Source organism: Semicossyphus pulcher, unplaced genomic scaffold (assembly GCF_022749685.1).
Source record: "Semicossyphus pulcher isolate SPU_LCO1_2020_fin unplaced genomic scaffold, fSemPul1.0.p SCAF_17, whole genome shotgun sequence".
NCBI lineage: Eukaryota > Metazoa > Chordata > Actinopteri > Labriformes > Labridae > Semicossyphus > Semicossyphus pulcher.
In genome coordinates this window covers 604,118-676,206 of record NW_027211681.1, presented here as the reverse complement: position 1 = coordinate 676,206, position 72,089 = coordinate 604,118, and the positions used below count along the sequence as shown (strand labels likewise).

Below are 72,089 nucleotides of genomic sequence, written 5' to 3'. Positions count from 1 at the left end.
CAGGCTAAAAGTGAGATTTAACAAGGAAGGATGCAAATGATTACAGGCAGCATGTTAAATATTGTCCCTTGTAGCATTACAGTTAAGTTAATTCGGATATTTCTTGATAAACAGTTGGCAGCTATCAATTAACACTATTACAAATCAATTTATAGGATTCCCTATAAAGTAAAGGAAAAAACAGGTGTACTGCACAGATACCACCATTGGGGAAACCTGATACATGCCAGGTTTAAATGTCTCCTCTTTAAACAAGGTCAACTACTGCTGACATGTTTTAATTTTTCGTCTTTTATTTTCCTTTTGCCCTCGTTGTTTTTCTCGCTCAGTCTCTGTTTCTTTGAAACATTATATTCAGTGATTCAGGGCTCCTTTTGAATTAAAGATAAAAAATGTTTCTCTCTCCAACTGTAGTCCGCTCAAACAGTGTTTTGCAAGAACTGCCTTACTCACACTCACACACACACACACACACACACACACACGCACACACACACAGACACGCACACACACACACACACACACACACACACACATACACACACACACACACATTCAATAAAAAACGTTTTTTTCAACAAACTGTAATCTAAATGATACTCTACCACCTAGCCTCAAAATGCGCAAATGTAGAATGGCAGTTGAAATTGCATCTAATGTTAATTGCAATTTTCACTGAGGTGACATCTACAAGGGGAAAAAAAGAAAATTGAATAGTGTGAGCTTTTAAAAAAGGTGTCTTTCAAAGAGCTGCGTGCATTTTAGCCGGAAGAGCATAGGTAGATGTGCACTTTGAGCTTAACTTCAAAATAAAATTGCGTGATAAATTTTCATGTTCAAGCTTAAGCTTGTCTCCTGCATGTAAATGGATTCTGTCCTAACAGGGAACATTCTCTCATCTCTCCTTCGTGCACTTTCCATTTGTTAAACTTTCTTTCTCCATCCATCCAGAGACATTTATCTTTTTACAGTTTTTTTTGATTGCTTAAGCACGATTTTCAAAACAGGGCCCGTGTTTTCAAAACACTACACACAATTAGCACAACCACACACCCAATTAGCAAAACACTACAGATCCTTTGCAAAATTAAACACTCTTGTAAAAACTATACACTTCTTTTTAAAAACCACACTTTGTTACCATATGAAACACACACGTTTCACATTACTATACTCTGTTTGCATGAGTTACACTCTGCTGTGATAAACCTAAAACACTTTTAGCACTTCTACTTCCCTATGATTAGAGTAGGCTACTATCAACAAAGTACAAATATAATGTAAATTCACCAAACACTACACAAGACCAATGTTGCAGACTGAAGAAACTCATTTATTTCTCAACACGCCCAAAATGTTGACATGGAGATTCATAATACTGTAACAAAACGTCACTTTACGTATTGTAAGTTAAAAAAAAAACCAACTAGACATTGTCTCTTCGCCTAGCTGGATCTGGCCAGAGAATTTCATCAACATCGCAGGCAATGTTGTCATTAGCAAGACACCTTGGAAAGAAACGTCTTGAATGACGAATCCATCCTTGCATTGCTGCTACCTCCATCTGGTCACAGGCCTCCTCCATGGCTTGGATGAGGGGTACCTCAGCCTGGAGACGGAGATCATATACCTTCCACCGCCATGCCGAGAAAAACTCTTCTATAGGGTTGAGGAATGGAGAGTATGGTGGAAGATATAGGACGGTGAAATGTGGATGTTGCTGAAACCAGAAAGACACATTGTCCCAGACAACAATGTATTGCATATGATCGATTTGATTTGCTGCTGTTATGTTGTGCAATTGGTCCAAGAATGTAAGTATGAGTGCTGTGTTGTAAGGGCCCATATGGGCATGGCGGTGGAGGACCCCATTCTGTGTAATGGCTGCACAGAGTGTTATATTACCCCCACATTGCCCTGGGACATTGACTATAGCCCTGTGGCCAATGATGTTTCTTCCCCTCCTTCGTGTTCTCGTCAGGTTGAACCCAGCCTCATCTACGTAAATGAACTCATGCTGGATCTCATCTCCATCCATTCGTAAAACTCTCTGAAAAACAGTGTCAGGCAAAATTGTGTAGTTCAGTGTAGATCTAGTATACATATTACAGTACAGTAAAAGATTATGAGACAGTATGCAAGATCACACTGCTAAAGTGAATACATACCTCTGCATAATCATGCCGCAGTCACCCTTTCGGAATTGCGCTTGAAAGGCACTCGATAAATTTGCTTCATTTGAATATGTTTTTTTTTTAGGATGCGTGCCAGTGTTGGTGTTGAGACCTGATGGATATCGTTGAAAATGGCGTGGTTATTGACAATGTTAGCTTGGAGCTGATTGAGTGTTATAGCATTGTTGGCCAAAACCATGTTTACTATCTCCCTCTCTTGCTGTTCTGTGAACATAGGAGGCCTTCCCCCTTGTCGTTCCTGACCCTCAATCCTATGTAGAAAAAAAAAACAGTATACAATAGTACAGTAATTTCACAGGAAAAGGTAACAGAAGTGCTGATAGTGCATATAATACAGTACTGTAAGCAGTTACTGAAACCGTGCAGATGTTTTTGATATGATGATATTTTTACAATACCTATTTTCCAGTCGAAATGTTCTTATCACACTTGCCACTGTATATCGGCTTAGATTTGGCTGTACTCGCAGTCCAGCCTCCCTCAGCGTCAGGCCGTGGTTGACAACGTGGTCAACCAGTGTTGCGCGGATCTCATTTGTCAGATTCGGTCCTCTTTGAGCACCTTCTTGTCTTCCTCTTCCTCTACCTCTACCTCTACCTCCAGCATGGCCTCCATCTCTTCCTCTTCCTCTGTTGATTCCTCCTCTGTTGATTCCTCTTCCTCCCCTTCCTCCTCCTCCTCCTCGTCCTCCTCGTCCTCCTCGTTCTCCTCGTTCTCCTCCTCGTCTTACTCTTTCTTTGACTCTTTCCATTGTGCTTGAAGACAGATGAACTCACCTGCTGCTTTTTATAGTGCTTATACACCTGATTGGTGTGTCTACGATTAAGCGAACGAGTGTTTGCACACCTGATGACTGTGTTGAACCAATTGGTTGGACGGTGTGGTAATTTGACAGTCAGTGCTTTGGTATTGCAAGGAAGTGACTTCATGATAGATTTTTGTGTGTAATGTATGTTAAGTGTGTTTAGTGTTTTGCAAATCACTGTGTGTAGAGTTTTGCAACAAGTGTGAGGTTGACAATGTGCTTATAGTTGTGCAAATATGGGCTGATGTTTTGCTTCTTGAGTGTAAGGTTTTGCTAATAGTGTACTACTTTTAATTTTAGTGTGTAAGCAATCCAAAAAAACTGTAATGTTGAGTTTACAAATCAGCAACAATTTATCATTAATTTAAAGAAAGAAAAAAGAAAATGGTCACCACAGAATCCCCCTCCTTATCTATCATTTAATCGATTTCAAATGAAATACTACCCCCACTTTTTTGTCTGTAGCTGTATAGGACATGTATTATTTATTTTGTTAATAAATAATTTTTTTTTTTATTTTTAGTTTTTTTCTTTTCATATTACAAGCCCAATAGGATCCCATAGTCTTAGTGACAGACTCCCAAGAGATGTACTTCACAGCTTCAAACCTTTGCTTGGCTTTCAGGCACCTGGGGGTTAACCAGGACTCAGTGGCTTTCATTCTTTATTCTGCTCTTTCTGAATTCCAAGGGCAGGAGTATTGTAGAGCTTTATTTGTTCACAATCATTACTTGGATAAACTGATTTTTTTTGCCACTGCACATGAGATACGAGGTTCATAATAATACCTGAGACTTGTAATGTCAGAAAAAAGTAAAGATACCATATGTGCATGGCACCACGGTGGGATCAGATCACAACAGTGAGGCAGAGATGGCTGCTACATGTATTTTTCTCTAGAAGCCTCGCCATTTAGTAAGACTGACTTAAATTTATGTCACCATCTTACACATTAAATAAAAATGATTCAAGAAGAGCTTGTTCAATTATTTATTTGTAATTTTTCTTGGCTTGGCATTTTACAAATGTATGTAATATTCCAGTGGCAATCCTTAACCCTCCTATTATCCTTTGGGGCAATTTGAACCCATTCAATGTTAAATGTCTTTAAATAATTTTTAAATGATTGGAATTTTTGCTGCATTTTTAAAGACTTTTCTTAATTTAATGAGGACAACTGGGTAAACATAAAATTATGACGTGTGACATGAGATGGGGAACATATGGTTCCCACAAGGACATTGATAGTGGGGAGGAGCAAACATATAAAAGCTTGCACAATAGACTTGTAAGCCATTTCTCTTGGTGCTCTGTTTGATTTCTCCTCATGCCAAGGCCGCGGGAACTAGGGGTGCGAGGGTGCTGCAGCACCCCCTAGCGATATTTAGACAAACTACAACCACAATTTTATTTTTAAAATGGATTAAAAATTGATGTTAACCCTTCCCAATTTCTAATTGTTATAAATCAAATATAATTTGTTTTTATAACTTGGTTGGTAGACACTAAACACATAATTGATCAGACCTGTAAAAAATTTAGTTTAGACTTAGACTTAGACTCAACTTTATTGATCCCTTTGGGATGACTCCCTCTGGGAAATTCAGTCTCCAGCAGCTTATACAGTACAATACAATAGGAAAGAATCAGCACACAGAGTGTAAAAAATAAAGATCAAAATATATATATCTATCTATAGATAGATATATATATAAAAGTACAAAATTAGATAACAAAATATATAAAATATACACTCTTAGAAAATATACAAGTAAACAGTGGGTAATTGACCTGGTATTTAGTTCGATTAAACTAAATTAGGTTATTGCACTGTGGTATTAGGTTATTGCACTGTGGTATTAGGTTACTGCACTGTGGTGAGAGATTATTGCACATTGACAGATTTTTATTGCACATATGACCCTTTGAGAAATAAATAAATATTACTATTGAATAAAAGAAGATAACTACTATTAACTTTGTGAGGTGAATTAGTGGCTACCGCTGTTGAGAGAGTCTGTCCCTGTTACCTCCTCCCCCTAAGTGAGGAGTTGTACAGCCTGATGGCATGAGGGACAAAGGAGTTCTTCAGTCGGTTAGTCCTGCACTTTGGAAGGAGCAGTCTCTCACTGAACAGGCTCCTCTGGTTGCTGATGACGGTGTGCAGAGGGTGGCTGGCATTGTCCATAATGTCCAACAGTTTGTTCAGTGTCCTTGTCTCTGCCACCGTCACCAGAGGGTCCAGCTTCATGCCGATCACAGAGTCGGCTCGCCTGATCAGTTTAGTGAAGTGTATGAAGTGAACTGTAGACTGGAGTCCTTGTTTACAGTAACAGACTGACAGAGTGAAGTGTGTCTAATATGAACAACTCCTCCACAACAGTTACGCCTATCATATATTAATTTTTGGACAAATTTATTGGTAGGGATGATTCAGTAACTTCTGTATATTGGTAGGGACGTGTCCCTTGGTTAGGCTATTTATAATGAACTGAATCTTTATACAGTTGTGATGGTTGTGGTGTGTGGTGGTGAACTTTGGCTGTCACTCTGGGTGGTAATGGCCCTTTTGTCAGAGTCAAAACCCACATTTACAAAACCATTAAGTACTTAAAACATTGACTTGGGTAACAATTTTGATTCTGATAATTTTCTGGAAGTTTAAATTGCTAGGATCAAGGATAAACGATGTTTGTAAATTTGAGGGTAACAGGAGGGTTAAGTAGTTTATCAAAGTAAGCCAATGACAATTCTGAAGCATGAGCTTCTTTTTTCTTTTCTCTGTGCAAAAGAAATAGCCCAATAAATCTATATATTATGGTTTGCTTTGTAGATTTTCACAGAGATGCAAGGCAACAAGTAGATAGGCACATTTCCAACTTCTCAACAAGTCTAGTAGGTAAACGACTAAAGCCAAAAACACCAGGATTTTTTCCTTAATGGGAAAAGTGTTCAGACCCGGGTAATTATCGCCTCGGCTCCAGTCGGCAATGATGGGAACACAAAACCCGGGTCGACACGCTAATCTCTGCCCTCTTTCCGGCGTGATGCTATGATACCCGTCTCAATCCAAGCAACGCTCGAACCTCGTTCCAAATTTGTCAGCGCCGAGTTTGATAAACTGACTGAATGAGTAATAGATACAATAAAGACCTAACCACCGTAACATCTTCACGGGCCTCCATGCTGCTTACCAAAGACTAATGTTCTTTGTGTGTACTATTGTTGTGAGGGGCAATCACACTTGCCACTCAATGAGTTTGGTGAGGTAATCAGCTAAGTGCAGGGTCAGGCAGTGGCGTCGTTAGAGCCAAACATGCAAGCAATGTCAAAAATCTACATTTTTTCATGAGGCAGAGGATGTTGTCTTGATGTTTTAGTTTATTTAAAAGTGTCCAGAGTGTAGCAGCCTGTGTGTGTGTGTGTGTGTGTGTGTGTGTGTGTGTGTGTGTGTGTGTTTGTGTGTGTTGTATATGTATATGCGAGTATGAGATTGAGATTTCTCATTCTCCGTGAATTGCTACCATTTTTCAAGTTGTTTGTTGGTGCTGGGTAGGTCTTTTCTACCCCAGCCTTTTGTGTTTTCTTGAAGGCAGCCACTGTGCTCAGGTTAGAGGTGTTTCCCTGATCACCCTGAAATTTTCATTTCTTGTCAGCAGCTTGGCAGCCGTAAGTTTGTCCTTGCAATCATTTTAGTTTTTTCCCCTCTCCCATTTAGTCGCATGCGATTTTGTGGTTATCCCTCTGGGATAACTTTAAGATACCCCTGATCCGCAATTGTGTCCCACCCCCCATCATCCTGACAATTGTTTACTAACCCTGTTTCTGGCGTGTTGAGACGATGACGCATCAGAAAAGACACTGTAAGGAGTATTCTCAACTGGCAATGGGAAAAGAGACAATCAGCATTTAGTAGTGGGTTTTCCCGGGTCTGAAAAAACAGCATCAGTGCTCTAATTTTGGTGGGAAAGGGGTATAATTGTGGAGTCTGCAGCCTGAAATTAGCTTGTTACTTATGGCATTATAGTCAAATCAGCCAGAAATCTTTAATCAAAATAATAAACACAAACAATAAACACAAAATCTTAAACAATTATCTTAAATACTACATGTTGCACTAAGCGTGATTTTAGAGTCAGATTTCTCCACAACAGTCCATCTGACACATGATTAACAAAATGAATCCCGATCAGCTGCCTGCGTCTGTGCTGGTTTCAGGTCAACACAAACAGGACGGATTTTGAGGTAACAAGAGAAACAATATATTCCCTGTCAGTTCCATAGAGCACCCCGAGGCCCCGGGCATCAACTGGCCTTTGACAAATTATATTTTTTGGGTTAAGATGCTCTTTTAGAGAAACTTCCAGGGTTTGTCTCGTTCTTTTGTTGTGTCAGCCTGGAATGCAGCCCCCTACCCACAGCAGTCAAGACATTCAGCTGTGCTCAGGTGGGCTTAGGCATCATTGAGAGTTAGGAATATACACACACAGCACAACCTGACCCTCAAAGTGAAGTTTTGAATCAAAATCTGTGAAACTGTCCATTTATAACTTTGAATGCCTCAGTCAAATGTCAGCCTTACGTTTCTGCTATGTTTCCTTAAGATCGTTTCGGTCAAACAACTACAGCTCCGGAAATAATTACGAGACCACTGCAAAAAAAAGTTGTTCTCTGGTTCTACTATTTTTAAAATAAAGGACCTTTTCACACCTGGTTAAGATAACAAAAAGATGCAAAAAAAATGTTTTTCAGACTTCGAATAATGCAAAGAAAACAAGTTCATTTTTAGACAGAATACTTGTGTTTTAACTTTAACTTTTAACTAACAATATTTGGTGGAATAACCTGGATTTTAATTACGTTCATGCATCTTGGAAGACTTTCACATTGCTGTTGGGTGACGTTATGCCACTCTTTGCATGAAATTCAAGCAGCTCGGCTTTGTTTGATGGCTTGTAAATATCCATCTTCCTCTTGATCACACTCAGGAGGTTTTCATTGGGGTTCAGATCTTGATTGGGCTGGCCATGAGATCTAGAGAGAGATGCTGATTTAAGCTCTATATTATCATCCTCCTCTACATTCTTATTATATAAGGATCTTTATTAAACATTTCTTACTCTCCAGCTTTGCTAAGCTTAAAGCCAAATAAACCAGAATACCCTCAGGAATGTGAGAGTACCAATTAGTATTTTCCTTCTAACACTTTCCAAATAATGCATTAAAACATGGCCATGCTGCAACAAACAGGTTATAGCGAACGCCTTTTCCCCACTCAAGCGATCTGTCTCCTCCCAGCTGATCTGATCCCTCCCCTATCCTTTCATCTCTGTAGACACAGCAATATCCCCCAGGAAATAAATCTGTAAGTAAAGGTTTGCTTTGACAATTAAAGTCTCTTATTGAATCAAATGAAGCATGAACACAGGGAGGGAGGGAGGACGGAAAAGGTCAACAGACTGAGAACATTCAATTAATATTGAACACCACTCTCTTTCACAAACTCACAAACGCACACACCAAACACACAGCTGCAAGAGAGCTACTACTTAAGTCAGAAAACCTATAAACAATGAATACGTCTTTACAGTTTTTTTGGATTGCTTACACACTAAAATTAAAAGTAGTACACTATTAGCAAAACCTTACACTCAAGAAGCAAAACATCAGCCCATATTTGCACAACTATAAGCACATTGTCAACCTCACACTTGTTGCAAAACTCTACACACAGTGATTTGCAAAACACTAAACACACTTAACATACATTACACACAAAAATCTATCATGAAGTCACTTCCTTGCAATACCAAAGCACTGACTGTCAAATTACCACACCGTCCAACCAATTGGTTCAACACAGTCATCAGGTGTGCAAACACTCGTTTGCTTAATTGTAGACACACCAATCAGGTGTATAAGCACTATAAAAAGCAGCAGGTGAGTTCATCGGTCTTCAAGCACAATGGAAAGAGTCAGAGAAAGAGTAAGACGAGGAGGAGAACGAGGAGAACGAGGAGAACGAGGAGGACGAGGAGGAGGAGGAAGGGGAGGAAGAGGAATCAACAGAGGAAGAGGAAGAGATGGAGGCCATGCTGGAGGTAGAGGTAGAGGTAGAGGAAGAGGAAGAGGAAGACAAGAAGGTGCTCAAAGAGGACCGAATCTGACAAATGAGATCCGCGCAACACTGGTTGACCAGATGGAGGTAGCAGCAATGCAAGGATGGATTCGTCATTCAAGACGTTTCTTTCCAAGGTGTCTTGCTAATGACAACATTGCCTGCGATGTTGATGAAATTCTCTGGCCAGATCCAGCTAGGCGAAGAGACAATGTCTAGTTTTTTTTTGTTTGTTTTTTTTTTAACTTACAATACGTAAAGTGACGTTTTGTTACAGTATTATGAATCTCCATGTCAACATTTTGGGCGTGTTGAGAAATAAATGAGTTTCTTCAGTCTGCAACATTGGTCTTGTGTAGTGTTTGGTGAATTTACATTATATTTGTACTTTGTTGATAGTAGCCTACTCTAATCATAGGGAAGTAGAAGTGCTAAAAGTGTTTTAGGTTTATCACAGCAGAGTGTAACTCATGCAAACAGAGTATAGTAATGTGAAACGTGTGTGTTTCATATGGTAACAAAGTGTGGTTTTTAAAAAGAAGTGTATAGTTTTTACAAGAGTGTTTAATTTTGCAAAGGATCTGTAGTGTTTTGCTAATTGGGTGTGTGGTTGTGCTAATTGTGTGTAGTGTTTTGAAAACACGGGCCCTGTTTTGAAAATCGTGCTTAAGCAATCGAAAAAAACTGTAAAGATTTTATTATGTGAATTGATGTAAAAGAGGAAAGAACATTTCTTAGTGTGTCCCATCGGTGACAGGACAGACTGGAGAATAAGAATTGGAAGAGTTATGAACAGGTGTTGATAGTGTAGTATGTCTATTACACCACATTTCCACCAGTCTGAATAAGTACATAATGATATATGATTAATCCAAGAATTACTACATGTATGCAAACAGGGCCAGAAGGTTCATTTCTCAGCTCACTGTTTTATATTTATAGTCCACAACATATTTTTTGTTTTTGAGCTAAAATGGACCTACATTCATCAGGTGGCCTGAGACTTGACCCAAAATGAATAATACTTTGTTCTGTATCAGCTGAATGTGTGAATAGGCAATTGTTTATCTTGTTCATCTTATGAACCTGATAAAATGGCAGTGTAATGTTTACAGATTGACTGCCTCCAAGTATGCCAATTCTTTTAAACATTACAACAGAAATTGTTAACATCCATTCAACAAAGTTACAGGGATATCTGTAAATACCAATAATATGATCTGCACAAATGGTAGTGCAGACAACAAAATAGATTTTAAGACCACAAAAGCCATGACCACAAACAGGTCATACTTTGACATTTAAAAAGCACAATGTAACGTATGGTCGTATTAACCTTGTTGTCAGCCATATCTGTCACTTTTCCTTATTTACCCTAACCATAACTTTACTGTAACCTTTACAAAATGATTTCATCCTCCATTACTTAGTAAGTTATCAAGTTTTTTATTCCAGCATGACCTTTGCAATTACATGAACTTAAAGTAGGATTCTTGTATTTTCAAAATCTTGGTCTAATTTGACATATTTTTAGGTCCAAGACATTCATTTGTATGAAAAGTTTTGGAATTGCTGCAGTGGATCACTTTACCCAGCAAAACAGGCTGAGATGGCAGCAACTAAACAAGCAACTGGGCTTGCTTTAGCTAGTATGCGCCTCTCATTGTTACTAATAACAGTAGTGACCTAACATTTCAGTATTGAACCAGCTGTCACTACTCACATCTCAAAGACAAAACATTTAAAATTAGTGATACTGATGATGTGTTTAATATTGCTGGATATTAAATACTGAGAAAGCAACATTTGGTATGTCAAATAAATATGGACAAATGTGTGTATGTGCTAATGGGGCTTTAAAGCTGATCTGAAAAGTCAGCTGGCTGGTAAGCACAGGTTCAGATTAACCACAGTGCCATACCTAACTCAGTAAGGTAGGTGAGGTAGCTGCCTCTTAGTAATTGAAGAAACAAATCCTCTGTGTAAACCATGATAAGACGCTGGGCTTGTGAATAGTAAGTGAATAGTACAAGTGTGGCGAGGGCTGCAGGGGTTTGTAATCGGCAAGCAACCAGAATCTGACCTGTGAACGCCACCTGGGAGGTTTCACCTCAGGAATGATATTATATGAACACCTTGATTATACACAGACATAGATTATATAACTAAAGCAAAACAGAGATGTAGTTCAAAAAGAAATGCAAATTTATTACAAATTATTTGATAACTGATGACTGGAAACAGGCCCATTTTAGCGCCCAAGGCGAGTTTAGAATTTGGCGCCCCCACTGCAAATGGTAAAAAAAATTTTTTTTTTCTGCCACACAATATCATGTTTTGTTTTGCATGTCAGTGTGCAACAGTTATCAGAGACCTGATTATTACAGTTGATATTGTGATAAGGATCGATCAAGCTTACTACAATGTGTTGGGGCCTTGGACTTTTAAGATAGAGTTTCTTTGTCTCTTTGTTTCTTTGTCTCTTTCCTCGCTCTCTCTTTCCATCACATGCTGCTGTCTCTCTTCCCCTCCTTTTCTATTATATGTTGTCTGTCTGTATCACGTGTGGGATAAGTCGAGTAGGGCGAGCAAATTAAACAACAGAACATACATAATATGTACGACAAAACCTCTTATCCTCCCCTCTATTAAAAGATCAAGTTTGAGTTTTTCCAACTGGACCTGAACGCATCTCCCCTCTCCTCTCCTGTAACTTGTATCAGGAGGGGTTCGCTGAGTGAGTGGTCGAGGAAGTTAGAGAGAGAGTGCGGCAGATGGCAGTTGATGCAAGCGGAGCAGAGAGACTGGCCCTGACTGGAAGAACCTGGAGAGAGTAGAATTTGTTATGAAGATCAAATATTCTATGAAAATGTATTAAAAGATTATTTCAATAATTATTCAGAAATTAAATTCAGATGTTCTGAAAATTCAAATTCCACTCTTTAATACATGGAGCTTCTGTTAGCTACCAGAACTAGTGAGTTAGTTAGTTTTATTATTAATAATAGTTTTATTATTACTTTTGGTGGCTACCGAGACCTGCCAGTGGAACTGCCTATTGTGACCTGCCAGAACTGCTGTACTACTACTGTATTATTAGTTACGGTAGATACCAGAACTGATAAAAGTAAGTTATATTATTATATTATGTGGACCCACTGCACATGACCAGTCTTTTTTATTCGGACAGCTCCTCACAAGGTTGTTTTGCTTAAAAGTATGACATTTTTTTTCTTAAAATAGATGATTGTAACAAAATGAGGGAGAAAGGTTGGGAAAAGTAATGCAGCCAGTCTGATGCGCAATGCCAGTTGGTATCCCAGAATGCTTTGAGCAGCAAATCAGCCACTTGCAACACACAGTGAAGAAGATTTACATAAAATCTCATTGTGCCTAACATTGTAATAACAATGTAATACCTGTATACCTCAGGGATGGAGTGTACCTTACTGACCACTAACTAGAATTACTCGTACCTGCACTAGGTGCATTGACTAAGCCAACTTGAGGTAAGCATCCACATCCCTCAAGGTAGACAGGAACTACAGGGGTGATTTGCAGTACAACTTCACATTTCATTCGTATATTGACACTGCCTTGGAATTGAACCCGCCAACCGTAGCTAAGCAGAAAGCAATATGAACAGATAGACAGGACTATTTCAAACAAATACAACTCAGTCACTAAGTACATCCAATAATCACTTTAAAGAACCTTTAAATAACAGCTTTAAACAATCTTTGACTGCCTACCTGACAGTCCCAGAGAGGGATCAATGTGGCAACCAACAGGCTGAGACAAAGGAAAAGGAATCCATCTTCTTCTTAGGTTTTATTGGTGGACTACAAACCAATGTTAAAGGTGCTGCTGCCACCTACTATATTGGAGTCTGCAACATCATGTTTTTATATTTTTAAGGAGTTTTATTTTGTTTATTAAAGCAGTTTTGTTTAAATATTTAAGTAATGCCCTTTGTATCTGATCTTGGTTGTCCCCTATCTTTAGCAGTGCTTTAATACTCCACTCCCTGCCCAATTCTATCACCCTTCACTTCAATATTACCCTTTCTACTCTGAACTTTCTACAGTCTAACAACAAATGTTGTACCTTTTCCTTACAATTACAAATCTCACACTTGTCTGAACCTGTTTTTCAATGATACATAGAGTTGAATTGAGTCCTGTATGTCCTCATCTTAGTCTAGAAAAAATGTCTTCTTTTCTGCATTTACCTCTTCTACTGTTTACTCTGACCGACTTTTGAATATTGTAGTAATTTCTATCCTTTGTGTCATTGTCCTAGACTTCCTGCAAATATTTCATTACTCTGTAATGATTTATGAATTTTGCTTCTAATTTCCCAAAACTGATTTCTAACATGTCATTATCTTTCTAGTTTAATGCACTTTTAGCTAGCCAATCTGCAGCCTCAATCCCCTCAATTCAATTCAATTCAATTCAATTCAATTCAATTCAATTCAATTCAATTCAATTCAACATGTGCTAATATCTAATTAATGTGAATGTCTATCCCCAGTCACTGTAAACTCAAAAGAATCTTGTAAAACTCATATAAAAGATCCTCTCGAACAGTTTGCCTTGATTTGTAGTGGTATAACCATGTCTACCCGCTAAAGACTGATGGGTATTGCTGTTAGTTCTGCTACTGATAGCCTGTTTGAAATTATCTTAACAGTCCTCTTCTCACATTCCGGTATGTATATGCCCAAACTCTGTGAAAATGTTCAGATAATTATAATAGCTATTTTTCAGATACTCTTGAACCATATAGCCCACATTGACGGTTCTCTCTAGCCATTCTTTTCTCATATAGTATTTGAAGGTTTACTTTGGGTTGTGGAAAGATCCATGTTGAAATGCTACTAACAACTTCTGTGCTGTGCTGAATGCTATCTAATTTGTACTGTTTACTTTCTTATTTATCCCACCCAAATCCTTTGCCAGAGAATGTTGTATACTCCCAGCAGTAATATAACAGTAGATGCAATATTTGTGCTTCCTTCTCCCTGAATTATTATCCAGTATGTCAGAGACACTTTCCCTGGTTTAGCAAATGGTAAAAATCAATGGCATCTTCCTTTTATGAGGCATTCTTCCTTTTGTGCATATGTTATTAAACTGTAACACTGATTTTGATGCTTCCTCATGGGATCGTCTAAACATGACAGAGCTTAGCTGGATCAGAATGCCTGCTGCCCTCTAGTGCCCTTTTCATTTCTCACAGAGTGAATTCCATAGCCATCACTGAGCTTGCTTCATGACATGACTATCTTTTTTCATGCACCTTTCATGCATTATTTTTCAGGACTACTTCCTTTCTTTGTTTATGCGTATTAGTATGGTGATTTCCACTGTGCACACTGGCAAATATCCATCCTATAAAGTTAGAGACAGATATATAAAGAAAGTACAGATATTGCATTAGTTACTCAACCTTCACTCATCTTACAGTATAACCATATTCCAGACTTTGTCCACATCAGTCCTCCAATATAAAAACTGTCTCCAGGTATTCTGTTATAGCGGTTTCAATTATTTTGCATTCTTAAGCTCTTTTTCTTCTATATTCAATCAAATGCTGCATAATATTGAGTTTATTTCTGAGGTTTGTAAGGGCATGATTTCTTTCTATGACCACACTACCCTTCTCATTCCACTATTCACAATCCTCTTGTTTCCTTTTATCACAGTTTTTGAAATACTTTCAGAGGCAGCTTCTTTTGAATTTTCATCATTGCACTCATCCACATTGCTGTTCATTTTGATGTTACAAGGTTCTGGAGCGTACTTTAAATTTGTCCCATTTAGCCTTTTGAATGCACCATCTGTTTATAGGAACATTTTCTTGGGTACATTTTTCAGTGTTTATAGTACACAAAATGGCAGAATGATCACTATGCCATTATTACTTTCCGTTAACATAGGCAGGCATAGACATCAAAGTTAAGTCTATACATGACAGCTTAGTCCTATTTATGTAAAACCATGATTTCTCAAACATGGTTTCTGTCATTAAAGTTAGTTCTTATCATGCAGATTTACATCCAAGTGTTCATTTTTCTGACAAGAAATTATATTATAATATTATTTTATTTATCATAATATTTTTAATTAGCTATTTGATGCTGTCAAAATGATGACTGAAAGCTCTGTTGACAAATTCGGCTCCTGCAGCCAATCAGTTCCAGTTAAGCAGAGTGGAGGCCGATTCGCGAGTGGAAACTTATCTAAAACAATCACTACAGTCATTGAAGTTTCCATACCTGTGAACGTTAACCTCAGATCAACACAGAGAAGCTGTTCTGCTGTTAAACACGCTAGCGTGCGGGATCCTTGCTGTTTTTTCGGTAAGTTAAGTGTGTGTGTTTGGGTAAGCGGAAGTGGCTGCGGCCGCTTCACTCACCGATCTCTACTGCGCACACTCTGGCTCCATATGACGTCACCATCGCAAGATAGCAGCGCCTATCACAGGGGCTATTTTGGCATCAATTTTGTACAATGGGAGCAGATTGTTGTATGCTTGAGCTCCCCAAGCAGCTTTCATATTGTCTCAGTTCCCTCATTCCTTTCATATTGCTCTAGCCCAACGGATGCCACCTTACATATAAAAGCAAAACCTTTAGTTACTTTATCTACTAGCATGATTCTTTCTGTCACCCTGCACTTGTGGCTGATTTCATGCAGGCCTGTCATGTGAGCGTGCCCGTTCCGAATACTGTTTCCTGTTGTATTTCTTTCAGTGTTGTTTTCCTTTGCTATCTGTTCTTTGCATATGCATATGAAACTTTATTAAGTATTTTAACTTTTTGGACTTCTCTTGCTTGTTATTGTACTGCACACCTGCAATGAGTAATCAAGGGAGAGTCATTAACCTGGGCTGTCAGGTGTTGGTGGGTTGTTGGGCTCACATGATCCTGAATGTGATCTCAGCTGTTTGGGCAGAGAATGAAAAATTGCATTGTAAGTGGGGAAAAACCATCCCTCAACAGAGGTGGTGTCTCAGGCCACCAACTCTGTTAAGGAATGGTTTTTCCTCTTTTTAAATAAATAACTTTGCTTTAACCACGAACAACTGTTTTTTATGTTGATTGCATTTTCCCCTCACAGGCTGGGACATAACATATACAAAAATATGTATATACATATACATGTATATATACTGTATATATACACTATATATACATGATATACTTATATATAATCCTGACCAAATCTCCAACTCCATTTGCAGAAATGCAGCCCAAACTTGCAAGGAACCTCCACCATGCTTCACTGTTGCCTGCAGACACTCATTATTGTACCCCCCTCCAGCCCTTCGGCGAACAAACTGCCTTCTTCTACAGCCAAATATTTCAAATCAGTCCAGAGCACCTGCTGCCATTTTTCTGCACCCCAGCTCCTATGTTTTTGTGCATAGTTGAGTAGCTTGGCCTTGTTTCCATGTCGGAGGTATGGCTTTTTGGCTGCAGCTCTTCCATGAAGACCACTTCTGGCCAGACTTCTCTGGACAGTATATGGGTGTCCCACTGGTTTCTGCCAGTTCTGAGCTGATGGCACTGCTGGACATCTTCCGATTTTGAATAAGCTTGATGTGTTTTTCATTTGCTGCACTAAGTTTCTTTGGCTGACCACTGTGTCTACGATCCTCAACGTTGCCCGTTTCTTTGTGCTTCTTCAAAAGAGCTTGAACAACACATCTTAAACCCCCAGTCTGCTTTGAAATCTTTGTCTGGGAGAGACCTTGCTGATGCAGTTGAACTACCTTGTTTCTTGTTGCTGTGCTCAGTCTTGCCATGGTGTATGACCTGTGACATGAAACTGTCTTCCTCAACCTCGCCTTGGTAGCTGAGTTTGGCTGTTCCTCACCCAGTTTTAAGTTTCCTACACAGCTGTTTCTGTTTCAGTTAATGACTGTGTTTCAACCTACATGTGAAACAACAATTATTATTTATGTTTTTGAAAGCATTCTTAGTTTATAGCATTTTTTCACGCCTGCCTAAAACTTTTGCACAGTACTGTGTTTATATACATATATATGTATATAATTATTTTATTCTCTATTTCACTGCTTTTATTACCTGCCAAAGTTAGCTTCTCTATTCAACCAAATCAAAGGGAGACAAGATGAGGCCATCAAACCTGGTTTATGTAACAGTCATGGCACTGTGTGCCGTTTGCTGTCCGTCCTGCTGACCTAATGTCTCTCTCTATTCTTGATTTCCCATGCCAGAGACTTGTCAGACTCATATTTCTGCAGGCTAAAAAAGGCTATCACAAGCAAACAAAAACCAAACACTTTGTGAAATAACTTTTGAATGATTGTTTTTTTCATTTGCAGGCTGTGAAGTTCTTTGACTAGGAAATATGTTTACCCGCCAGACCCAACAATAATTGTTTGTATATCAGTATTGGAGTTTCAGTGTGTTATCATTATAGCCAGTTGAGCTAACTTGTTTTTCAAAGTCTTCCATTCTCTTACTTTGTCTTTAATCTAGCCAACCACGGTTTGTCACAGCAAAAAAGTGCCACCAGTAAAATGAATATAGAAACGTTTATGTAAATTGATTGATTCTTTAATGACCACACAGCCAGGCTGGTGGAATTTGCTTCCAGTACAGCTTGGTACAGGTTCCAACATTAAACATTAAACATATAACATAGATATACAGACAAACACATTTCATGCATAAGGGCCATGCTTAATCCTCAGCGTTCAGAGTTTAGAATGTTTATTGCAATGGGAATGAAACTGTTTTTGAAGCGGGTTTTTTTTGGAGGCAATTGTCCTGTAGCGCCTCCCAGAGGACAGTAGCTGGAAGACATAGTGTGCAGGGTGAGTGGGATCAGAGATGATTTTGCGGGCTCTGCGCAGTGTCCGTTTGCGGTGGAGTGTTTCAAGGGATGGATGGTAGGGGTGAGCCAGTAATTTTGGATGCTCTGTTAATGATGCGCTGTATAAATGACACAGCATTACGTTTAGAGAACATAAAGCACCTGGTCATTCGTATTCAGTCTACTGTGTCTCAAAATTTTTATAATATCCTGATTAAAATGGAAAAATTTTCAGATGGTCTAAGACTGCTAGCTTTCACAAAATATTTCAGGTAAATAATGAATGACTTTTCCGTTTGTAAAACTCTCCAACAAAAATATGCAATTGGTTTGGTCTCTCTTGAGTAGACAAGAATGGATGAATGACAGACACTCACAAGTCCATTTTAGTATCTCTCTCTCTCTCTCTCTCTCTATGTACTGCATACCATGTCACTTTATCCTTTAACTGTCGCTTTAACTTGTCACTTACTCCTACTTGTGTAACAGTTATATATACCTCGTATTTAGATTTTTTTTTTCTTAAGCAAAATCTGGATTAGGTAAAACAAATTAGTCATCCAATAACCCAGTTCTGTCAGTTTTGCCAAGAACATGCATACTTGAGAGATAGAACAACTCTGATGTCTATATGATTTAAAAAATAATAAAAAAAAGGAATTCATAGATTTAACCCCCTATTATGTAGCCAAACTGCAATCTTTTAACTGTGATAGGCAAGCGTGTTAGCCTACAGACTATAGCCTATGCACTGTACATATTGTGTACTTCTAAGAAACAGTACACGTTCTATAACCTCTTTGCATTGTGTAGTATAACAAATAATTTAACTGCTTATTATTGTGAAACTAGGATGTGACCATATGCAGCCCCCCCTTCAAATGTGGTTTGAGAGAGTTTTAGTACGCCCTCAATGCGTCACCGTCTAAGACACTAAAGTTTATGTTGAGTTTAACAGGGCCACAGACTCCTTCTGTATAGCTTGTTGTTGCATGCCAGCCAGTTTTTTTTTTTTGCACCAAGATAATTGGCTTGAGTTTTTCCAAGTAATCAATGCAATTTGAAATGCAGGGTTCATTTCAGGATCATGGAAATATTAAAAAATATATATTTAAAAAATATATAGTTACTTTGGCTATAATAACTGCTTAGCTTTACTCCCAACCAGTGACTCCTCAAAACCTATTTTACCAAATGACATCTATATTGAAAGCGAAATACCCGGTTCGCGTGCCTGAAGTTATAAAATACGCAGAACAGGCACCTAAGGAAAACTCAAAGAAATTGCTGTTAATTGCTGCTCTATGATGGGCAGCCTATCATATAGCAGTGTACATAATGATATACGCAACATTGACACGTGCAAAAGGCGTGGAGGCTTTTCATTTGTTCACAGTTTTTTCACCCTAGGTTGCCAGGTTACCGCGCGAAACGGTTTTTGAGGAAGTGTAGTTCAAAAATGCTCGTACCCCCTTTACTAATGACACAAGGGCTGAGACAAGAAACTACATATCCCAGAACGAATGTGTTTAGCCTTCCATTTTGAGCACATGACCTGTGGTACCCCTGTAAACCACAGCAACAAGAGCATTTGCAGAAATCTATATTTTTGGTTCGCTAGTATTTTAGGGCGCTTTCCCCCGTCGTCGGTCGTGTTAAGTTAATCCTGAAATGAAGCTACGTTGTTTGGTCGTAGCCCTGTGCTTCGGTGCTGGTGTAATGGCTGGGAAATACTCTCGTGAATTGAACGAGCAGAAGCCCGGTGTCAGTGATGGACAGACGGTGGAGTTCAGGATAGCTAAGCTTAACCAGGTGTGGGAGAAGGCTAAAAGGGTACGTATAAAATAAGGAGACAAACTGGAATGTTTATGCATATCGGGATCGATAGCAAACAGCTTCCCGGTAGCCGGTGTTTCGGTTTAACTAGTGACTATGTTAACTGGCAAGTATCAGCCGAATTCGTCTATGGTTGTCGTAGTTACAGCAGCTGTTAAAAACAGGAAGCGAATACGTAGCTGTCCTCGTGAATGCCCCTTTGTTGAGTTTTTCATTAAGATCTCAAAATATACATCTCCGTTATGTCTTCGAAGTCTTGTTTGTACAAACGCTTCATGTACTAACGCTCAGTCGCGTTTTGACCGCTGCGTGTTACGCTGAAAAAGGAAGAGACCAAGTTGCTCTTCCTGTGAATGTGTATCTATTAAATAATTTAAATACACCTGTCCGTCTTTGGGGGTCTCTTTCGTGTTACCATGTCAAACGTAGGCGAACAATGTTGCTGTTTTACAAGCACAAAAAATGAATACAAATAATACAAAATAAAAGCAAAATCACGGGATTCGAAATCACTCCTCTGAGGGAAAATGACCCTTCCATAACCAACATTTAATGTCATCTTTCAAACATACTCACTTTTTTCACATAATTTACACATAAATCATGCAGTCAGCCTCCTTTGGTCACAACTGGAAGCAGCCAGATCAACTTGTGACCATAATTTGAATGCATTAAAACGATTTTGGTAGCAACCACCTAAGTAATAGTTTCCCCACGAACTAATACTATTTTTTCAGCTGTCATATGTGTTTGCTGTGTCATACAGTTTCCCCCAATCTCAGAACCCATTGGCTATGGTTTGACAACCATATCGCCACTGGAAGCAATGGCCAGCATCATTTCAGGGCTTCTGGTTTAGCCAGCCGTTAGTCCTCTCAGAAGGACTTTTGACCTATACTTCCTTTTCTGTGTGCTGAGTTGTTTACAGTCCGATTAGCAACTTGAGAAGCAAGAAAGGAGCTGGAGTTGAGATGTAACGTCTAAGAGTATATTGTTAACTGTGCTTGCATGCAGATGTCTGTTTATAGAGATTAATAAAACTATATGACCCTCAGATGACCGTCTGATGTGAGCAGGGATTGCATTAAAATGGACTGTGCTTCACCCCTTTTGCTCTCCACATAGATTGTTTTTCCTGCCTGCAACCAATGCCTGATGATATGTGATTGGTTAATACTACTCGGACTAACATCAGAAACCTGAATACTTCTGTTACAAAAATCTAGTCATACACCGTCTATAAATACTAATTATGTTTCCCCTCATTCTCTAGTTTTCTTCATTACTTACTCTTCTCTGTGCTCAAACAAACTTTATATTTTATTTTATAACAACAAATTTAATCTGTTTTTTTTATTAGATGGAGCTGTCTCCAGTGAGGCAGGCTGAGCTGCACAGTGACCTGAAGATCCAGGAGAAAGATGAGCTGCAGTGGAAGAAGATGAAGGTGGAGGGGCTGGATGAAAATGGGGAGAAAGAGGCCCAGCTCAGACGTAACTTTAATGGTGAGACAGTGTCTACACACTGGTGCAGTCAGGGATGGATTGAACCATTTCCTCACTTTGTCTTGAATTCGTTATAGATGTACTTTGCCCCAAATATTCAGTCATCAACCTCGGCATGCTACTATGTGCTGAAATATTTTGTTATTAGTAATTGGACTAATAATTATGATTGAATTATAAACTTGAATCATGTCAACAACTCCACCATCAACACTTTTTGTGTGTTCCCTTAACAGAATGCTACATAAGGAAAATGTTTATGAATAGAAGTTCTAATGACAATGACATCAATTGGATGAAGTAAAAAGTAATGCCCTGTACTAGTATTTAGGAAACACAATCTGTGTTGGCAATGAGAAAGTATTGCTGAGGTCTCACTTAAAGAAAGCAAGATTTTTCAATAACTTTGTCTGTCTGTGGGAAAGTTACACCTTCCTAACAGAAGGGTAAGTTACACCAGAATATATCAGGATCGCTCACTTGAAATACTAATAGTTCTGGATATGATTTGATGTTTCTGTAAAAAACTCTGCCCTTGGGCTGGGTGAATAACTAATGTGTTTCTTTCCACCGCATCAGCCAAGTCTCAGAAGACATATAGGTTCTGCTATCCCTAATTCAACTTGACATTAGAAATGAAGATAGTCGCTACATCCATACCACATAAATGTACTGAGGTACATACTCAAGTCATCTTCTACTGACTGAATCCTGCCCCGCGTCTTGAGTCGTTAAAATGCATATCTGTTTTCCGTCCATTGATATGTCTAGGGGACAAAATCCTGGCACAATTCTTTTGTTGTTCCTTGAACATAAGTGCATTTTACTGTTTGTGCCCATTGTCGATGACTTTGGTCAAAAGCCCCAGATGACCACTTAAAATGTGAAGTATACAAGCCTAGCACCACTGCAGACATTGTCTACAAGTTCTTCTGTGCTGTTAATAAGGATTTTAAATTAGCCTCACTCAGCCCTTATGAAACATAAGTGGTTAAAATTTGACACTGATGTGCTTTCAAAAAATAGAGATAGTGCTTAATCAGCTGATGTAATAACAGTTTACTAGTGCAGAACAATGAGGCAGAGCTTCTTCAGAGCAAAGTCCAACTTTTATGTAGCAGTTTGAAATGTTGACACTAAACTGCTGCTAATATATTGTGCCAGACAGTATTTTCTGCACCAAGTGACAACTATGAAAGCTAGTGTTCCAGATATAACATATACATGGCAACATCATCACTTATCAGTTGTCCTCTTGTTTTCCCTTGTATGACCAGACCTCTTGCCAAGTTTGAGTTGAGTGAGGTGTTTTGTTTAATGAGTAAGGTGAATAAGGTGAGTACTCTTGTACTTAGATGGTATTCAGGTAGGGAGTAGAAAAACAAAGAGCACAAGGATTCCACCAATGTGAGTATGCATTTTATTTCAAGAAAAAAGTAAAATTAGTTTGTTTTGATAAGCTCTTGTCAGATTTCTCAACTCGAAATCTTGTTTCTAGAGTGCTTAGCTTATTTTCAGCATCTGATTAAATGCTGCTCACTTTGTTGTTCCCTTCAAAATGTGTGGTAACGGTTATTACAGCATCAGTTGTAAGTCTAAGGCTAATGTCAGGATTATTTATTGCAGCATTACTTTAAAATCATATCTGTTATTGTATACAGTGATCCTGGCCAAGTATGGTATGGATGGCAAAAGAGACACTCGACCTCTGGAGAGCAACCATCTGAAGGACCATGACACCAGGGAGGGAGACATATTTGACGATCCCAGGCTGGACAAACTCTGGAACAAGGTGTGAATGTGTGCAAGAAGGGGAAAAAGCAAAATATTGAAAAATATTTCCTTGACTTTATGTCCTCTTTGTGTTGTGTTAGTGTGGGACTTTTATTATTTCCTGGTGCAGCTGGTGGATGAAAACCTATTACATCTCTTAAAGAATATAAAGACATGAAGCTTAAATCAGTTAAAAAGAAAACATTGCTCGATCTCACATAAAAAAGGTCAGGCATACCAAATTTCTTACATGGATAGAGGCATTTAAGGTTACAGTTCCAAGGTTCTCACCAAGCTGCACCCATAGTCTTGGAATGTCGCTTTCATTTGAAACAGTTACTGCACTTTGGGCTTAAAAAAAGTTCTCAAAAGCTTCGGGTTTGGCAAGTTAATGGCAACAGGGGTTTTGCAGCTAGCTTGGAAAAAATAAAGAAAAAGTGTCCCATTGCTCGATCAGAATTCCCCAAATACATAATTTAAGTCAAAATTTGTTTAAGGACTTGAGGTAATCATAAAAACCTTGTTTTCACAAATTTCAAGCTGATCAAGGCAGGGCATATTTCATGAGTACCTTTACAACATAGTGCAACAATACGAATTACCTTCAGGAAAAACTGTCTTAATATATGGGCTTTAAAACTTATATCAAACAGTATCCCGTCCCTCCTCTCAGATTTTTCAACACCCCACCTTTAAATATGGCCAGTTGGATACTGCGCTTACTTGAGTCACCAAGTGCAGCTCACTTTACCCCAGGTATAAACACACCTCATCATACGAGACTCCTAGATAATTCAGTCCTTAGTATGTTTTACTCTAAAAAACAAGCTATGAGTAAATTTTCAGCAAATAATTATAAATACCATTAAGCCCTGTGTTCAGTAGCTTGGGAATCTTTAAGAAAAGGGTTGTTGTCTTTTGGTTTCTCATCAACTCAGTTAAATTGAGAAATATATGGCCGTTCTGATGGATTATTTAAGTCCTGAGCTATAACCAAACTCATAACTTTTCATAGGTGATGGATGCAAAGTTTAGCGGCCTCCTGCATAGTGAGTGGGTCAGACGACAATGCTTAAAGCACCCAAAAAAAAAATTGCAAGTAAAGAATGATATAGCTCAGGACGCTAAGCACTAAATTAAGTATAACAGAATCGTTAAAAAATACTATCTCTCATTCATTGTCCTTGTTTTTAATGTGAAATATCGCAACCTGTGAGCTGCTTTGGCAACGGTTAACTACAGCGCTACTAATCAGCTGTTTCAGCTCTGGATTCAACTGTCTACATTGATAGAAACTGTAAGGATATCATTAATAAAAATAAAGAAAACATGACTACAAAACACTAACATAAAGACCAGCACAAATATATGTCACTGGAGTCAGGCAACCATTATGACTCACTACGACATACAGTATTTTGACAGGTGAATTTGACAACATGTTCCCATTTAAGATACTAAGCTAGCGCAAATACCACTCACAAACTATAAAATACACATGTAAAATTGATAATGGTTAAATAAATAGAAATCATTACCAAACATTACTAAATGAATCGCTATGTAAAATTTACCAACCTAAAGGAATACATTTAAAACAAAGTTTGTGCCTCCCCACAGCTTATGAACCCACTGTTTATGTAATGCCTTTCAAAACTCAAATTGGTAGTGCCTAAAATTGAGTGTGGGATGTCTTTAAACATGCAGTATTAAGTTCATACATATGAATAACTGATATAAGTAGGAACCAATCAATAAATAGACCCATCTGTGACCATACTTTTTCTGTTATCTTTTTGACTGGCTCTAAAAATGTTTTAAAACAATTCAAAAACATGCAGTTTTCTATATATGCAAGTCCCAATGCTTATTGCATTTGCAATCAATTAGAAATGTACCTTTCAATTATATATATCAGGACACTTAAGAAATTTGACATTTCCCATATGCAACATGTTCCATATATTATTTGTAAATTGAATTCATTTTATACATTTTCCCAATGTATATTATGGGTATTTCTGTAATTTACATCACCTAAACCTTCTCAAACATCTAATCAACCAATCTTAGTGAACAAGGCAATAATAATCCAAAATATGTCCCTTACTCCCTTCTGCTTTGTCTCTGACTGCACCTCCACCAGGCCAAAGGCTCAGGGAAGTTCTCCAACGAGGAGTTGCTGAGCCTGAAGAGGGAGTTCCAACATCACAAGGACAAGATCCATGAGTACAACATCCTCATGGATACCGTCAGTAGGGCAGAGGGTGAGCTGCATGAAACACTCCCTATGCCCTGACGAGCTGAGGTGTCATACCACCTCTGCTACTTAGTTTTATTGTCATTTTCTCAGGCCAAGTTTAAAGTAAGTAAATTAATACAAAATTCATCCTCTGTCACTTTATTTACCTGTTAACAGTTTGGTTGTTGCTCAAGTCCCAAAAATCAGTAAAAGCAAGTCTCATATTCTCTCTACCCGTTTGTTCATACCTGTGTTCATGTAAGTAGATGGAAGGTGTCATACTGCCCAAGTTACCACCCATACCTCTGGAGCCAAATGCACCAGCTGTGCGTACGCCTGGGTGTAATGTTACGTGCAGCCTAGAGCTGAAAGTTACGATAGACTTTAAATAACGCCTTGTGCACCATTTAGACTTACACCATGTTTGTGTTGCACCCGGTATTTTTTTTTTTGTGTTGTATTTTTTACGCCTAGGATGGAGCAGGCATAGCTTTAGAATGTTAAACTTAAATCAAAGGAAAAAGCAAACGAGACCAACCCACTGGAAATCTACTTGGAAAGTAAGCTGATTGAAATGTTTCGTTTTGGCACATAACTACAGCATGTGTTGGACAGAAAGGGGGCGCTGTCCCCACCCTGAAGGTGCTGATTGAGCTCAGATTTGATGCCAGCGGGGCCTTTCAAAACACCATGGGGAGCATGATAAATGTACATCGGACAACGGCATGCTTATCCTTATTGATTGAAGCTGTGATCAATTTCCTTGTCGATAGCTTGTGTTTGTCTGTCTGTGTTGTTAAGCTTCGCAATAAGAACATTTTTATGTTCTGCATACAACTCTGAGTTTCCTTATTTCATTATCCATAAAATTTACTTTTCTTTACTTTTGTTTTGAGTTATCCATTTCTTCTGTAGAAAATCTAATGGGAGAAGTTAGAGAGTGGAGAAGTGTGTTGCTTGGCAACATTCACCGCTTTGCGAGTGTTAACATGGACGTGCAACATAAGACCAGGCGCAGATACGACCGGTGTCAGTTAGGCTCGGTGCACTCGATGTAAATTTGAACCAAGAAGTCAGCCGTAGCTAAGTCAGACGTAAGAGAAAATACCTATTTTTTACACCCAGCTGGTGCGCTTGGCTCCTGTACTCTATCCGTGCTTGTCACATCACATAAAGCTGTGAGTTTTAAGCAGGACTGACAGACCCAACTTTTTCTGATAGGTGCTGGGAGAAGGTACTTTGCAGCCGTTTCATGTCAGAACTCTTCGATTAGTGTTCCACAGCCCTATGTCTCTGATACACACAAAAAAGAAGGTGTTTTACTGCTTGCCTTATGTATTTAAATATTGATCCAATCACAAGTTGCCTTAAGAAGAGTCCATACACCTCCACAGCCATCTGTCAGAGTGGCACTGTGAAATTGGGGTTTGTCTGCTTTGTACAATAACTGTCTCGGAAAATACCATGGTTTCATTGCTTTTCTGGATTGAACAAATGCTATTATATTTTCACAAAAAGAATCAGTCCTAACATAATAGGGAATATTTACAACATACCGGTATAAAGTTGCAACCCTGACAGACAGACACTGTTATTGTAAGCGCTGTGATGAAACTCATAGCCTACTCTAGGTTTCTTCTTAAAACATGATATACGTAATATATGAAAAAAAAGCCAGTCCTACTAACAGTTATAATAATGTTAAAGGTTATTTTATAACTTTTACAAAACTCCCCTTGTTAAATTCTGCTGTTTTTATAGCTGTTTTGTTTCTTTGATTCCCTTTTTCAGTTTTTCTATTTTCTTCTGTGTATTCCTTATGGTTTCTTGTTTCATCCCTCCTTCATTTCCTCCACTCTTCCCCTCTGTCCTCTCTCCCATTATCATTATCACCTGTCACTTTCCTCCTCTTCTTTCCCTCCATCTGTTCTCCTCAACAGAAGTACATAAGAATGTAATCTCTCCCCTGGAGGGAGAAGCCAAGGAGCACGTACTGCACCAGAAGCACAAAGACCTGAAGCATAGAATGAGAGACCTCAACCAGGGCTTTGAGCGCCTCCGTAAGCTTAGCCATGAGGGCTTTACTGAAGATAGTGGTGAGAGAGAATGCACACGCACACACACACACACACACACACACACACACACACACACACACACACACACACACACACACACATCTCTTTTTATGGATCTTAGCCCTTATCTCATGAGTTTGAACACTAGGAACTGTAATCATAATAACTTAATAGCTTAACTGTTTTGTAGTTTTTCTTTTAAATTTAATGTCTTTGAAAGTCTTGTTTTTCACATCCTTTAGATTTTAAGACTTATTAAAAAAGGCTGCTTCGCTGCCATTGTGCATTTTACTAATTCTTTAAATCTTTCACCTGAAACTTATAAATTATGTCTATATAAGTGAAACCAGAAACAATTTTCCTCCCTAAATTTGTGTAACACAAAACTTATATGATTTGGAAATTGTTAGTACTTTTATATGGCACCATAGTTAAGCAATATCGCTTGTACTGAATATCAGCACTCCAGTGATTTGGTTGTAGGCAAGGGGCCGCAGGCGAACAGTGTCAGTTAGGCTTGGTGCACTCAGTGTAAATTTGAAACAAGAAGTTGGTCGTAGCTAAGACGGATGTAAGAGAAAGGACCAATTTTTTTACGCCCAGCTGGTGCACTTGCTTCCTGATGATGTTGTTCTCTATATCAGAACTCACTAAGAACATTTTCCTTGGCTATTGTGCCAAAAAACAGCATTTAAAGTTAAACTGTAGTGGCATCTACATTTTCCGTCATGCCTGGTGGTGGCCTGACTGTGTTGTAAAGTTTACTTATTTAGGGACCAAAATGCAAAGTTTACCTTTGGTTGTTGTTTGTATTGTTATACTATATATCTCTTCAGAATGTGGTAGCTCAGCCTGGTAATTGTCATCTACTTATATACAGATTGTTTACAATTTGAACCATTAGTGTGGGTGCAGTAATTCAAAGCTACTGGGAGGAACTTTCAGTATGTATTAAATTTTGGTGGCCCCTGTTGACTATGTGGATCTCTTTGCTGATCCTGTCCTACACATGCTAGTATAGTATTTTCTAACTAAAAATCTCATTCTACCTCCTTTTTACTGTCAAACGTACCACGGCCTGGTGGCAGTGGTGACGGGCATTAAAAACAACTACAAATAGTCAATGTTCTCTCTGATGGCCTTGCTTGCTTTTGTTGGTCATATAAAGGCATCAGTATGAATATCAGTCTGTTTCCTAAACGCAAGAACCCCTCACAGTACGTTAACGTGGCAGAACTTAATTAAATTGTGCATAAATGGTGGTGAGGCCCCCATTGCTCAGAGAAAACACTAATTACCCTGTCATGATTGAAGTTTCTTATGATTCATAATCTTCTCTCTTGTATTGTGCTTCTTTAAGTTGAGTGTACTGCAGAGTTACTGTGGGGTCTCAATGGTGGAGTTTATTATATCAAACACCTTTGCGTCCTCTCTCCTAATTCCATTCCATGTTATGTCTGCCCTCCATTGCACATAAACAGTCTTTATCTCCTCCTTTTGTAGTGTTAATTGAGCTGTGAAGAGAAATCTGTGACAGCACCTCAAGCTGAGATGTGAATGCCAGCAGTTTTATTCTCTTTGATTTTGAGCCACAAGGGTATCTTGTTGTTGTTTTTAATCTTATGAAACATCTGCTGTTACTGTTTCTCTAGTGTGCAAGTTTTGGTAAGGCTCCAAACTGTCGTAATAGGATAATAATCTTTTTATCTCTCTTTCTTTAATGGTTCTTCCTTTGTAGAGTTTCAGGAGCCCCGTGTAATTGAACTGTGGGAGGCTGCCAAGAGAGCCAACCTAAGTGAAGATGAGCTGGACTCTCTTAAGGTAGCTCTTACATCATCTGTTATCAGATAATGGTCGAACATATATGTATATATAATATATATATGTATGTGTTTGTGTGTATATATATATATATATATATATTTAATATTTTATTTTAATATTTACCCAAATCTGATTCCATAATTTCACAAACTTGGTGGCTGTGTACTACTTGTATATGGTAGGCCAAAAACCTGAGTGCACATTTTAACATCACATTTTATGCATTAAACATTTGAAATGCAAAAATATTCCACTTTCCTTTCTCCCATGGTGCTCCTTTCACCATTTGTACCATGAGCAAAGAATAAAAATGAACAACTCAATATAGAATTTTTTCAAAGATACCAGGCTTCAAGATCAGACCGAAAAAAACAAACAAACCTTCAGTCTGTGACATTTCCTCTTTAGTCACTACTTGAGATGCACATAAGCTCCTACTGATGGTAAATTTCTCTTACACTCCTCAATGTTTGCTGCCCTCCTTTTCTCCTTTCATTGTCACTTAGGAGGAGCTGCATCACTTTGAGACCAAGGTGGAAAAGCACAGCCATTACAAGGAGCAGTTGGAGCTTTCCCATCAGAAGCTGCGACATGTGGAGGCTTTAGGAGACAAGGAGCACATCAAGAGGAACCAGGAAAAGTATAACACACTCGCTGAGAAGACCAGGGAGATGGGCTACAAGGTAAGGAAGGATACTATAGATTTTGCCATCACACACCACAAAGCTACTTATAATGTTGCAAAATGGGCAAGGAATAAATCATTGAACTTAGCGCTGTGAGAAGGAGGTTCTTTTCATTGAAGCCCCGCAGCAAATTGACCTAAACAGCACTTTGACAAACGCAAATTCGGACTGACAAAGTTTTATTTATTTTATTATTAGCAGGCTTTGGTGTATGTGGGCAAATACAGTCCGTGTGGAGAGCAAAAGCAGGTGGAACGTAATCCACCGTAATACCATCCCGTCTCCCATTGACGGTTTATAGACAAGACAACAAGTGAAAGAAATACAATATTATGGAAATGACGAAATGCCATTCATGATGGAGGCTAGACGATACTTTTATGAACCAGAGAGTACATACTGCTGTAGTAAGCGAGCCTCTATGTAATTACTCTTTATAGTGAAACTAAGACTCACCAAGATCGGACCTGGACCACCAATTAGTGACCTAGTTCATAGAGGAATAGTATCTTATTTCTGGAGTTAGAACACAACATTGTTTTGGACATGGAAAACTCAAAGAGGCATAGTTTTGATCAAACCTTATTCGGGATAAATGAAGATAAACCAAGTATAACTTACACATAATCTTCATGCTGTAAAAGTACCAATAGATGTTTATATTCAGTATACTGTTGCTGCGATTGAAGACAATTATATACAGCAACCTTTAGTTATGTGTGATTAATTAATTCAAGCCATGTGGGGATTAAAGATTTTCTTTATGTAACATGACGATGCAAAAATGTGATCAGAGCTGAGTCAAATTTAAAGATAAAAGCAACCCAAAATTTGCTCATAAACTGCACAATTATGATTATGTGTGTTAATGCCATGGTGAAATATGTTGGGTTGTGAAATTTTCATATAATTTACAACTGATCAACCGATCTACAGGAATTTGTGTTGCAGTAAAGGCTTACGCGCTTGTCTTGTCTGATTTCAGATGAAGAAACATTTGCAGGACCTGTCCAACAAGCTCTCTCGTGATGGACTTGAGCACAATGAGCTCTGAGGATCATGTTCCTCACATCAGTGAAGGTTGAATGAACTGAAACAATTTCCTCTACAACCACACACAATGAATGCTATATTTCCCCATTTCAAAAAATCTATCTTTTCTAATTGTGTAGTGTTATTACTTGTCGATTTGTATAGAAATTATTGAGTGAATAAATTGTGGATTTACAACATACACAACAATGTACAAGCTGGACTTATTGTGATAACAGATTGTCAGTCACAGATGAGGTAGAGTAAGGGATGCAAGATGTATTGGGCCAATAATTAACTGATTTGCCTATCAAAGTTAATCGGTATATATCAGCATTGGCATGGTCCAATATCCATCCATATTGATAGCATTTTTTATTCACTACAGTAGCATCAGGTTATGAACTCCTTTTTAAGGTACAAAAGGGTGAAATGGTCTGTTATGTTATTGGTTTCGGTGATGAGAAATGAGTAAAAAATATTACATCTGATATGTATGTACTGCTGTCACTACCTTGGCCTCCTTAAATATTGTAATGTTACTGCTTTTTTGTAATCAAAATAATATGCATGCTTTGCAATTTAGACGAGAAGCAATAAAACCCAGAAAACTTGAAAATGTAACATCAAGCTTTTATAATTGACAAGATGCTGGTGCCAACAAAATACAAACAGTAATATATTTAAATTATAATTTAATATTGTTCCTGTAGTTGTGGCATGAATAATAGCAGTCCATATTTACTTGTACTTTCAACTCATCCTTACATGTTTTCTCTGTCTTCTCTATTGACATAAATTTGTGTCAAATATTGGACAATGGTGAGAAACTGGAACACACTTTGTGCTATTCCCATCATCAGTTATTGCCCTCTCACAGAGCAGAAGCAGAGACATTGGTTACTGTGATGAATCCTGCTTAGGCCATATGGGCCTGGATTCATGTAATTTGCTCCAGAGATGTAACTTCAAGCTGCTTATTTCAGTCAAATGCTTTAATCTCTGATGTGGAATGATAGCCTAGCAAGCTGGGACTCATTAACAACTGATTGTAAAGTGTCAGTGCATTCAGTTGGGCTTGATCTTATTTAGTCATAATAAAATCATACTCATACTTTCATTTCCTATTATGCAAATGCTCAAACATTAATCAGCTGAGTATTTTAGAAGCTCTAAACTCAGCAGACATGTGCCATGCAGCCAAAAACAGTACCATTTCTGTGCTAAACATCATCAAAGTCAGGAAAGACGAGTAAGGGAGCACTGATTTTAGAAGGAGCATATAAGAAATTATAAACACGTTAACTGAAACACAAAACACATCTGAACTGGCAGCAGCTTATAAGTCTCCCAAGACATTTAATGTTTCATTCTTATTAGTAGAATGGATTGCTGGTGGGATTTTCTGTATAGTTGCACAACTATGGGTGTGTCTAAGTACATCAATAATTAGTATGATAAACGACTGCATTTGAGCTTTTTAACTTGTTAAGAGATAGGGAAATAATCAGCACTAGAAACTACTTTGAAGTATCATCCAGTTGCAGAACCAGTTTAGTGGCCCGCACCGCCGGGTTTCCAGCTGAGTCAGTCTGTCCTCCCTGCCCTGTACATGCACCACCCCAATAAGTAATATTGAGGTGGGCCTACCTGATGGAGATCTCTTCTTGTCAGGAAATCATTGGTAAAGGAGGGACAAAGGAAAAAAACTTTTTATTTTTTTTCTACCTTGTTCCATGTTTTCCTAAACTTAAAATTGCCACATGCAGGGAAAACATACAGTGACTGATCAGTCCTTGAGAGACATTATTCACATTCCCTGGACACTGGCATTGGATCAATTTAATATGATGTAAAAGTTGAATAAAATCACTTTGATACGCTCGTTACTTTGCTGATTTATACATGGCAATTTTAATACATGAATACTGTTGTAAATTGCTTTGTGTTACTGTTGTAAGCTTTGTTTTTTTACCAAAAAATGTGTTTATACACCATAAATTAAGCACTGAACAACTAAAATGAATTTTACATGAATAAATTGTATCTGCCCACTCATTCAGGGAACTTAACTGATTCTGCTAATTTATACAGTAAACTTTTGCATACACGTTCTCAAATATAGCTGATATATACATAAAGCAGAGGTACAATAAGCAACATAACAGAATGCTCTCAACCAAACCAAATGTGTTTTGTTAAATTGCCTTATATTTATTTGGTTGTATTTTTGTAAAATAAGTACACAAACAGGTAGAAGACTGAACTAATTAACTTCAACAAGACTGTTATTCATATGCACATTGTTTCATGGGTGTCAGAGACAAGGGATGCAAAAGCTGACGTTAAGCCATTCCCACAGAAGCGAGATAGAAAAGAAAGCAGCTGCAGAAAAGGACAAGTATCTAAAATGGCCTTTAAGGAACAATGTTCTTAGTCGGTCCACAGAGCTGCAAAGTTTTACCTTTGACAGCACTGTAAGCACTGAAGACATGTGCTGAGCCATGCTCCTGCAGGTCCAGCTCTGTGTAAAGGGGCTCTCGATTAGTTTGCGCTGGCAGGGGGCTAATGGGTATGTTTACGTAATTAACAGTATTGTTGCTATGGAGCCCAGTGTCCAGGGATACAGACGGAGGTGTCTCTTGGGCAGACCTGAAAGCACCTAGAGGAAAAATCCAAAAGCTGTTTAAGTTTCGCTGCTAAACTGTTTCCCCTTGATCTAGACCCAGCAAGATAAAGTATCAGTATATCAGAAGTAAGCCACTCTCAAAAGAAAAGCCCCAAACCAAATCACTTATCTCTGGAAAACATCGGAAATGCCAACTTTCTTACCGAAGGTTGATGTTGGACCAGGCCTGCACAGTGCGAGGGGCAGAGGTGGAGGGGCAGAGGGTGGCAGAGAGGGTGCCGACCTTTTCACACCGGCCATCTTATCTTCAACACCCCCAATATCATCATATTTCCCTCTAACACAAAGAGAAGGCTCTGGAAACCAATATTTAGCAGAGCAATCATCAATTTATACACGTCAGAGCTGTGTAGAGATATTTTAACACCTCAGGAGGTGAGTAGGCTACTTTATGCAATGCCATAAAATGGAAATTCTCAAGTAAATACCTTAAATAACAAGCACAATACTTAAGGGAATTTAATGTTACACACCTTGTGTATTTGCAGAAGGTGACAGCAATGATGGCGAGTCTGCAATCTACAAAAAAATTACAAAAAAATATTACAAAGAATTTATTTTCAAGAACTATATAATTGGCTGTAATAGTGTACAAGTTATTTACATTGTATCAGTGTCAAGCATTTGATGTTTGATTTAAAGCAATACCATGTGTAATTTGCTGAATGACAGCTATTGTAGCCTCAAGTAATAACTTTGGGATAAGGCAGATTCTCATCCAAATCTAGAGATTGCCACTAAGAAGAGCTATGCCTAGATGTGGGACAGTGGTCTTCCCCTTCTCCTCTTGCTGATGACCCATTTTGCTAACTAAGTAACTAGTGATCCACAGCAGAGCTACAATGTCCATGGCACAACAAGAGGGACATTCTAGGGCCACGATGGTGTCCTGAGGCATAGATTTGCCTTTTTGAACTATCTCTGTGGAAAATAAGGCTCTCAAGAACTTTGAGTAATCAAACTAATTCTATAATTCAACCAAACCGAACAAAAATATGCAATAGAGGAAATGGCCAAGACAGCCTGGTGAACAAAAACATTTAGAGCTTTAATCAATACCTCTGAAGCTATTTGATAACTAGACTACATGATGAAGCCATAGTGGACATGAAAATAAACAAATTTATGAACAAGTTTTGTTATTGCTGATAAGTAACCTGTCAGGAAATATGGCTGGTGAGATGTCACACATTCAGATGTGATTGCTGAGCATGATCAATATTAGTGCTATTTTGGAACTACAGCGCAAAGGCTTGGCCTCCCACAATGCTGCACAAGGAGGCATGTGGTCCTTGGCAGGCACTTTGGGGTGATGTCGGAGAGAGAGTCGGGATTTCGATTTGAGCCGCTGCCGAGTCCAACAGACAAGGCAGGCTGTCCAGCGGAAAGTGATTGCTGCTCGTGGGTCATATACAAGTTATGCAGGACTTGCAGCAACAACTGTTCACAAAGAGAAGCTAAACTGTGACACCAGATGACAGATAATTGTCCAGTTCCCAAAGTGACTGAGTAGAATGCTTTATTAAAATGCTTGTACAATTTTCTGTGCAACAAAATAACACGTTCTATCTAAAATTAGAAAGGTGTACATATGCGTATAGTTTCTTATTATTATTGCTGTTATTTATTTTTTAATTATTTGTTAGTTAGTTTTTTTTGCACCCCATTTTTTTTTCAGCACTTGATTCCTATTTCAATATGCCTCTTTTTGTGAGTTGCGGTAATAAGTAAATTTCCCCTGTTGGAGATCAGTAAAGGTTATCTTATCAATCTTTCTTATCTTTACCTATAGAAGGCTTGTTAGAGAACTGACAGTATTTTACTTTACCTGCCAAAATGTATTGTCACTTTCCTGGCTACTTTAAAAAGCTCATTATAATGGCTACATAAGACCAAGAACAAAACAGGCAGATAAAATCTTACCCGAGTCATGCATCTGCTCCTCGCTGACCGCCACTGCTCTGGTGTAATGTAGTTATCTAAACCATGACTGCACTGGATGGGGAGACAAAAGAGCTCAATCAACATGGTTAATAGATTTTTGCAGCAAAAGGAGAACAACAGTTGAGAGATGAAATATGGAGAGAAGAGATATTGTAAACAGCTGTAGACATGGAGGCTTTTATAAAGACCAATAAGGAGAGAGAAGAAAGGGCAAGTGTGAGGGCATGAGGTGAAGAAAAAAGGTTGATGGAAAGTCAAGAGAACTTAGATGACATCTTTAGAAGTGGTAGACAAAAGACAAAAGGGTGGTAGCTCAGACATAAAAAATATCTGCCAATGTGTCCGGATTTAGTATTTTCTCCCTCCCACAGCAGCTAATAACCCAGAAGGCTCGAGGTTCAGGAATATTATCTGTCACACAGTTTGTTTTAATGCATCTTGTGGAATCAGGCAACCAAACATGAATGATGTGTGATAAATAGGAGACCACTCCAAATTTTCCTTAAATCAGCATCTCTCTCATGGCCAGCCCAATCCAGATCTGAACCCATTGAAAACCTCTGGAAAGTGATCAAGATGAAGATGGATGGTCACAAGCCATCGAACAAAGCTTAGCTGCTCGAATTTTTACGCAAAGAGTTCCATTACGTCACTTAACAGCAATGTGAGACACTGGTGGAGAGCATACCAAGCACACCAAATGAGAATATTGTATTACAAAATTATACAGTAAAACAAAAGTTAATTTTACACAAACCTATAAATAGAAGAACCAGAGAAAAACATATTTTTGCAGTGGTCTCTTATTTTTTCTGGAGCTGTAGATAAATAATAAAAATTGATGAATAATTACACTGATTCTTGAGAGAGAAAAGGGACAAAACATGTCCTCCACAGAATTTTTTTACGTTAAAAATACATAAATTCATACTTGTAAAATTACTTTAAAAGTTCCACAAAATGAATAGTGTGTACTATGTTAATTTGCATGTATTTAGCCTGTCCTCAGCAGGAGGTCAGAATGTGAAACTATCATGAAAAGGGTTTAAAAGAGGTGCAAATGCATACATAGATATATCAGTGGTCAGGTATTACCATGAGGACCCCTTTTCAACTTCCTGTTCATTGGGGATGGAACAGTACAGCACATGGTCCGGATGGTTTTAAATGTTTTGATATTTTAAACAAACAATGCTGGTATTAACGTCAACACCATCTTTACATTTTTATGATCTTACTGTCAAGTAAAATTGGACTTCTTAGTTTCCCTTATAGAGGTAGCTAGCAACTAAGAAAAAACAATATGACTCCAACAACACTTGGTTAAGATTGAATAAAAATAAGACTGATTTGCCGTACACTGACGGGGTTGACAAGTGATCACAAAAAATCTTAAAATAGTATATATCATGTTATTTTTGAATATGGGAAAATGTTCCAAAGTTATTTCACTGGCTCTCTTTAATACATGTACATATGAGCTGACCTACATAGCCCAGTGAACACCTTAGCTTTGACCTGTCAAGCTAAGGCAGGCTAACAAGCTTTTGTCATAATGCTTAAGATTTACTTTATTACATGGTTACAGCCCTATTAAACCTATTTATTTACACCTTGATAATGCTGTAACATGGTAGTTGCATGGTCACTAATGCTCTAAAGTAGTTATATGGTACTAAATGCAACATAGTAGTTGAGTGGTAGTTAATGGTGTAACATGGTAGTTACATTGTTTTCTATCTAACTGTGGGCAAGCATGGCCAGACAGAAACAATCAGTGGAGGAGCAAAGAAAGAGAAATAGGGACTATCAAAGAAAAAGAAGAGAGTGAGTAAATAGTGATCCAGACAGTAGAAGGGAGAGTCTAGAAAACGAAAATGACAATGGTGGAAGAAGAGAGTTAAGGACAAAAAAGTAAAATGTATTGGAATGTAATTGGAACCAAGCGAGCAGACGTATAAGAGAAGGGATTAGAAGGATGCTCAGAAAAGGTCCAGAAAGCACTGGGAAGTGCAGCAAATATATATCAATCAGCCCTAACATTATGACCATTTGCCTAACTTGTAGGTCCCCCTTTTGCTGCCAAAACAGCCCTGACCGGCCGTGGCATCGACTCGACTAGACATCTGAAAGTGTGCTGTGGTATCTGGCACCAAGACATTAGCAGCAGATCCTTAAAGTCCTGTAAGTTGCGAGGTGGGGGCTTTATCGGACTTGTTTGTCCTGCACATCCCACAGATGCAGATTTGGAGGCCAAGTCAACAACTTGAAGTCATTGTTGTGTTCCTCAGACCAGTCCTGAACCATTTTTGCAGTGTGGCAGGGCGCATTATCCTGCTGAAATCCACTGCCATTATGGAATACTGTTTCCATTAAGGGGTGTACTTTGTCCCCGACAATGTTTAGGTAGGTGGTACTTCTCAAAGTAACAACCACATGAATGGCAGGACCCAAGGTTTCCCAGCAAAACATCTTCTTCCTCTAGTGCATCCTGGTGCCATGTCTTCCCCAGGTTAGTGACGAACACGCATCCAGCCATCCACATTATGTAAAAGAAAACATGATTCATCAGACCAGGCCGTCTTCTTCCATTGCTCCGTGGTCCAGTTCTGATACACTGTCCCAATTGTAGGTGCTTTTGTTGCTGGACAGGGGTCTGCATGGGCACACTGACTGGTCTGCAGCTATGCAGCCCCATATGCATCAAACTGGGATGCACTGTATGTGCTGACACCTTTTTTAGTCATTTAAACTACAGAAGCTCTTCTGTTTGATCTGACCACACAGGCCAGCCTTTACTCCCCGCAGCCTTGGCCGCCCATGACCCTTTTGCTGGTTCACCAGTTTTCCTTCCTTGGACCACTTTTAGTAGGTGCTGACCACAGCAGACTGGGAACACCCCACAAGAGCTGCAGTTTTGGAGATGCTCTGACCCAGTCATCTACCCATCACAAATTGGCCCCTGTCAAAGTCGCTCACATCCTTACACTTTGACATTTTTCCTGCTTCCAACACCTCAACTTCAAGGACAAAATGTTCACTTGCTGCCTGACATATCCCACCCACTGAGAGGTGCCATTGCAGCGAAGTTATTTTTATTCACTTACCCGTCAATGGTCATAATGTTATGGTTGATCTGTGCACACACCCCCAGATAGTCCACTTACGAGAGTGTTGAGGAGCCACCTGTAAGAATGCAAAATCTTGCAAGTAAGAAAGAGAGGAAAACTAGGAAAGGGCATTCAAGGGAAATGTCTGTGGAGGTTCTCAGTCATCCAGGTCATGGTAATTTTAAGCTTGATACTCTGTACAGAGGCTTATATGTCTAGCTCTGCCCTCCAGTCAGTTTAGAACTGAAGGAGCCTTTCGGATGAGAGGTGAAACGTCTTCAAGAACTTCAACCAGTCCAGTTGCCTTTTGGATTAAGCTTAGGATTCAAGGGAAATAAAAACTTTAAAAGAAAAAGAAAAGGGAAATCGACTGAGAAAACAAACATGGCGAAAAAAGAGGGCTCAAATAGTTGACATATCAGGTGGCACACAGGAAAGGAGACATAAAACACCACTAAACTCTCCACAGACAGAAACTGAGAGGATGTTACCAGGAAGCAAACTCAGAAATCCAAAAAATCAAGAAAGTTACAAATATAATAGTAATAGAAGTCAAATACAATCACTGTGCTAGTTGGTTTCCCTTAGTATTAAGGGCGGTTTAAGTTTGCAGTTTTTATCTGCATTAAATGTTTGTCAACACCGTCAGCGTTTTGTGCTACAATAAATTGTGCTTATATGTTAAAACACAAGCTGAACTCCATGCGATGATGTCTTATTTGTTTAAAAACATGGGTTTTTTATATTTCATATTAACAAGACTAGGTCAAAACTCTAAGTATGTGGCTGACCGCATTAGGTCAATGTGCGCTTTTGTGGGCAATGTGTTACAAGTAGTCAAAAGGGCAGACTCACTAAATTCCTTCAAAGCTCAGCTCCAAGCCCACCTCTTTTCCTTGGCCTTTGAAACTACTTAAAGTGTTTGAAGATGTTTGAAATTGTTTAGCTATATTATTCATGAGTATTATGTATGTATGTGTATATGTTTATATATTGTCATGTGTTATATTCATAATTTGTTATGTCTCTTACACTGTTCTATCTGCCACTGTCTGTAAAGCACTTTGGTCAGCTTACGTTGTTTTAAACGTGCTATACAAATAAACTTGACTTGACTTTATGAGGCCGATGACGGCGGTAGGTGAGGACAGCACACGAGCAGCGGAGGAGCTGCCCCACCTACTCCCCGAACAAAGTATCCAGAGCCGTGTAGACAGAGAGTCGCCTCAATAGAGGTCCAATTTGCTCCATGATCTGCCATTGCAATGTCGCAACTCTCTCTCTCTACGGCTGTGAAAGTACAGTCAGTCAGTCACTCAGTCAGTCACATACAGACCCATGTGTAGGGCTGATCCCATGGTCAGCCAAAAAATGAAGGTAGAAACTTTAAGTATTGAAAAAATTTATATTTCACAATAGTGTAAAATCAGAATAAAAAATACTGTATTACTTCACTGCATAACTAAAAACCATCATTAGATCATACTTTGCATTCTTGTTGGATTGATCAAATCAAAATCAAATGTTGTTTGTGTGTCTGACGGATTTCACACATTTCATGTTATAAAGGGCATAAATCAAATTTCTGAATTTTTTTTTAACTAAGACTTGCCCCTTCACATGATTGCTAGGTGAAACCTTTTTATACACATATATCTATTTCAAATAAATGTCATATCAAAAAATGTTAAACCTATTTTGTCCCTTATCTCAAGAATAACTGATTAATAAATACAAGCCATTAGTTTCATACAACAGGATTCTCCTCTCTCGGTGTTTCTGCTGATTTGATCACTTTACTCCTCTTGTGTTGTGGTAAGATGGAAGTGAGAATTACAAAGGCATGACAAAGCAAAACTGCATCAGTGAAGTAGACCTTCACCAAGACCTGAACAGCCTTCCAAATTATTGCTTTGGATATTACTATTCAGCTGAATCAATCTTTTACAACCAATTATAAACCTTAAAGGAGCAATTTGGCCCTGGAAAAAGCCACTGTCAGTCAAAGCTGGTGTTTTCTGTAATGAATAGGAGCAATAAAATTTGAAATTGGCGCAATAGCTGTGCAGAAAGTTGTACAAACAACTTGTGGTTTCACCCATTCTACATTCTTTTTTTTCCATTTTGTGGCAGACTATGGGTCATAGTGGTACAGAATCCGAAATACGATGAGAATATACCAGTGGATCGTCTAAAAAATCTTCATGTCTGCAGTCTACTTTTCAAACCTGTTGATTTTGAACGAGACATGACATTGGTGGCAGGCGTCCTAGATTAAGGAAGTGTAGTTTAGCAAGCTCCCTGGCCAGACTACGTAAAACTCGTCATCTGGCGGAGGTTTTCCGGGGCCCATTGGAGAAGCGGAGCATCCTCCAAAGGCACAGAGTGAAAATTGCATTTTTTTCCTACCATGATGGCATTAGTTCCCCATAATAGCATGATAGGACTGAGGTTGAAAATCAGCAAACTGACCCTTTAACAGACTGCATTTGCAGTGATATTGTATAGTGGAGTATTTTCGGTTTGTTGTGCGCCAGGGCCCCCAATAGTTGGATACCTCCATTATCTAATACTGTGGAAATATTTGAGCCAGGTCTTGAATTTTTCTGCTTGGTGAAATAGACACAGATGAATCCTACAGAATAAAAAAGGATCAATTTATAACAGTGTCTCACAGAAGTGCCTGAATGGAGATCCATCCTTCCATCCTTCCATCCTTCCATCCTTCCATCCATCCATCCATCCATCCATCCTTCCATCCTTCCATCCATCCATCCATCCTTTCATCCATCCATCCATCCATTCATCCATCCATCCATCCATCCATCCATCCATCCATCCATCCATCCATCCATCCATGGAGGTGCTAAAACTATGAACTGCATAGCTTCAGCATACTCTTATTAGCACAAGGAATATGTAAATAACATCCTTATTACGAGCACAAGACTGAAAATGACCGCTGTGGGCATAATTAATGCAAGCAGAAACATTAAGAAGAAAATGTGTATCTGTATAATCACTAAAGTAAGCATGACTATTTCCAAAAATATTTTTTTTCATTAAGATACATACTTAATTAAAGAATTCTACCAAAGATAACTTAAAGTCAGATAATTGCTATTCTGTACTCAATAGTAGCTTTAATTACAATGAAAATATGTTTATTTATTCTTGGATTGTACGACATTATCATGAGATTAGACTTGTTTCCTTGAGGTGATTTGATTTGAGCTTTACTGAATTTATGTTGTGTTCACTGGTCCTACTAAAGGGACCAGCTAGTGTAAGTGATGTGATCCTATTTCCGTACAGGGGTTTTAATGCCATAGAGGACTCAAAAGGCATTTAAAATTAAGCATTTTCTAATGATACTCCCTCTGATATTCTACATTCATCCTAGTTTGTTCATTGGTTGACAGGTTTATTGTTGTATTGAAAGAGTGGGAGACTGTTAGTACCTGTATTTCTCCACAAACCAAGCTTCCAGGAACCAGCTGGGGTTTAGGTGTTGACCTCCCCTCACTGTCCACAGAGGGCTCCCTCTCACTGCTCCAGGAATGCGAGCGCTGCATCATGACATGATGCTGAGCCCTGGATCCTGTGGCAGTGTTGCTCATCCTTTGTCCCCGTCTATCTCCTCTATCACTACTGCTCCTGCAGTCCCTGCCCAGCTCAGGTGGGCCCTCTTGAGAGGAGGGTTCCCTCAGGGAGAGGGTTTTGAGCAGATTCCTTGGAGTGTCATACCGCAGTCTGAGCGGGCAGGGGATTTGATATTCCTCACAGTGCCTCCAGGATGCACAAGAGCTAGATCTGGATGCACATGGGCAGGAGGAGGTGGCTGAACTGTGTTCTGGGGTACGTGTGGACTGAGAGGGAGAAGGAGGAGGAGTTGGTAGAGGAGGAGGCAGGGGTACAAGAGGAGGAGCAGGCAGGCTGGTCAAGGAGCCAAACTCCTCTCCCTCTCCCTGACAAGCTGTGTCCAAACTCCCTGTATGCGAAGAGAAGCTCCCTGAGTAAGACGACTGACTGCCTGTCGCTATCCCTATCCCACTGTCTAATGAGCTCTGCCGTCCACTATCATGGAGACCACGAGTATGGAGCTGGGTGGAGGATAGATTGGGGTTGGAGCTTCCCATCACAGCAACATAAAGCTGGTCATCTGAACTGGTCAGAGCATTCAGTGTGGAGGAGCTTGCTCCTGTCTCATTAGAGAGATGCAGTCTAGCTAATGGCTCCACCCAGAATGGATGTCTGCTTCCGTAGCTTGCATCTGATTGGCTGGAGGAGGAGCTGGAGATGCTGCTTTGGTCACTGCTGGCTACAGATGTGCTGCAGCTGTAAGTCGAAGCTGAAGGGAAAAGAAAGATTTTAGATCCTGGTTAAGTAATTTATCAAACATTCTGCACACACAAACACACACACACACACAGTCATGTCCCACTCTTCAGTTTAAGTTGTGTTTCTTTGTTTCAGTAAATTCCTTATTCACGTTCAAGTTTTTTAAGTTTAGCAGATTCTCTCTGCTGCTTTTGTGTGTCTTCCAAATGTGTCTCAACCCTATTGTATCTGCATCTTGGTCCCAAGTGTGTCTAATCCTTAATCACCCCAGCTGTCTTCGCTTGTCTTGATAACCTCATGTGTATTTAGGCGCTGTGTTCCTTTGTCTCAGTACCTTGGCTTTTTGTGAGTAGCAATCCAGCATTTATTTCTACTGACATTTTGTGTCGACCTTAAGGCTGTATTTGCCCAGTGACTTTTGTACCTCTGCCTGCTCGTTTGATCTTGTCAAGTCAACATTTTTGTTGAACTCTCTACTGCTTTGAGTTGTGCATTTTTGTCCACTGTATTTTGTGGGTGATTCTGTCAGGACAGAAATAGTTTTTCATCTCCAACTTTCTCTGAGCTTTAGAGGTAGTCATCAAAGATTAATCATAGGATATCTGACCCCGCTGCACTTCACATTTCTGACTAATTCAAACATATAATTAAGACCAAATCTGTCTAAGGTAGCACTCATAAATGTGGACAAGTGATTTTCTTTATGTGGACAAGGAGGCAAATCAGCCTAAGCATACAAGGTGAAATGATGAGTAAAAGATTCATGGTAATATAAATCAACATCTGAAGGTCCTAAGATGATGCAGGCGATTCCTCTAATACAAGCAGCTCATTACATGTTGGATATACAGCCTTAGGTAAAGTTCATTTAAAAAAACGTACCTGTGCTGTTCACTAGGCTGTAGTTAGACAACATGCTTAGTCTTTTCTCCAGCTCTGATGCCTCCTGGCTGATCCGTTTTTCAGCTGATGCTGGGTCAACAAAGGGATCTGCTATTTACACAGTACAAACAGACATACACAAAAACATTAGTCCTTTAGAGTGTAATTCCCAGCTTTATACGGACAGCTGACACCATGACAACACATTTTTAACTCAATCAGCAGTTTTACTTTTGCCCAAAAAGTATCTGGCCTGTAAATCATTTTGATGCTATGTATGTACATAAACCTGAATAAAACTATTTTAAGGTCATTCACATATGACTTCTTTAAGGCATAGGATATAAAAACATGTCTTTTAAAAAGATAACATCTTTCAATGTCAATTTCAAAGTGGATACATGAAAGCAGAAGTTGTAGCAGAGTGCTACTGTATGCATCAGCCTCCCTTTAAGAAGTCTGTCATGTGTGGGAGTGTGCCTTCAACTATTAACCCCACTTGTAAATTTAAAATCTCCTAGAGGAAGTTATAGGTGCCTCGACTGTCTGGTGGAACATCAATTTAGCGTAAAACCCAGCCAATTACACACTTAATGCCTGCTATATATACTTACAGTGTAGGTGTTTGCCAAATGCATGCTGCTGTGGGTCAGGGTGTTTGTGTGTATAGGTGTCACTGTCAACAACCTAACCCCTGGATCTCTGCCTCCGGACTGCAGCAGCTAATGCTAACGTGTGGATGCCAAGTTTCTTCACTACGCTATGTGAGGTGTCAGCTAACATATGCTAACGTTGCTATTCTACACTAATTATAGCTGCCCTTACAGCACTGAATGTCATGGGGTTACAGTGGGCCTCACAGCAGACTGAGACAGGTTGGCTGACACTTGTTGCAGGGAGGCTGGATCTTATTTCTTTAAATTGTTAATAAAAAAACTGATTGAAGTCTCTCCACCTATACAACTACACACAACATTTGTAAGGCATTTTCTTGGATGTCTAATCCAAAAAAATCCAAAAAATTAGTTACTGTAGCTGTTTCCCGACTGTGTCACAGATTCATGAATGTCATCTAAAGTTTACCAAAGTACATATGTCCAAAACCAAAAACAGATCAGAGTGTGTCTACACTGTATCAAAGCGAGGTAAACTTGTCTCTATGATCCTTGGTATTTGCCCTGAACAACTTTTCTCCTTCCAACTGTCACTAAGCCCTCTATCTCCATATTTGTGGTCTCAGACATTCCTTTGAAATTAGCAGTACGTTAGAACAGAACAAGAGTCACACACATAGGTCTGACCCCTTAATCCTCACATGGACTTTTAGACTTTAAGCATGTGGAGTTTCCACTAGCATGGCACCAGACACAAATGCTAAACATGCACTCTAAACAGGCAGTAAACCTTTATAATTGAAGTCACAGAGTCACATACCAATGTGCTTTAAGTTCGATGCAGTGTGTCTCTTTTGCTGAAACTTCTACCAAAATAAGTATTTAATACAAAATGTAGTTCTCATGTTACAAATGAATGTTTGCAGGCATATTCTGTATGTCTTTTTTTTTATGTTATCAGCATGCAAATGTGTCTCTGTGTCGGTGTGTGTTTTCACCTGGCAGGGCAGGTCGCAGGCCATGAGGGGCCCTGCTGGGGGTAATGCCCCTGACAATACAGTCGAACAAAAAACTTATATGTTCCCCTTCTGAACAGGACAAGAAGAAAACACCAGCCCCTGAAAGATGGATCGAGACAAAGACAGAGAGACAAATTTGATAGACACAAGTGATGAAAAAAAAACCTTTAAAATCACCAAATCCAACAGCATAAAGCAGGGGAAAATGCTGTTGTAAATAAATAAATAAATACAAAATGAGATCTAATTTTGCGCAAGGCCAAACATTATTCAGTGAGGTTCAGAAGGCTGTTGTAAAAGCAAGGTTATTATTTAAGCCTTGAGCAACCCTTTTTTCTAAGGGTTACATAAACTGTCTCTTAATTCAGTCCCCAGTTTACTATGAAGCCTACTTAGAGGTGTGAGTCACAAGACAAGCAAAAAAATTATAACATTGCAGAGATATTGAAAAGGCAGCCATAAAGAAAGCCAAGTAAACTCTTACTCGAGGGTTTGTTAGAAGAAAAACAACTTTGTTCTTATGGAGCTTGGTACCTTGCTACAAGGGAAAAAAGTACGAAGATGAAGGCAAAACTGTTGATTGTTTTTTGATGTGAATGCGTCTGAGTTAGTCTGCTTTGTTTAAATGTAATTGCAAGCAACAGTTGTTTAAACTGCTGGTCTTTTATCAAAGTACTGAGGAGTTGTATTATAAAATCATGTTTGTATTTTTGATACAATTTTCAAGAAAATGCCGAAGGTCACAAAACAGCATTAAATTCTTGGGTAGAGGTATCTTTTTATCTCATTCATTGAGGTAGAAGGCAAAAGTAATTTATTTTACTTATATCTTTACTTACTTTACTCTCTTTTATGTAGACTGTAGGAGCTGGGGACTGAACTGATTGAGAGACGACGGGCTCTTTCTTTCTTTCTTTCTTTCTGTCTTTGTTACCGACTTCTTACTTAAAGAAGTTTCACCACTGATTCAAGACAATAAAACACTTCTAATGGAATGTAAATTCAGAGACATTTTGGCCTTTGTGGGTCATTCACACCAGATGAACGACTCACAACAGGAAAAGATGAAGTTGAAAGACTAGTCTCAATGCTGTATTCATGATTTAATGCATTCAGTTAAAAAGGGGTTCGGACGTAATAATAGAAACACAATACAATCTATTGCAAACCTTTAGAGAAGTGCTCAATCAACTGTCACTTCTGTGAAATTTAAGTTTTATTAAAGTTGGAAAGAACTCTGTTGGGGGAAAAAAGCCTTAAGGTCCATTAGGCCTCTATTGGAAGCCCTTGTACCACTTCAGCCATTCAAAATCATACAATTAGAAAAGACAAACTTTTTGTTACAAGTGAACACTGTCAAAGCTAGCTTCACAACAAAGAAATAAGGTTCATAACAAAATAAAACTTAATATCTTAACATTTAAACCATCTTCAATTAAATCACAGCACCAAATGCCCCACATCACATCTCTATTTGTACCCACTGCAATTTATAATGACCTTTTTGTACCTCAGAGTATTGCTCATTAAGTAAGTAACATTATCTATTCACCATTGCCGATGGTGTTTCATTTAGGGATCTTCCTTTGCACCATGTGATTTATCTTTTGAGAGTGGAAATCTCACTGCTTGTAAACTTAAAAGGCTGCTGTAGTCTGTAAACTTCAAAGGACAACACAACTTTATACAGTTTCCTTGCAAAAAACAACTTTTCGGTCACTTCGAAGAAACACAAACAGGGAATATACGTATATGCTACTTAGAATCATCTCATGCATACTTTTCTAAAATGTTTGTCTGGCTTATAGTGCTTTTTATCGTGAACATTTTTTTTAATCTTTATTGTGAAAAAACATCTTCAGAGGCCTTGAAAGATGTTTTCTTTATGCAAGCAAATTTGGAGAAATGTGTAGCCTGTTATCATAACCTTCTAAACAAACACATTCTGGCCTAAGAAAAAGAATATTAGCTTCTGTTATGATGAACTACATTTTTCAATTTTCTGCCTATTTCTCATTAGGGTTTTTTGGTTGACATACTGGTATTTTTTCCTTGTTGTCAACACCAAGGGGGCCTGTTCAACCTAGTTCTAATTTGCAGCATTTTTGTCAGATTACACCTTTGAAATTAAATGTGTCTTAACAATGTCTAACTTAATTGTAAAAATGGACTGCACTTATATATAACGCTTTTCTAGTCTTCAGACCAGAGACAGAGGCTGCTATGCAAAGTGTGTCAAGTGGTTTTAACTAACCATTCACTCACATTCATACACTGATTGTTATGCCTTCACACCAATTTGGGGTTCAGTGTCTTTCCCAAGGACAATTTGACATGTAGACAGGAGCTGGGGACTGAACCAACTGAGAGACGACCTGCTCCTTCTTTCTTTCTTTCTTTCTTTCTCTGTTACCGACTTCTTACTTAAAGTCGAGGTGAAATGAAACATTTTAATCCTTTTAGATCACATCCCCAGTAATATTGTGCATCTATTTGACAATATCGGTCAAAAGAAACAGAAAATCAATTTCTTCGTATTCTTATATCAAAATCCGATCATTTATTCTTCAGGTAAAACTACATTTCATGCGTGCTTACGTTAGTTAGTACCAAACAATTTCAACCAATCAATCTGCAGTTTTTAGCCGCAGAGCACCAAGAACGCTCGGTCAGTTAGCTGTGGAGATCGCTGTCTATGCCCACTTCTCAACGATCAAATCAAATCCCTCTAATGATATGTCCCACCTGCACGTCCTGTTTCACTCGGAAATACTTCCAATACAGAAGCTAGATACTCTCGAAATGCCATTTCAGCTCCACTTTAAAAAAGTTTCAAGAGAATAAAACACTTCTAATGCCATGTAACTTCAGAGACGTTTTGACTTTTGTGGGTCATTCACACCTCAATGCACACCACATAAGAGTAGATGAAGTGTCCTTTTACCTCCTGAAACTTTCTGATCTGTATGAACAATGGACATACTCTTATGACAAGAAAGCTGCATGTGATGAACACTGCATAAGGAAAACACCCTTACACGTGCATCGACATACTACTGTGCTACATTATGAGGTGTGGGTGTGTTAATGCCCACAGAGGCCAATGGAAAGACTGCTGACATAGCATGTCAACTTGAAATTGCTTTTATCTAGATCACAAGGCTTAACGGCCATCCAAACTCTGTAGGGGATAATATATCACTGTGTCTGCATGTGGGATCTGAAGCCAGATTTGTGTGTGTGTCGCATGTATGAATACAGCAGTGGCAGCGTGCACAACTACAAACTTTGTTACAAAATATCGTTTCAGGTGCACGGTAGGAAATCAAATCCAGAAAAACAAAGCTCTGACACTCACAGGATCATGTATGACTGACTTTAATGTGGGTCACGGTCTTACGCGTTTCGGTATAGAGCCAAAACAGTACACAGTATGCTGAAGACGGCATAGAGCCGAAACGCTTACGTCTATGCCCACATTAAAGTCAGTCATACATGATCCTGTGCTGGAGTTTTGGTTTTCTATGCCTCACATTTACTCACCAAAAACTGAAACTGAAAAAGATTGGCAGAGTGACCACTACAAGGGGAGGGCTATTTATAGATGTTGCACATCAACACTGAAACCAGAGCCTGTGGACCGCATGGTTATTCCAGTAGGAGCTATGAGACAGTTTGCACACACACACACACACACACACACACACATACAGCATATATTCGACAGACAGGCTCACAGTTACAGGGGCTAATACTTTGAAAGTAATATCTTATGTGGATGTTACACACCAATAAATTAAATAAATTACAGGCTTTATGAGGGTCTTTGTGGGTTATTTGGGTCAGTGTCGAATGACGGATCTATCAACCTGCAAGCACATGAGAGACCTGAAAACGATTCACCCAAAGGTGTGACGTCAAACTTCCCAGTGACAGGCACTGCCCCTTGCACTGGTGACATCATTTGGAGCCAGAGCTCGCAGTAGAGATAGATGGGTGGAGCCAACGTAGCCACTAACCAAAACTTAACACTTTACTTACTGGGGAAAAAAATGGCGAGTATCCCGCACTTTGGCATATTAAACAGCTTCTTGTGTGGGTCTGAAGCAGACATTCACAGATATGGGAACTACTTGACTGTAGTGATTGTTTTAGTTACGTTTCCTCTCTGCTAATCTGGAACAGATTGGCTGCAGTCTATCAACAGAGCTGTCAATCATCCTTTTTATAGCGTCAAATAACTAATTAATACTAAACTTGGACGTAAGTCAGCATGATAATAACTAACTATTATGACAGAAACCAACTGAAAAGCTTCACTTTTAGGGAGCTGTCATGTTGTCCATCTTTTTTTACAGTCTATGATATTTACATACAGTATAAAGAACAACAATGTATATTAAAAGGTTGAGTACAAAATGAAACATATCTTGGGGCCTCCAATGATGGATCTCTAACCCACATATAATACCAGTAACCCACCAACAACAACAAAGATTCTGTGTTCACAAGTTACTCACAGTATCCACAGCGAGTCCCCCCCTCGAACACAAATCCATTTGGCACAGCACCGTATCGACGCAACGCTGACAATTTCCAGTGGCCAATGACAACTGAAGGGACACCTCGAGTAAGGACAAGTAGGTTGTTACACAGGTGGAGGGAGGCAGGGCCACTTTCAAGTTTGGTGCCAGGCTCGACGTTGACACTTAACCTGTGGACTAAAGGAGGAAGAAAACAGTTTAGAGTGGAGCGTGTGTGGGTTTTAAATCATTTTAAACCAACTTAAAGACAATTAAAGTGTCTATGACCATGTGCAGTACAGTGTAGCTGCTGGGAGAGCTCTGTTGGCTGCAATATGTCATTGCTAATGTTTGGTAATTGGTAAGCAAAAAGCATAAGTCTAGTAATGTTTAGATTGTCATTAGGTCTTGTTTATGTATGCCCTGCTCAACCTTTGTTTCACATATGTAGTAGAATGTGTTCAAAAATCTCTGATCAGAATGTGTACGAGTATGAGTCTGATGCCATCTAATACAATTTAGATCTGAACCAGGCTTAACTAGTTTTGCTACGCATGAGTGCAGGCTGTTGGGACACCTTAAACTGTAACAATCTATTTGTAGACAGATTCAGATATCAAAAGTGTAACCTAAAAGTGTTAGAGGTTGATGTTTCATAAGGGACTTGTAAGGGTGCACTTCAGTTACATTATATTGTACTGTTCACAAAGACATTGTGAATTTTATAACTTGAGGCCACAGATTATATAATTAACCCAACAAAGCATGTTTAATAGTTTTGCCATAAAGCTCTATGGTGAGTTTGAAAAGGAGATGAGACAATTCGTATCTTTGCTTGTGCTCCTTTGAGGGGTATAATAGTTAGAGTTGGTATTGTTGGTCCTCACCTATTCCTGTGGCAGCGTATTTAGTGTTTGAAACCAGGAAATGAAAGATTGGCAAAAGCCTAATTTAGAGATGAAAAAGATGTCTGTATAATTCAGTCAAAAGTGCTGTGTGTATGAAATGAAATTGCCATCTCTGAGGACTGGAACAACTGCTTCAAACAGTTTACATAGACATAGTGTGAATGGCTACCAAGCTTGTATAAAACCTGTTAAGTGATATACTGTATATTCCAATCTGACATTTTCAGTGTTAACAGCAGCAAAGGAATGACAATATAATAAAACAGCTTGAGTAAGAAAAAGTAGAAAAGTACAGTGCATATAATACACAGAGGTTGAAAAATACAGTCCACACAGTGCACAGAAAAGTGGACATAGTATTGCACATAAAAATAAATATAGTATTGCACACAGAATTTAGAGGTTTTTTATATGGTTAGCATAAGTGATTGAGTGGATTTAAAGTATTTTAGTTAGCATGTGTTTTTCTTATGTTTTACTGGGAGCGGACTTGATTATAGAGTCTGACTGAAGCAGGAAGGAAGGATTTGCGGTATTTCTCCTTATCTCACCGCAGGTGAAGTAGCCTGTCACTAAAGGAGCTCCCCAGTGCTGTTATTGTGCCATGCAGGGGGTGGGAAATGTTCTATCATCCTCCTGTCTCCCACTACCTCCACAGGGTCAAGGGGGCAGCCCAGAACAGAGCTGGCCTTCTTCACAAGTTTATTTAGCCTCTACCTGTCTGCAGTCGTGATGCTGCTGCTCTGGCAGACCACTCCATAAAGGGATGGCTGATACCACCACAGAGTCATAAAAGGTCCTCAGGAGTGCTCCCTGCACCCAAAAGGACCTCAGTCTCCTAGGCAGATTGAGTAGTGCATTGATGTTGTCTGTCCAGTCCAGTTTATTGTTCATGTGAATTCCCAGGTACTTGTAAGAGTCCACATCTCAATGTCCATTCCCTGGATCTTCCCTGGTGCGGGTGGAGTGGGTTTGTGCTTGCGAAAATCCACCACCAGTTCTTTGGTTTTCCCAGCATTTATCTGGAGGCAGTTCCACTGGCAACAGTCCACAAAGCCCTGGTCCACAAAGTTCCCTGTATTCCCTATTATCCCCATCAGTGATGAGGCTGACAATGGCAGAGTCGTCAGAGAATTTCTGGAGGTCACAGGTTGGAGGTTTGATACCCAGCTCCCTCAGTCTAGATGTCGAAGTGTCCTTCCCGTTGACATAGCCATCGCTGTGTGAATGTGAAGACTGACTGACAGTTGGGCACCAAAGTTCGGAGCTAAGGGGAAATATGTGGGGACAATCATTGGTGTCTTTTGGGTTGGATTTGCTGGAGCCAGCCAAAGCTCTCTGTAGGCGAATATTCTTGCAGCCTACTTGCATGGTCCCCATGTTCTTTGTGAGTTTGTCTTGATTTCAAGATCTTCTCCCTTGCTTGTTTTGGAATAAGAGTATCAAACGTGTTCTGCAGTGTAATCCTCAACTTAAGGAGGTCCGCCAATGGGGCGGCAGAGTGTTGTTTTCAACGTCATGAATGAACAACACTTCACAGGAACTTGCTGTTCCCGTACCAGGCTAACATTCTCTGCTCTCAGTGTTGCAGGAGTAGAATTGTTTCAGTATTTGAGTAGACACAAAATGTTAACAGACAGAATAATAAAATAAAATAAATAAAAATAAATGGTGGTGTTTAGCCCGATCTTAATCAGGTTTGAGGGAAATTTCTCTAAATGTAAGGGGGCATGACAATTCGCAAAACAATATAAAGCATGAACACATAACATCCTTGAACAAGAAATTAGTTGTGATGCCCACACAAGGCCAAACCACTGACCTTCTCCCAGGCTGTAGCAGACCCGGGCATCCCAAGACAGCAGGGCATCTCTGCTGTTGAAGCCCAGAACAAGCGTGTGCGACAGACAGATAATGGAATGGGTGTAAGATACCCCATCATACCCAGTCCCTGGTTCCACACCACAGATCCCCTGAAAGATCAAAAAAAAAAATTACACTGAGGATTTAGATTGTTTACCAATACTCTCTTTACTGTGTGTCCTCTTGGCTATTACGAAGGAAATAGCTGCTTACATGATCTCTGTAAAACAACATAACATTATTTCATGCTGTTATGTTGTCATATTTCATATCACAACACAAAGGATGAAGGAAATCATGGATGAAATGGATCTCATCTGTGTGTCAGACCAACAAAGGATGACGCAGCACCCAGTGCATGCAGCCAATATTGGGATCAAGCAACGGGTGTGCGAGTTGCAGCAGCACGCAGAGCCACTGTAGTCATGCTGGGTTTTCCAAACTGGACAGCTGCAGCGGGACAGCTGCGCCAGAAGAGCAGAGCTCTCCATCACCTCAACGGCGTTGCCTGCCATTACCACGCCCCAGCCCAAATCTATTCTTAAGCTAACTGTTGCTTTGGATGTTGCAAATAGCTAGCTACTGCTTGATAACAAATACATTTAAAAAGATTAGATTTGGACTCTGTTGCCTTTATGAAATGCATTTTTAAAGTAATGTGTTTAAAAGTATTAGTACTCATTTCTTTTATAACATGCTAAGAATCTGTCTATTGCTTTATAGTGAGGTACTCAGACCTACGTATTATAGTGGTAGATATTTCAAGGAAAGAAATTTAGAAGTAACATTGCAGTACTTATTTTATGAATGATTGTGAGATTTGATAATAAGTATATTTCAACCCCTTTTGTTATTATTCTCCCTCCTGCTGCAAAACAAATAGGGGAAGATCAATCTCCCCTGCCTCATAACCAGTCTCCTCTGACCCTGCAAGTCTCATTCCTATTGGATATTTTTTTTCCTTGTCCTTCTCTTTGTCTTTGTTAAATGAAGTATTTCTGTACTTGACATATTGTCTTGTATTTAACTAACAATGCTTTTATACCATTTGAACAGCCTACTGCAGTAACCTGTACTTGAGATGCCGAGTGCCTTTCTGATGCAGCTAAACGTACCTCCAGTGTCACATTGAGCCTCTCCTTGTGGCTGCTGGACTTCTCCTTCCCTTTCTTCTTCTCCTTGTACACCAGCAGATACAAACAGTCTGATGCAGATACAAATAGTAAGGAGTTTTAAAGACTAATTTATAACATCAATTGTGTGTGTAATAGCAGAACGGAGATAACAACAGTTCACTTCATGGTAATCCCCACAGTGCCTTTGTGCTTTCATGATACAGCTGACATAAACCACGAAGCACTGATCCACTGGCAGAGCTGATTAACAAAGTCAACACAAAAATGCACAAAAACAAAAACGCAACAAGCTACATTATTTACACAACTAGCAGTTGTTTCAAGGACACAGTATAGTATAGCCAGCTGAGAGGCACACGGTGTCTGTCCTCTCAAGTGAAACTCAGTTTTTTTCTAGATGTGATAGGTTTAAATTATAAGCCAATAACGTTTGATCAAAGAGTCACTACAATCCATCGGATTAATGTCCATCTCTAAATTTGAAAAAAAAGTCGATCTATTCTGCTGGTGTGTTGAGTAACATCCCTACACGCCAATGCGGATATGTTGCTTTATAGGCGCCCATTTGGCGCACAGTAATTAATAGGTTAACTGTAATAAATAGGTCCGAATGATACAGATTAATGAAGTAATACTGTTGCCGTGAAACTGGCACAATTTGAACTGGAAATGATTCCAATCTGATTGTGTTTGTAATTGAACTGATTGTGAAAAGTAAAAGCGGGTTGCCATATACCTGCGACCGGAGAGGGCTTCCGAAGCACGACCCACCGAGTCTTCCACTGTGAAAAAGTTAAATATCAGTCATTGACAAGAGTATATCCCTGTCGGCCCTGGAAATACTTTCTAAAGCTCGAAAACAAGAGGAATATTAGAGGAATTGACCTTTTTTCCATCTCTAAACTTGACTTGTCCCTCAGCGACAACAGTATCCGTCATCTTCTGTCATGGTTCCGAGCAGCCGTGTTGTGTGTGTGTGTGTGTGTGTGTGTGTGTGTTGTACCCTGCCTTTCAGCAGAGAGAAAGACAGAGACAGGAGGTCACATTTTTTCAAAATAGCCTTTATAGCCCCACTCTCTCCCCGACAATCAGAACGCCGAGGAGAGAGAGAGAGACAGTAGCCTCACCCCGCGGAATCCTGACAAGTGAGTACAGTTGTCATCCCGTTTCAAGTCGTTATTGTTTATAATGGAGCTATTTCAATTTAAATGGCATAGCTTTCAGTTAACTCATGAAGCAGGCTCTTAGCCGGGTTTCAGACAGGGATTCAAATTGCCTTAATGGTAATCAGCGTGTCTGTGAAAAGCCAGTTCATTCTGTACAAGCCGCATCGAGATATATGCCAATCAAGAAACAATAAACAAATATGCATCAATATATTATTGTTTAACCAGACTACTAGAACTTGACTAGAACATGAAACATCGATCAATGACCAAATGCTAAGGGCAAAAGGAGCATGCCGCAGTTCAGCTGGTTTTACTGATGTCATAAACTAATGGTGCAGTATCCTGGCATTGTTTTTGACCATGGCACTAGACTCAGGACTCGACGTGTTTGGGTCCCAACTGTTATTTGGGACTGTCTTCAATAATAATTACAGTACTTGACATGTTCAGCAGAACGTATACAATTTCAATTACTTTGTCAACCTCTTAAGGGCACTCCACAGATTTGATACATAAGATGAGTGAACTCATAGGCTACTAATTACTTTGTGAAACAGTTCTATGAAGTCTTCTGTGGCTCTTGATATGCTTGCTCATTTCTCAGAAAGCAACCTTGATTATGTAATTTGGGCTGATTTAGCTTGGGCTTCAAGACTGCACATTTCTCCAGCATAGGTTTGACTATTTCTAAAATAGCTTGTTGACCTGTCACATGTTAATGACAGATGAAGTTGTAGTGTGGGAGATGTAAATGTATACAGCTTGAGCCATACTGAAGACTGAAACTCCATGACTTGGAGTTTACGTGTTCAAGTCTACCAACATTATGTATATAGTAAATAGATGGAATACTCCTTTAAATTGCAGATTTATGACAAATTACTGAACCAAAGAATGACTGGCATTACAAGTATTCTCATAAATCTTTCAGTGAAAGTTCAGTCAGGAAGACTATACATGTTAGTTATATTGTTCATTTCTCATACCATACTGCTCACACTCTCCTCACACATACTCACTTATATTTTCCTGTAGTCATCAGCTGTTCTTATCACCTTATCACATATTCAGTTGCATTGTAACACACCCTTGTTGTTTCTGTCTTCTTAAACAATGCTTTTCTCTGCCTCAAGTTCATTCATGCCATCATTATGTGCAACCCTTCATCTCCCCATCACTTCCCAGTCTTTGCAGCTTCATCAGCTTCATCATCTTTTCAGTCTGCTATCACATAATAGGCCTCCACCACTAGTCTCTTGACTTCATTTACTTGTCCCTCCTGACTGAAATCAGAGAGAGAGAGAGAGAGACAGGTCTGTGTATCAAGTCATTCTGCAATCAAAACCTATAGCAGCATAACTAGGGACTGGTTTTTGGTATCAGAAGCGCATCCATTTTAGTGTGGCTTTAGTTCGAATAGTATTGACCAATCAGGAATCAGCAGGCAGAATTGCTACTTGGAATGTGAACAATACAGTGCATGGAAAAGGAGATCTTAGCTGGAAGTCCTTTATTGCTAACCGCTGGCCCACTGGGAGCCCTGAAAATCGCTTCCAGAGGCTGCATCATCATCAATCGATAGCTGATGGGTTCCGATATTAATCCAAGGCAATCCTGAGCCAGCCCTAACTATAAGCTTTATAAAATGAAAGCTCAAAGCCTGCTCTTAAAAGTAGATACTATTGTGCCTATAATCTTGTATCTCGATATAATCTACCCTATGTATTATAAACTTATAGTCGCAGATGTTCAATCAATCAATCAATCAATCAAATTTTATTTGTATAGCGCCAAATCATAACCAGAGTTATCTCGAGACACTTTACAGAAGTCTTGTGTTTTTCAGTAAACATGCAAGAAAGGGATAATGCCAACAAGATAAGAGTTCATGTATTCCTGATTATGGACACCTTGAAGGGCATCATTGCTCTTATACAATGGTCACTGGCTAAAGAACTTTATGTACACTTTATGTAATAAATTTTGCAATGATAGCAAACACGTTTTTAACAAGCTGTAACTTTTTTCCCAGGCAATGCCTTAAGGATTGGACAAATTTCAAGCTTGTGTTACAGGCGCCATCCTGTGGTGTTCAGAGGAACATAATTACTACACCGTGTTTTAAATATAAATGATAAGAACAAAAAACTATACCGGATGAACACACCAACAGCTAAATTTCTCTGCTGTGAGTGGATACACGGGGGGAATTATCCTAAGATATGAAGTAGCCAGGCAGTGGGGAAAATAGCCATCTAGGGGGGATATGGAACCACCATAGAACACTTTTGAAAATCGGTGGCTTCTGAAATATTCTAATGGCACTAATCCATCATGTACACTGATCTTAATCATTGTATATTTAAATTACTTTTAAATTGTGAACAACTAGGGAGACACTGTAAAGGAGAATAAAGCTACTGGTGCTTTTAAGCAACAATGTCTGTAAAAAGACATTAACAACCCACCTGTTTTAGATTGATCTTAAGTTTTGTAATCAAGATGTCATTTGACTAATGTTACTTGACAACATTGACTGTTAAAGTGTGTTTGCGATTAGACATGCCTCTTCTGTAAAAAGCACAATATAAACAAAAAAACATTTATTCATGTATTTAGCACACAAACGTCTGTAATGCAGCACTTTCAATTGACTTTTTATGCTCACTGTAAAAAAAAAAAACTTGAGGTTATTTTCAGTGTTATCCTAAGTAAGTCATCCAATGAAGCTTTCGCTGTCTGTGCACTCACAAGATGCTAAGTAGATTTTGGCTGTAGCTCTAGTAACAATGCTGTCCATGTCATAGGAAATACACACTGCAGCTTTCATTAACACAAACTTCAGGCCCTACCTGTGAGCGGGTATAAGCGTTGCCCCTTCTATGTATTATCAACCATGTCCCTGTCACACTTCTGGCCCTGCCCTGTCACAACAACATCGGGGCCACATCCTTTAACATGGTTACAAGCCCCCTTCTGTTTAGGCACATGCCCCACCCCTGTGATTCATGGAAGGGTCAGGGCTAAGAAATTGTTACAGGGCATGTGTTTTCAGTAAGGGCCAGGGCTTACACCCATGTCATAGGGATGTGGCTCATTATGATGGTCTTTCATGTGCTCAGATACAGCCTTTTGTATGAATGACATGGTATGAGTGTCTGAGAGCAAAGTCCCAACCAATTAAGAGGAATACACATCTAGGTTGGCCATATGTGAAGTATTCTACATAAGAACATCTGCAGTCATGTAGCGTATAGGGCTAAAACCAGAGGACTTTGGACTAGGGACAGAGGATCCAATCCAAGTTGAGTAATTTCATCAGTGTTATATTAATAATCTGTCTCTTTCTGTCTGTCTGTCTGTCTGTCTGTCTTTTTCTCTCTCTTATATTAATGCATCTTATTAACTATTAACTATGTATCTCCTTGTCCCATTAACATTACTAACCATATATCTTCCCAGGAGTTCTTGCGCTCCCTTGTCTCGTAGGTTCCTGGGGAATGTTGCTGCAGACCACCTGCTGCTGTGGACCTGCTCGACTCAGACTGCAACAACTATTAATATCAGTTTTCCCATAGTATCATTATTATTGTTGCTAATGCTAATAATGGACCTGTTCATGTCAACTGTTACAATTACTATCATCAGCCTTTATCATTACTATGCTGTTCTTGCTAATTTATTATTATTACATTCCCTCTCGCCGTTCCTCCGCTACCCTGCTTTTCTCATGTCCCAGTGTTTGGCTCGAAGTGTTTTGGCTTCATTTTTAGGGACCTCTCATGTTGTCCATCTTTTATACAGTTTATGCCCCAACCTCACAATATTTCTGGCACCTCCCCACCGCATAGCATAAGCTATGAAGCTACCTCATGAAATGTCTTAAGCCCTGCCCCTCTTAGGAGAGACACGCCCAACCCACTCACACCTCTGACTCCTCCCTGCCACAACAACATCAGAGCCACATCCTTGCAACATAGGCATAAACCCCGCCCCTGGTAGAAGGCACCTGTGACAATGTGTTGTTGAATGAACAGGAGAAGTTGCGCAATTATAGTGTTCTGTTTCATACGTCCTTTGGACAGACCATCTTTAGGATGGGATGGCTTATAAAACTTGATTATTGAATCTTCATCAATAGTTGATTACAAAACAAATTGAAATGCCTAAAATACCAAAAACAAAATAATGTAAGGAGGAAATCTCCAGGAGTTTAGTACTGATGTTTAAGTCATCTGACAGGTTGAAGTTACCTATATATGCTTAAAAGATTGTTGGCTCATAATATTACTTTTTAAAATGATAGCATTTGCTTGACAACACATCATCTGCTTGGTGTGATGTTAGACAAAGATAAGTTTTTACTTTTTCAAGGTTTAAGCATTTTATACTGGCAATTTTATTTGGTTTGTTATATCTTGTTACAAAAAAGAAAAGGAAAATACAATTTTCATAAGTTTGCATTTGTTATAATCAACATCTTGTTATGTTTTGTTAAAAGCCTCTGTAACTGCTGTAATAAAGTGTGTGTGTGTGTGTGTGTGTGTGTAAGCAGGAAGCAACTGTAGCTGCACAGGAAGTCACACAGAAAAATGCCAGTTGTGACGTAGTGTTAAACTTTACCCAGAGAGGGAAAGTGTTGAACTTTTGTGACCCAGACATGGAACGTGTTAAACTTTCTGTGACCCAGACATAGCAGGTGTTTAAAAAAATTTTAAACTTTTTTTTTTTTTAAATTATTATTATTATTATTATTATTTTGAGCCAGCAATTTAGAGCCCCCAGTTAATCTCTTTTATTTATTTATTTTTTCTTTTGAGACTAAAATGAATATTGACGATTCTGACTTAATAAAGACCCTTTAAAACTTTTAAGGGAGATTCTGGTTGTCTGTTTCTGTGAGTTGATCACACAAGGACACACATTAGAGTTTTCTTCAAAGATCCTGGTGAAGCCCCGAGAGGTAAGCTTATGCGTACCCACACTACAGCTACACGACTGACGACCTTAGGAAAACATATACATATATACATCTGGTAGAGAATCTGTCGGGGCCCCTCCCTGGGCTGGGGCGTGGTTAAAAGCTTTTAACTGTTACGCTTTTTGAGGTTAGGGATCCTTACAGGTTCTTCAGACGGAGAGAAGAGATAACTGTAGGTTTCAGAATTCCCCTTGGTGACCCTTGGGAGGTCCAAAGAGAGACTCCTATAGGCGCTAAGTACTAGACAACAAAACTAAGTGAGTAGTAAAAAGTTTGTCAGGGAGTCGGGAGATCTACAGAAGCCAGTGGGAGAGAATCACTTAGGGAAGCCTTACTCCGCCTTCCCCCCCTTCCTGTGTCCGCACGCCTCAAGGCTCATATATGTCTCAGGTCGAGGACGAGGCCAGTGTGCGAGGAGCGAACACTAGGGGATCCACGGTGGTAACCGGAAAAGGGGATAGAGAAACTAGCCGAGATTGATGTTAAGATTTAAAGTAATAAGTTGTTATTGATTATCTGATAGAGGTACAGTTAAAATTAGTCTTTAAAGATAGAGATTAAAATTAAGATTTAAAGTGAAAATCTTATGAATTTTTTTGAATGCCATAGATTAAAATGTAATCTTTTAAAATCTATACTGAGGTTATTTGACGTTTATTATTGATTAAAATAGAGATCTTAAGTCAATCATTCCTCGAGGGCTAAGGGCAAAGTCCCGTCGATCCGTGAGTGCCACAGGCGGAAGATTAATGAACATTCTGTCGCTAGCAGGAAAGTCTCGGGACTGACACCCCGAGGGCAGCCTGTTTAATCTCTATGTATTGTAAGAGTGGGTGAGTACACTCGCTTCAGTGTAAATCAGAAAGCCTGCAACCTCAAATGGCTGGCTACACCCCATCACTTCCATAAAACAAATTATATTATTATTATTATATATTAAGTCCCACCGCTTGTAGTATACACATGCCCTGTGACAAAATATTACCAATCCTTGCATTAATCACAAACCCCGCCCCAGCTCATGTCTGGCCCTGCACCATCTTATCAACATCCTTATCACATAGAATAAGCCCCACCCCTGGTAGTATACACAAAGCCTGTGACATTACGTAGATCATTGTAACAGGGTGCAAGCCTAGTCCCTTTTAGAGGGCACGCACCCTTGACTGCTTTCATATAAGCCAGCTGCAAATGTATGTCAATTGTATGGGCAGTAGGTGATTCTAACATTTTTAAGTGACAGCTCAATGGGAGAACCAGAATCCTAGCAAAAACCCACAAAACTTTAGTAAGAATAAAACATTTAAGAGGATTGTAAAATTCTGAGAGAATATATTGGCAAGACTTTTTTTTACAGGAGTTTTAGAAGCTTGTACATGTCCCTATTGGATGCTGAGGACGCTTGGTTGTCATTGGTCTGTACCATACAGAGTAGTCATCTTAGAGGCCTCAGTATGTGTTAGCGTAATTAATTCTGCCTACAATGCAATGAACTTGCATCCAGTGTTAAATACTGGAGTAACAGACCACCCTGTCTCGTCTAATCTGTGTACATAATGTATAGGCTATGTGATGTCATGAGAGGCAGCATCAGAGAGGGGAGATACATTCCCTCCCGGTGGCTGCAACAAGGACTACAACCCATCATGGCGTCCGTTAAAAGACTACAAAGCCCAGGGAGAGCAGGGCTGTGAGAACAATGGTTGCTGCCCAGCTGAAGATGATGAACTGATTACCCTGGTGAAGGGAGAGTGGAAGACTGAGATGGAGAAGAAGGGACATGGGACATGGGCTCCGTACAGTCACAAACCCAGGGGCCTCCTTGACCTAGCTAAAGAATCTTGGGAGAAACAGCCTTGTCCTCACCACACTGTTATCGAGCATGTGGAGGCCATGAAGGACAGGATGGCTACAATTTAACCCCTTTGTCAGAGAACATGCAGAGCAAGCTCAAAAAGAACAGCAAGCAACCTACAATCGCCCTGCACAGCCCAGAGAGTTCAAGCCAGGGGACTGGGTTCTGGTACTGATACCCACAGTTGAGTGTAAGTTTTTAGCCACTTGGCAAGGGCCATATGAAATCATTGAAAGAGTGGGAGAAGTGAACTACAAGGTAAAGCAACCGGGAAGAAGAAAACCAGAACAGACTTACCAAGTCAACCTGTTGAAGAAATGGCACTCTGCAGAGGTTCTATTAAGTTGCTTACCCCCAAAAGACTCAGGAGCACCACCTCAAGAGGACAGAATGGTTGGCCAAGATCTGGCACCCCATCAGCGCCAGGAGTGCATGAAGCTGGTTGACCGTAACCAAGACGTATTCTCAGCCATGCCAGGCACTACACATCTTGCTGTACATGAAATTCGCACCGAGCCTGGTAAGATAGGCAATAAGCGGCCCTATAGAGTGCCAGAGGCCCGTAAAAAAACAATTCAAGAGGAAGTGAAAAAAATGCTTGAGCTTGGGGGTATTGAGGAGCCCCATAGTGCCTGGGCAAGCCCTATTGTGCTGGTCCCTAAACCTGATAAGTCAACTCGAGATGAGATGTCAGAGTTTGATGCTTATCCAATGACCCTGGTGGACGAATTGATAGACCGCCTGGGAATGGCTCGCTTCATCACAACCCTTGAACTTACAAAAGGATACTGGCAAGTGCCGCTCTCCCCAGCGTCCAAAGAAAAAACAGCCTTTGCAACAAGTGAGGGGCTGTTTCAGTACACCAAATTACCATTTGGTCTGCACGGGGCCCCTGCCACCTTTCAGGGGCTTATGGACCGGGTTCTGCGGCCCCACAAAGAGTATGCGGCAGCTTATTTAGATGACATAGTGATACATAGTATTGATTGGGAAAGTCACTTGCCCCGTGTTCAGAAGGTACTGGATGCTCTGCGTGCAGCAGGTCTCACATGCAATCCCCGTAAGTGCAGGCTAGCCTATAGTGAGACTAATTACCTTGGATACACAATAGGCCGTGGCCTTGTCAAACCTCAAGAGGCCAAACTAAGGGCCATCCAAGATTGGCCATGCCCTGCATCAAAGAGACAGGTGAAATGTTTTGTGGGCCTTGCAAACTACTACAGGCGCTTTGTTCCTAAATTTTCTGATCTTGTCGCCCCCCTAACAGACCTGACAACTAAAAGACAGTCCCGAATGGCTTTTACAAGCCTGAAGAAGGCCTTGTGTTCCCACCCAGTGTTGGCTGTCCCAGACTTCAACAAAGAGTTTGTTGTTCAGGCAGATGCCTCAGAGGTGGGTCTTGGAGCAGTTCTCTCCCAGGTACGGAAGGGTGAGGAGCACCCCATCCTCTACAGCAGCAGAAAGCTGTTGCCCCATGAAAAAAGGTATTCTACACTGGAAAAAGAATGTCTGGCAATTAAGTGGGCACTGGAAACCCCTCGCTATGACCTCATTGGGTGTAAATTCACACTGCTCACAGATGCAGTGGATGTCAAGAAATAAATAATAATAATACATTTTATTTGAAGGTGCCTTTCTCGGCACTCAAGGACACCGTACATAGATATATATATATATATATATATACACAAAATACACATTAAAAGAGAGAGAAAAAACAAACAAAACAAACAAAACAAACAAAACAAAAAACAAAGAAACCAACAGTTGGCTGCAACAAGGACTACAACCCATAATGGCGTCTGTTAAAAGACTACAAAGCCCAGGGAGAGCAGGGCTGTGAGAACAATGGTTGCTGCCCAGCTGAAGATGATGAACTGATTACCCCAGTGAAGGGGGAGTGGAAGACTGAGATGGAGAAGAAGGGACATGGGTTTTTTCAGTTTAACAAGTTACCAGAATATAACTTTGAGTTAAATCCCTGTTTTTGATTTTTGTATGCCAGCTTTAAGTTTACCTGTACGAAAAGGTTTAATACAGGATCTTTATGTTGGAAAGCAACGCTTCGCTGTCTTCATTTCCTGCACCCACACCTCCAAAGCTACAGGAGAAAACCTCCCGTCCTCTCAAGACATCACAGCTACAAAACGCGACATGCATAGTAAAAATGATTAATGAATGACGAAATGGACGTTGCTGGAGTTCCCTCACCCTGTATGGACTGGGATGCTGGGATGCTAGCAACCTGCCTGAAGCATTGTGTAAGTTTAAACTTCACGCAGACTTAATGTTCTCAGGTCCCTTCAAGAGGAAAGGGGAGGAGAAAAATGCAGCTAGGCTTGGAGAGACATGTTCAACACATTCAACACCACAAATTCTATTAACAAGTACATGGAGTTAATGAGCCGGATGAACAATCTTGGTCTGAGTCTGTTCCAATACAATACAAGAAAATCCTTAGAGAATACAAAATAATTAATATTTAACTGTCATGTAAAGATGAAAGACGACAAGTATTAACAAAAAATATGAACATTTGAGATGATAATAATTGCACATTTTTTCAATAATAACTACCCTTTTTCTGTTTGAGTAAACATTGTGGGATCCTTGCTAGATTAACAAAAACACTGTATGCAATTGTTTGACTGTAGCAATTACGTAGCATCTACCAACTACAGCCTAACCTAGCAGAGCGAACGTAACCTCGGTTTTCTTTTCAGTAGTATATCTTTCAAGTTTTATACAAACTACAGCAGAATGCCAGGAGCATGTGGGTCGTCATGCATGTTATCACAGAAAGCTTGTCGGTGCTTGCTTTGCTCAATAAATTCAATTTGGTAGCGTTAGCTGCGTTTGATTTAGCTATCAACAATGTTTTATATAGAACTATAAATACATATTGCAACATAAAATAGACATATTGTAGTACATACCTGTTTAGTAGGGAGAGAGCCAATTCAGGATTGGTTTTGAATGCTTTCAACTCCCTCAGTTCTCTTCATCTGTTGAAAGACTGACCAAGGTTGACCCGTGAATAGACACCAGTATAAGAGTGAGACTATATCAAAATCTGTTAAAAACTCCCCACAGGGGCTTTAAATTGGTGTTTAAAAAATCATTCTTAAAATCAATCTTAATCTTTAGCAATGCTGCAGAGGTTTAGAGTTCAACACTTCAGGTCCTCTCATACCCTCAGACAGACTGTTGCTGCCACTAAAAGCTGCCTCATCCTGACAGGCTGTTCCAATTCAAAGGCTTTACTGCCAGGCATTTTAAAGTAAATAAAAGAGGAGAAATGTATAAATAATCTGAGAAATGTATAAATAAAAAGGATCAAAAAATTTAATGTATTTAATGTAGGTTCCTGAGGATCATTGCTGCAGACCACCTGCTGCTGTGGACCTGCTCGACTGCAACAACTACTAACATCAGCATTCCCCATAGTATCATTATTGTTGCTGCTAATGCTAATAGTAGACCTGATGACTTCAACTGTTACAATTACGATTACCTCAGCCTTTATCATTACTCTGCTTCTCTCGCTAATTTATTTATTTATTTATTTATTTAGCCAATCTTCAGCCTAGTCTACCACTATTATTGCCATTGTAACCATAAGTATGTGTCTGTTGTTGTTCATGTAACCAGGACATATGTTGTTGTGGTAACAAGAACATATGTTGTTGTTGCTCTCTTTGCCTGTCTCTATCCTGCATCTCCTTCTATCCCATTTTCGGCCCATCCAGTCGAGGCAGATGGCTGTTCAACATGAGGAGCCTGTCCCAGCTGTCATTGGGCGAAAGGCGGGGTACACCCTGGACTGTCATAGGGCTTGCACATAGAGACAGACAACCTTTCGCACTCACACCCACATACGGGAAATTTTAGAGTCACAAATTAACCTTAAGAGCATGTCTTTGGACTGTGGGAGGAAGCCGGGGACCCTACAGGGAGAACCCACGCATGCACAGGAGAACATGCAAACTTCGCACAGAAAGGCGAACTTTGTCTGTGCAGCCCCTGATGTAATATCAGATTATCATATTAATTAACTATCTCTTACTGAAATCTGGCTGTGTCAGCTGTAAGCTGAAACAAATCAACTCCTCCAAAACATATTAGTATTCAAATTCAGTTGTACTTGTGGTTAGTGAATTTCTATATGAAATTCAGAGTGTTTAATACAGTTTAGTCCTTATTATAGATAAAGTATCTAATATTGTAGGTGACTTTAATATTCATGTGGACATCGATAATGATTGATTTAGCATTATGTTTGTCTCATTATTGGACTTAAAACCACTAATTGTTCTAACCACACCCATGACCTTGTTCGTCACTGGGCCTTGAAATGACTCATTTAATAGTATTTCCACGCAATCCCCTTTTATCAGATTACTATTAGGTAATTTTCAAATACACTACACTACTACTACTATTACTACTACTACACTCGAGTAGAAAAAAATATAATCACTATTTTTCTACATGAAAAAACTATATATATATATAGTAAATTCACTAGATGTCTCTCTGGTAGTGCTTAAGCTAACTCAAGGAAGAAATTCCAGCAGCATTTAATTCAAATGTCTCGAAGCAAAATAAGGTTTAGGCTTACTTTGGTCCCTCTCAACTTGATCACTTTGTTAAAAATGCTGCACGCTCACTGCAAATTTAACTTAACTCCTCTTATTTTGAAAATTACGCAACCACTACAATCATTTACTACTACTTAGACCATACCTTTGAATTTTTTTGTTTTGTTTATCAGCATTGCACAAAGCAATACAGGCTAAATTACACACATAATTTGTATTTAATCTTAATCTAATGCTAAGCAAAGGATGACAAATTCAAAAAATAAATTTTGAGGAAAAGCTGCAGTGCCTGCAGAATTAGATTTTCTGCCTTTTCATTTTGATAGAGTTTACTTTTCATGCTAAGGCCTGATTTATGTCAATTTTCTTTTTTATAAAATAGTATATTGATATGTGTTACTTTTTAATCTTTAAGCTTTTGTTTTTACCTTATTCTAACAATCTAACTGTCTTAGAAAAATCATCAGCAAAGACCATCAAGATTGGGGCAGCCAGGCTACATCAAAGGTTCAGGGGGCTAAGTCAAGTGGGTGATTGGAGGGAGCATGAATTCTGTTCAGACAGAGAACCACACAACAATGATCTCGACACAGGCTCTGGCTCCAACTGTCATGACCAGCACAAGATAGCAGCAACTGTAACCAGGATATTTTAGCTTTACTTTTAGACAGCAGGCGGAAGAGATGTGTCATCAGTCTTTAATGGTAATATTTGGCAGTTCAAAGATACTCATACTCAATACTATAATGTCTCAATAAATAAAACCCTTTATATCTCAGTCAGCAAATCTTTGTCAGTGAAATCCAGAAGGTCATGAGATACCAAGAAAATTCCACTACAATCTGCCTTAGTCACTGCAAATCAATTTAGTGCTCTATCTCATCTTTGCTCGAGTTAAGAGAGATCAGGGAAAGTCGAGCACAGAACCTTGGAAAGCTACAGGAGTAGCAGAATAGCTTACCTGTTTCCATGGCAACGAATGAAGAGAATTATTGGAAGGGGGTAGGTTGTGGCCAAGGCTGCAATGCTTTGACTGTAGTGCCATCTAATGGTTGAAATTCACATTAAGCCATGCATGACAGTAAAGTGTGTTTTGACACACTGTTTAATCAGAAATGTAGAATATATATAATGAACCAGAATGAACATTGTTTAATGCAATCATCATCAGTGAGCAGAAAGGTCCTCAGATATAAGATAAGTAACTATGAAGGGGCGTATGTTTGAACACATGATCATTCTTGTGGTTGTTCAGGTGTTCTGTTCACTACAGGACAATAGTATCAAATTACATTATCACATCAAAGGGGATTCGTTACAGCTGAGTAAGATGTTGCCTCACAGCTAGAAGGTTCCTGGTTCAGATCCCAGTTCGGAAATAGGGGCCTTTTGCATGTTCTGCATGCGTGGGCTCCCTCTGGATATTCTGGCTTCCTCCCAAAGTCCAAAGACATGCTCGTTTGGTTCATTGGTGACTCAAAAAATTGCGCGTAGGTGTGAATGTGTGAAGGGTTGTCTATCTCTATGTGTCAGCCCTGTGACTGACTGGCGACCAGTCCAGTACCCCGCCTCTCGTCCAAATGGTTTGCTTGCTCAGAACTAAAAGCCTCTTCTGTTTGTCAGACACAAGGGGTGACAAATTTATGTATAAACAACTGAAGTTATTTTCCATCACTTTTGTCACAAATTTCATGTGTTTCTTTCTAACCAACACAACCAAAACAGATGCTATAGGGATAATTATAAGATTCCTTTTCAATGCCAATTGATATTTTTTTATATTTTCAATCAAATATAATTTTTTATTGCCAATGTGTCAAGGGAAAATAGAGGAACTGATAAATTGAGACCTTCCCCAACTTCCACCATTGGCCCAGACAACCTGTGGGCTGATTTTTATGTAAAGCTCTCGGGACGTTTTTTCCAGGTAACAAGAGGATGTGACGTATCTGCGCGTTCGCAAGTACCTCTGCAGACTCAGAGAGCTCATTCTACACCACTACAGTCAACAGTGTGCAACACGAGACAGCGCAAGCTGTGAAATGGAGATGGTTAATGCCAATAAACAACCAGCACCAACAACAACATCAACACAAAGTACACACAAGATTGTTGTTATAGAAACAAAAGCCGCGCGCAGCGTTCTCTCACCGGGTGCAGCGTTTTTTCCCTCATAGCACAAGTGCTTCATCCCAGCTCTCTCCAGCTGCCCTGCCCTGCCTGGCTAATGTAAGCTAATGCCTGTGATGATTTGTTACAATGTTACAATTGTTACAATGTTAATGATTGCCAGCATAATTTGCCGTTTAGTTACGAAGCACAATGCCGAAGTCATGCAGTGTATATTTGCACTATTTGGCTAACCTTAGCATGCTCGCTTACGTTATGACTACCGAAATACTATCCGAGTGTGTGTGTCGGTTATCTAGCTTGACAAATAACTTCGCCAGCTAACATGACAAACCATGTTGATTTTGTAAATTATGTAACAGAACAAAGCAAATGTGTATAACTACTGATTGTTTTCTATCAGCCAATATCATTGCATTACCTGCCTAGGCTAAGGTCAGCCAGCCAGCTGTAAGCTGGCAAAAAGCTGTTAACTTGTCTGCTATCGCAGACGATTTGCCAGTTAGGCAACGTAGCAAAACACTGTCGAGTAGTTAACATCAGCTAACTCATGCAGACTCCCGGAGCTGATCTGGTTGATAATCTAGTCATTTGCCCTTTGGTTATGAAGCACAATGCCAGATCCATGCAGTGTAGTTATGTTAGAGCTACTTGACTAACCTTAGCATGCTCGCTAATGTTATGACAACCAAAATATCAGAGTGTGTATGTCAGTGTTGTCAGTCTAGCTTGATAAATAACTTCGCCATGATAAGTTCCGAGATTGAGCATGCTCAGTTTCGTGTGTCTTCGTTCATGCGTGCGAGTGTCCATGCGAGCGCGTATAAGGAGGTTGACTGCAGTTCTCTCAACGGCCGACCGTGTCGCTAGGAATGAGGATTTTCTTAAGCACCTTTAAGGTGATCCCTATGTTCACTTAATCATTACATTTACATTTATATAATGTAACAAACATATGTTCTTGTTGTAACAAGAACATACCGCGCATGTCTCTTGCACGCGCGCTCCGTGCTGTCCTTTCTCTGTGCTTCTCGTTCTCTCATCTACTTTCTCGCGTGATCGTTCAGTTTAGCTGCTCAGCATCTCTGAGTATGAGATAAGTTAAATGAAGAGAGACAGTGGCTGCTTCCCAAGTCTCTTAAATTGCATCCATGTTCCCTGTACTTGCGTCGTTCACTTGCGTCTTAGTCCCTCCCACAAGAGATGCATGGAGAGACGCGAGGAAACCAAGAGAGGAGAGAGGAAACGAGGGAATGTTTTTTAAGAGACATGAGACGTCCTTTCCAATGAAGCGTCACGTGCTGCAACGTCCATTTGTGATGATCGCGTCAGCTGATCACCGCTGGATCAGCTGTCAGTCTGCTTTAACAGCTGTTTGTGTCTGCACACATGTGCACTGTATTCATTCTAATAAAACACACAGTAACAGTGTTTCCTCTCTGTAACCTGTTACCTGTGTAATAAACACCTGCACATGAAGAACAGGCTGCAGTCTGTGTTCCTGCTGCAGAGCCATACGGACATTTCCTACAGCACTATGCCTTTATATTATTTGTTCATTATTTACATTTTTGATCACTGATCATCTGATCTGAATTAATTATTTAATAAGCCCAAATACTGTCTGTTCATGAACTATGAAAATGATTTATTAGGCTAAAAGTTTTAGGATAAATAGAAATCACGTCACACTGATCAAACCCGACCTCACTGATGATCACGCTCACACGTAAAAAGTGTTACCTGCTGACAGAGAGACTCTCCTGCTCCCTCTGAATTCATTCATGCATCTGTAATAAAAGTTAGCAGGGAAATAACTGATCATCAAGAGGTATTTTTTTAGATTAAATTTAATAGAAATTAATCTGTTTTTGCCACTTTTGACTTTTAGACAACTTATTTCTACTCGGATGTTGACCCAGAAACCAAATCAAATCTGCAGTTATTCACTGCATTTTATATATTTTACGACAAGTTATGATCAATATTTCGTTCTAAACGATCTCAGCTTGTCAGATACCGATGTTGTTTAAAGTCGGTTTCAAGGCGCCCTGTAAAGTCTGTTTTAAGGTCTGCTTCTTCCTCTCTGCGATATGAAACTTCGGTGATGTTGTGAAGTTTCTCAGAAGTCTGATCTGCTTCAGCGTCCAATCACTAACTGATCTGTAATAAGGGGGCGTGTCGGCCAGTAAAAGACTTCCGTGGAGGCTGCTCTCGTGTATCCTCACTTACAGCTCCTCGGAACTCCCTCCTCTCTCCTCGCTCCTCTCTCCTCCGAGCAGCGATAAGAGCTTTGAGACGATCCTCAATATGGCAGCTCCGGAACTACTTCCGGTTCGGGCGAGGAGCAAGGAGCGAGGAGCGAGGAGCTATCAAATAAGAGACTTGGGAAGCAGCCTTGGTCTATTTGGTCACGGTCATATAGCGTCAGTCAAAGCAACAAACCATTTATACTACAGCCATATTAATGAACACAAAACAAACGCCTTGAGAGCGCACGGTCATATAAACGATCTAACACACTGATAGAGTTGAAAACTCGCATGATCTGGTATTATTATTGTTTTTTATTTTTATTAAACTGTGGTGAAAATGAAAAGTGATTTTGTAAACCGTGGTCAAGTTGGAGTTTGAGAATTGGAAAAACATTCCTTTGCCTATAATTCATGTAAGCTACAGTAAAAACCGCAATTAAGTCCTTTCCAGAGATATTTTAAGTTGTACGCTTGTGGGTCTACTGTTTGGGGCCATTTAGAAACACATAGGACACATTTAGAAAAATAGCCTGCAGGACAATTAACAGACCTTAAACATTGCTTTTTTAAAAACGCTATTGGGCACACGAATACATTTGAGGTGAGGAGAGAATTAATAAAAAAAAAAATACAATGTTGTAACAATGTAAAATGTATTCTACTTTTGCTTTACGTGTCCCTATATTTGAAGATAAATCATTGGAAGAGACTGGGAACTTTTCAGGAAAGCTACCAACAGGGTCAACAGAGGGTAAAAGGTCCTAGCTTTTCAATCCCTTTGTACATGGCTGATGAGAGCGTCCTGACAGGGGTTAACGTACCGTAAAAAGGTTAAACAAACGGACATTCCCGTTAGAAATCCTTCGGACACGCCTTGTAGATTAAAATATATGTCATGGCTGGTCCTGTGTTTCAATCGAGGATGAAGGCTAAACTTGCCTGATTAATCTCAATGACAAAACACTGAAATGTATTGTAAGTCAAAAAGACATACATGCAGGTTTATATAAAGATCTTTTTTTTCCTACAACCACCAATGATGACATTCACAAACGTTTGGATAAATATAGGGTTGAGCTGCTGGAAATGCCGTTGCTAAACACATTTGGGGAAAAAATGCAAA

The 72,089-nt window shown here is 39.4% G+C and overlaps 2 protein-coding genes across 2 annotated transcripts; one reads left to right on the top strand and one right to left on the bottom strand.

Moving 5' to 3' along the window:
* The first annotated feature begins 19,539 nt into the window (after positions 1-19,539).
* lrpap1 (low density lipoprotein receptor-related protein associated protein 1) lies at positions 19,540-32,066 on the top strand. The gene is made up of 8 exons (XM_069665233.1): positions 19,540-19,803; positions 21,167-21,311; positions 22,973-23,103; positions 25,231-25,351; positions 27,267-27,422; positions 29,143-29,225; positions 29,735-29,911; positions 30,900-32,066. The coding sequence occupies exons 1-8, from the start codon at positions 19,642-19,644 to the stop codon at positions 30,966-30,968; spliced, it is 1,044 nt and encodes a 347-aa protein (XP_069521334.1). The 5' UTR covers positions 19,540-19,641; the 3' UTR covers positions 30,969-32,066.
* LOC138594214 (protein Dok-7-like) lies at positions 31,568-54,941 on the bottom strand. The gene is made up of 12 exons (XM_069665230.1): positions 54,861-54,941; positions 54,712-54,757; positions 53,955-54,043; positions 52,799-52,949; positions 50,066-50,266; positions 45,525-45,644; positions 43,913-44,020; positions 42,151-43,040; positions 35,559-35,630; positions 34,109-34,154; positions 33,779-33,931; positions 31,568-33,608 (listed from the first exon to the last, which is right to left on the bottom strand). The coding sequence occupies exons 1-12, from the start codon at positions 54,912-54,914 to the stop codon at positions 33,364-33,366; spliced, it is 2,175 nt and encodes a 724-aa protein (XP_069521331.1). The 5' UTR covers positions 54,915-54,941; the 3' UTR covers positions 31,568-33,363.
* Positions 54,942-72,089: the final 17,148 nt, after the last annotated feature.

Bases quoted from the DNA above. Each gene is read 5' to 3' on its own strand.
- lrpap1 (XM_069665233.1), top strand. From the start codon at position 19,642: ATGAAGCTACGTTGTTTGGTCGTAGCCCTGTGCTTCGGTGCTGGTGTA. The intron at 25,352-27,266 runs GTGAGCTGCATG...TCTCCTCAACAG, and splicing joins TACCGTCAGTAGGGCAGAGG to AAGTACATAAGAATGTAATC. The intron at 29,912-30,899 runs GTAAGGAAGGAT...GTCTGATTTCAG, and splicing joins CCAGGGAGATGGGCTACAAG to ATGAAGAAACATTTGCAGGA.
- LOC138594214 (XM_069665230.1), bottom strand. From the start codon at position 54,914: ATGACGGATACTGTTGTCGCTGAGGGACAAGTCAAGTTTAGAGATGGA. The intron at 54,044-54,711 runs GTATATGGCAAC...TATCTGCATCAG, and splicing joins GAAGCCCTCTCCGGTCGCAG to ACTGTTTGTATCTGCTGGTG. The intron at 44,021-45,524 runs GTGAAAACACAC...TGTAAATAGCAG, and splicing joins CCTGCGACCTGCCCTGCCAG to ATCCCTTTGTTGACCCAGCA.